The sequence below is a fragment of the Balaenoptera physalus genome (assembly GCF_965194825.1).
Source record: "Balaenoptera physalus genome assembly, chromosome: 8".
Lineage (NCBI taxonomy): Eukaryota > Metazoa > Chordata > Mammalia > Artiodactyla > Balaenopteridae > Balaenoptera > Balaenoptera physalus.
The window spans coordinates 111,970,975-112,032,621 of NC_138887.1; the positions used below are offsets into that span (position 1 = coordinate 111,970,975).

The 61,647-nt window shown below is 41.8% G+C and overlaps 2 gene segments (V, D, J or C); both read left to right on the plus strand.

Annotated features, from left to right (window-relative positions):
* The first annotated feature begins 8,429 nt into the window (after nt 1–8,429).
* LOC309666051 (T cell receptor beta variable 19-like) lies at nt 8,430–15,752 on the plus strand. The segment is given in 2 exons: nt 8,430–9,922; nt 10,041–15,752.
* A 1,920-nt stretch (nt 15,753–17,672) lies between these two features.
* LOC309666052 (T cell receptor beta variable 24-1-like) lies at nt 17,673–20,647 on the plus strand. The segment is given in 2 exons: nt 17,673–19,133; nt 19,262–20,647.
* Nucleotides 20,648–61,647: the final 41,000 nt, after the last annotated feature.

Consider the following 61,647-nt stretch of genomic DNA (forward strand, 5'->3'; position numbering starts at 1 on the left):
CATAAAAAAGAATGAAATTTTGCCATTTGGTGGCTGCCAAGGTCAATTGGAAGGGGGAAATGGAGAGATATTAAATTGATATAAAATTTCAGTTATGCAAGATTAATTCTAGAGATCTGCTCTAGGACATACTACATCTGACATTGTGCCTATATTAACAATGTTAACAATAGCGTATTATACACTTAACAGTTTAAGAGAGTAGATCTCACGTGAAGTGTTCTTACCAGAAAAGACAATAAATTGAAACAAAGGGACACAAGGAAACTTTTGGAGGTGATAGATACGTCTATTACTTTGATTTTAGTGATGGTTTCATGGGTGTATGCTATCTCCAAACTCATTAAACTGTATACATTAAATATATACAGTTTTTGGTACATCAATTATACTTCAATAAAGCTGTGAAAAATGGATAAAAGGAACAAAAATCTAACAAGTTCTGCTTAAAACAGTAACTTATGTTTTAAAGGGAGTTGGTTGGATGGATGCTGGTTGAGCTCAGAGGAACGTGAGAATCAACTGCAGTTTAGTAAGAAGGAACCCCTCTTCCCATGTCCTTAAGGCATAGGAGCTCCTAAGTCTTCTTTCTAAAAGAAAGGCATAAAAGACCTCAGCAACCACTACCTTCTGTCTCTGTGGCTCTGTTAAAGTTTCAAACTCATGGGAAAAATAATATCTGTTGGGATCTGGTGTCTCGGCCCTTATCTCAGCGCACGGGCAGGGTATTATATGAACCCAGTTGTTCCTTTTTATGACCCAGGGAGAACTAAGGGAGTCACAGAGCAGTTTCCTTAGAGAATGTCATGTCTACGATGACATCCTAAAGACGAGCTAGAGTTCATTAAGTGGGACCGGGGATAAAGAACCGATAAGCATGGATAGAAGGTCCCATGAAAAACTGTTCAGGCAGGAAAGAACTGGTGTGTTTAATGAATGACAAGATGTAGTAATGTGACAGGAGCAGGGTGAGGAAGGGAGTGAACACAGGTGAGACAGGAGACGGGTAGGCAGACATCACCCATCAGACCCTCCATGACCTTATAAATCAAGGTATATGATATGGAGCTTAACACACGATTTAATAGGAGTCACTGAGCTTTTTTAGCCTTAATGTTTAATAATGGTTTTAGGTTCACAGCAAATTGGAGCAGAATGTTCAGGGTGTTCTCAGATGCCCCTTGCCCTGCCATTGAGGTTTTAAGTATTTGACTTCTGTAGCAATCACGTTAGTGTGTACTGTTGAGTTTATGAGTGTGTGTGTGCATGCACGTGTGTTTTTTTAATCATCCTGGCTACAGTGTGAAACAACAATGGACAGTGTGCAAAAAGCAGTGGCTGAGAAAAGTTATAAATGCAGTGGTGCAGGCAGGCGACAGTGTAGCTACGATGATGATGGTGGTGGTGGAAAAATACTGGGAAATGAGAGATTTAAAACACAGGAAATAAAATCAAAGGACTTGGTATTTGATTAGACACAAGAGACCATAGATGTGGAGGATTGAGAGAACTGCCACACCATGGATTAGAAGGACCAAGTGGGAAGAAGATTTGCAACTTTGACCACTAGGGGGTGATGTGGGTCTTTCTGTAAAACACCTCTGAGCCTAGAGAACAGCACAGACCTCCTTCATCTGAGAAGTTGTTTGATGCTTCAGGGAACTCAGGTAGATACCTTTAGGTAGAGGTTGTGGAACTGTGGGTAATGATTAGTCAAATCCAGTTCACCTGCCTTCACTAATCAAGATTGTTTCAAGACTTGCATGGCCTCCAAGGGGCACCTAAGCCTAAACAGGAGATGTTTTGTCCCACTTATTCTCCAGGGTCTGGAGTCAGCTGCCTGCAATTCCGCTGAGCCCAGAGTCAGCTGTGTCTGGTCCAAGCTGAGCTGGTTAAGACTGGATAGAACCAGAGACCCTCCAACCGGGAGTGAGCACGTTGCTGCTTGGTAACTTTTGACATCAGGTCCAAAAACTTCACCCTCAGATCATGCTAAGAGCTTTCATTTATGAACCTACAGAGGCTGGTAGCTTAGTTACCCCTGTGCAGGACGACAATTAACACACTTTTTTCCAATCACCTTTTCCCATGAGCCCCAAGCTCCTCACACCTGAGACAACCCTGCTTCTTTATCACATACATGCCCTGAGCCCCTTGGCTTCAGAGAGGGGATTTGAGATCTGTTCTCCCATCTCCTTGCTTGGCTGCCTTGTAAACAAACCTCTTCTCTGCTGCAAACCTGGGCATCTCAGCAGTTTGGCTTCCTGTGCATCAGCCAAGATGAACCTGGCCTAGTAACAGTTGAGAGAATGATTTGCAGATATCCTGGCATGCCAATAACTCCTTTAATAGGAGGATTTAATCTTCCACTTTGTAACCCCCATAGCTTGTACCACATGTCCAGTACCTGTAGTTGTCCCAAACATAATTGATAAATAAATGAATGCCACCATCATTTCTAATCAAGATTGTGCTGAATTTCTAGCCAGTAGAACAAGAAAAAATGGTGGGAATGAGAAAAAGAGGAAAAAAAGTGATTAAAGACAGATGGCAAATTTAGAAGAAGAACCAAAGGAATCTAAAGAAGCATTGCATTATTAATAACAACAAATTTAATAAGTTTACTGAATTTAACATAAGTATAAAAAGTCAGTTTATTTCCATATATGAGCAACTGTTAAAAATATATTTTTTAAAGAGAGAGACCATTTACGAATACTAACATAACAAAAAATACATAAAAACAAATCTATTAGGTAAATGAGACTTTAATTCAGAAAATTATTAAATTTTAGAGGAAAGCATTTTAAAAATCTGAAATAAGTGAAGACATATACCATGATCATGAATAAGTTAAACCAATACTAAAAGTATTCCAATTTCTGCACTATCATCTATGTATTCAACGCATCACCAAGCAAAATCACAGAAGATATTTTCATGAAATTTGACAAAATTAAGCTGAAATTTAAGTGGAAAAGGAGAGAATAGGAAAGATAATATTGAATTACAAAGTGAATAATGAAAAAGGTAAAAATTAATAGACAAATGGAAAATAATAGATTAAAAATAGGCCCGTGCATATATAGGCACTTTTTATATGACAGAGCCATCACTGCATGTATGTAGAGAAAAAATGCAATATATAATAAGGTCTTCTGGGACAAGTTGCTGTCCACAGAAAGAAAGAATAACTTAAACTCTTTCTCACAGCACAAGCAAAAATAAATTCTAAAAGTATTAAATGCTTAAATGTAACATTCAAAATGTTAACTGTCTGGTAAATAATATAGGAGTATAGCTTAATGAACTTGGGCTATAGGAGCATTGCTTATAAAGAATTAAAGAATGCATACCCTCACAAAGAAGAATGATAGACTCTCCTAAAAAAGGAATATCAACAAAAAAGTATTACAAAGACTGAAACACAAGTCACAAATTGAAAAGATATTAACAACGCAAATAAATGAAAAAGTTTGTACCCGGACTATATAACGAACTGTTACAAATAAGTAATAGCTAATCAACCAAAAAGAAATTTAAGGAAAAGGTAGTGTACAGAAAACACTAGTGGCCTATAAATACAAACATTATGTTCCGCCTCCTTAGCAATCATAAAAATGTGAACTACAGTGTGATACCATTTTAACCTATTAGACTGGCAAAATTCAAGAAATATTACATGCCTATTGAGTCCTAGATGTCGAACATTTGAAAACACTCATGAATATTTACTTGAGTTAAATAGTTTAGAAAGCATTTTGTTTTATTATGTTAGGTTGACATGGTGACCCTAATGCTTGATCTCTACATTACCAGGTATAGAGAAAATCTTTCACCTAATTATGTAAAGAAATATATCTTAAATATATATATAAGATATATTTATATAAATATATAAGAATGCAGTCCTATTTGCAGTAGCAAAATCTAGGGAAAATAACATACCAGTGTGCATTAATTCCACAATGGATAATAAATTCTGACAAATAGAATGGAATCCTACATATTAGTGAAATTGAATTATCTAAAATTGTATGCAACAACATGAATTAATATCATAGACATAATGTTGAATAAAAAAAGAACATGTCCCAGAAAAAAATATGAACAGAATTATCCCCCTTACATAAATTTCAAATACATACAACATTAAATAATATATAAATTACAGATTCTTACATAAGTTCTAAAAACAGTAATGGAAAGCAAGTGAATAAAAGTATAAACTTCAAGGTTATGGTTACCTGGATGAGGTGGAAAAAGAATAATAAAAATCTAGAAAAATAACACAGGGAATTAATCTTTAGTGATAATCTAACTCCTAAGCTGATTGGTTCAGGCAAGATCATTCCTTTTTGTGTCTCCTCAGATGCATTGCATCATCAACGTAAATATTGTTTTGTATAGTTCAACATTTAATTTTTTAACTTAAGTAGTTGCTATATGATTTTGTAAGTGCGGTGGAAGCTATGATTGACATACAGCCAGCTGTACTGTTCATTGCCTGAGGGTGAAGGGAGGAGGGGAGGAGACAAACTGACAAATATAAAAAGCAAATAAATTAATGATGTGTGATTTTATTTAAATAATGAAAGAGCAGAATCAGGAAAAAGAGAATAAAAACAGTTTGAAATTCACCCTAGTTGTTTCACCAGCTTTCCCTGCCCTCCCAGCCTATGTGATGTTAGAGTCTCAGGTACATGGGGACCATGATGACCGTGGGAACCGACCACGTCACAAGGAGGTTGCTGATGGGGGATGAGGAGGCTTAGAGAAAAAGCCACCTGCCCTGCTTTTCCCCTGAGCCAACCATGTGCCTCAGCCTGCTGTGCTGTGTGGCCCTTTTTCTCTGGGGAGCAGGTAAGGTCATGTTGCGAAGTTGCTGGATTCCAGTCTCAGAACTTTCTCCTGTGGCTGCAAATCCAGGCTCCTTCCTGAGCTTTTTCTGAACTTTCTGTGTCTTTCCTCACAGGCTGCATGGCCACTGAGGTCACCCAGAGTCCTGGACATCTGGTCAAAGGAAAAGAACAGAAAGCAAAGATGCATTGTGTCCCCAGAAAAGGACATACTCATGTTTACTGGTATCGTAAGAAGCTAGAAGAAGGGTTCGAGTTTTTGGTTTACTTACAGAACGAAGACATTGTGGATGATACAGATGTGTTCAAACAGCGATTTTCAGCTCACTGCCCCCGAAACTCACCCTGCAGCCTGGAAGTCAAGTCCACTGAGGCAGGGGACTCAGCACTGTATTTCTGTGCCAGCAGCCAATCCACAGTGCTGCACGTTAGCTCTCCTTAGAACACAAACTCATCACGGACCCAGCTCAGGAAATAAGTGGTATATTAGGAGGGTAGGAACTAACGGAAACCCACCTTGAAAGAGCATGAACCAGAAGGAAAAATCTGTAAATGGTAACTCTGGGTGAGCAGAAAGGGATGTTTAAAACAGCTGGTGGAAACATAAACAGAAGGAAGGGGAAGGCAGCTGTAAAGAGGGCTCAGATTCCCCCGTTTGCAGGGTATCTGGCAAAGGAAAGACACAGGATATAAGCTTGATGGGTTTCTAACAATATTTTAAAATCTAGTTCTATGCTTTTCACCTGGCAAAGCTGTGCCTTCAGGGTTAAGGATAATCAGCAAGTCACCTGTCTTTCGTGGGGCCCCTGATCACCTGGCTCAGCAAATTTCATTGATCCAGACCCAGAGAGTCCTTAGGGGTTCTCGGCCGCTTCTCACAGCTGTCCCTGCCAGAGCAACTTAGCAAGAAACTCAGCAACTCTCTCAGTCCTGAATACTACAATTACACAAGTTTTAAAAGGAATTTTTAGGCATAACGTACTCACAATAGAGTGCACCCATTTTAAGCATATATTTCAATACATTTGATAAAGTTTTAGACCCATGTAACCAGCATGGTGGTCAAGATACAGAATATTTTCCCCTCCCCCCAAAATCCCCCCATGCTATTTTATTGAGGTCTTTAAATTGTCTCAGCATTGCTCTGTATTTTTTATTTATTTGTTTGTTTGTTTATTTGTTTGTTTGTTTTTGGCTGCGTTGGGTCCTCGTTGCTGCACGCGGGCTTTCTTTTAGTTGCAGCGAGCGGGGGCTACTCTTCGTTGAGGTGCGCAGGCTTCTCATTGCGGTGGCTTCTCTTGTTGCGGAGCACGGGCTCTAGGCACGCGGGCTTCAGTAGTTGTGTCACGCCGGCTCAGTAGTTGTGGCTCGCAGGCTCTAGAGCACTGGCTCAGTAGTTGTGGTGCACGGGCTTAGTTGCTTCACGGCATGTGGGATCTTCCCGGACAAGGGCTCAAACCTGTGTCCCCTGCATTGGCAGGCGGATTCTTAACCACTGCGCCACCAGGGAAGCCCTGCTCTGTATTTTTTATTGAACATGTCTTACATATATTTTGTTGACTTTTTCCTAAGTTTTTCCTAAATTTACTTTAAGAAATGTATTATGAATGTACCTTTTAATACTCACAAGGAATTTATTGACTAAAATATTTTCTGCCAAGACTTCACATTAGCCCACTTACATTTAGTCTTTACATTTCTCAACTGATGTCTCAACCTCAGTATATTATATAAAAATATCTTCTCCAGAAGTTAGTGTTCACCAGCATCTGTACCTGAGGTCACAACACCAGCCTCATTTTCTGTGTGACCAACTGTTAGTACTGCTCTGCTTTTAAGTAAAAGTGACTGATTCAAACATATTGAAAAAGTTATGAAACTTCTGCAATGTACACTATAAGAAGACTTACTGTTTCCTTATGGAAATAAACAATTGAGTTAAGAATAAGTAAGGGGAATATTTGACAGTGAAGCACATGACTTACAGAGAACATTTGGGTGTTGCAGCTTTGGGGGTCAGTCTGTGAGTTCTCTTCTTGTTCTTCCCATGGACCTTTTCATCCAGGTTTCTAGTCCTACAACTTTCTCCTCGTCCTGCTACCAAATGAATCCAATGTTCCTTAGCTTTCAGTATCCAGATTGAAAATCTCCTTATTTTGATTGGATCGTTTAGATTGCTTGCTTTTAATATGATTAGCCATATACTCGGATGAAAATGCCTCTTCTTGCTCTTGTTTTCAACTTGTCGTCTCTACCCTATTTCTTCATTGCCTTTCTAGGTAACCATTTTTATTAATTTCTTGGTTTATCCTTTCAGGGTTTCTCTTGGAAATATATAAGCATTCCAGATATGAAATAACTGCATTAGGGGCATGGAAATGGAGCAGGCTGTGAAATCTTTTACAATATGGGAAAAAGTTTGTAACAACATAAACTTTTTTATTATTTACTCCTTTGAGCTACCTCTGAAACATGACACTACTTAACAACGAATGCAACAAGGATCTTAAATCCACTAGAAGTGTCTAAAATTCTGTCAACAAGACAGAACTGGGATCTAAAGTGTCTCAGAATTAGTACACATGCTATTGCAAGGGATGATTTTAAAGTATATCCTTTGTAAATCTTTTTACTACTCCATTTAGGGGATATTCTTTCTAGTTACAGGGTTTCTGAGAATAAACCTCACTGTTTCATGCAAGAAAGTCTATCTGTGCCATGCTGTGTCCCTGTCATTCTCTATTCCAATAATGCCCCTCAAGAATCACACATACATCATGATTACAAAGATGATGAGGACAACAGTGGTGATGAAGGTAACTGATAATAAAGATGGTCTATAGGAAGATACATAGAGAAATTGAATCATATCCCCGGGACTAGAACACAATCATAGTAAGTCCTGTTCTTGTCATACCTTAGGTTTGTACATCAGTCTAAAAAGCGGTTTAATATTTAAAAACAGAACACATTTAACAAATCTGAACTTGCACTGTAGACAAAATCTTCCTGAGGATACATGAACTTCCTAATGCTTCCCATCCATGTATTTCAGCACAAAGAATATTCTCTTCTAGAGCAGAAATTTCTAACCTGAGACCCATGGACCTCCAAGGGGTGCAATGATAACATTCAGTAATCCATGAATTTGACTGGGAAAAATGTATCTGTATTTTCACTAGTCTGTAACTAAAAACACAGCATTTAGTTCATGATGGGTAAATAACCATAGCAATGTTAGTAGAACCTGTGACAAAGTCAGTAAAAGAAATCACAGGTATGTGCACATATTTGCATAAATTTATTTGCATGTTATTACACTTGATATAGATTACAGTTGATATGAAAGTCCCAGGTATTTTCATATCACATTACATTGAGTAATGTCATTTATCTATGTCATTACTCTCAGTACTCACTACTGGAAATCATGGCAGTTTTCAGACTCACCAGGATATATTTTATCAAATGAATTTTAAAGATGTGTATATATTAATATCATAAATACACTAATATATGTATATATATATTAATATCATAAATTTCATTTAAAATACTGTGATAACTGCATTTCAAAATAATTGGTGTCCTTTGTATTACTATGTATTCTATTTTATGAGTTTAAAACATTATTCTGAGAATGGGTCCTTAGGATTAACCGAATTACCAAAGGGGTCCATGTGTGAGGAGTGAGATCTTCAACTTTGCAGATGTGATTGACAGCCTCAAGCCTGCACCCAATGGTTGGAAGCAACCTGTCAGCCAGCATTCTTTCTCAGAGTTCTCCCCCAGGGCTGCACTTTCTAATGATTCTCATTCTCAATCATTACATCATTTCCTCTCTCTCTCTCTCTCTCTCTCTCACACAGACACCTTTCTTCCAGAAAGTGGAAGCAACAGTGTCTGAGCCACCAGACTCCAACCAAGTTTCATCATAAAAGTGTCTTTTATTACAGATGACCCCAGAAATAAAAATAAAACATTTTTCTACCAACATAACAACAGGTGATGAGAAATAATCTATGATTGTATTTTTATTTATCTAAGATTCTTGAGAAGAAATGATGTTATGCAATGAACATCACAACTCATTGTATAAGTTTCAGTTCAGTGCTGGGGAATGATAATTTTTTTAGCTTGCACAATCCTATGTCAGTAAATATCTGAATTCCCTTGACATAGTATTAACTTCCTAAATCCTCTGGATTAAATAACAAGTCCAGAAGGTAATAATAGCAAACACAAATATTGTGCTTTTTCTGTATTAAGAACTGTTCTAAATTCTATATTTATATAATATTCACAATAACTTTTGAAGTAGATACTCATTATACCCATTTTACAGATGAGAAAACCAAATCAAAGGGAGGTTAAGAGACTTGCCCAGGGTTACACAGCTGCTACTTGGCAGGGCCAGAACTCAAGCCGAGGCTGTCTCCCAAATCCCTGCTCTAATCCACCTCCATAGGGGGAGGGTGGGTTTAGGGCCCTTTGTTATTGCTAAAATTGCTGGAGTAGCCGCTGTACCATCTCTACTGTACCGATTATAATAAATACAGAGGACAGAGAGAATTGGCTCTATTTTATAAAACAACATTTGAACCTCTTCTTGTGTTGGCAGTTTGGTGGTAAACAGAGCAGTTGATAGACAGGCAATAGACTCTGAAAATTGTAGGCATTTCCTTTCCTAGTTTTCATCACAATGAGTGCACAGGCACATGGCATTCTGAGTGTGACTTTGACCAGGAAATGGGGGATTCAGTATCTTCATCATGTGGGCACTTGTCCATTTAGAAGGGATATAAAGAGCTCTGTTAGGCAGAAGAGAAGATGCAAGTGTCTTGATCTCTCTTAGCCTTAGTTCCCCATGTGCAAAATCAGCTGTGACAGTCAGTCACCTTATAGCAATTACCAATTCTGCATATTGAGCCAGGGGGAGCCCTAGATCCCAGCCCCTTCCCTTGGCCTCTCTCAGAGTCTGTGTCTGGAGCTTTACAAATACCTAGTCCTTGCCATGGGTAGCTGGACCTTCTGCTACGTGGCCCTTTGTCTTCTGGGAGCAGGTGAGCCCAATACCCACACAGTAAAATCCGATCCTGTAGGTGCAGATCCGCACTCCAGCACCCTCTTCTCACGATAGTGTCAGGCTCCCTTCTGGACGTTTGTGTCTTTACCCCACAGGACCCATGGATGCTGAAATCTACCAAATGAGATTCCTGCTTGCTAAGGCTGGACGGGATGTGACCCTGGAGTGTAAACAGGATCTGAGCTACAACGCCATGTACTGGTACCGGCAGGATACAGGGCAGGGTCTGAGGCTGATTTACTACTCTACGGTTGAAAAGGTTGTTCAGAGAGGAGACATATCTGAAGGCTACAGTGTCTCTCGAGAGGAGAAGGGGCTGTTTCCTCTCACTGTGAAGGCGGCTCACACCAACCAAACAGCCTTGTACCTCTGTGCTGGTAGCGTCACAGTGGAGCACGGCCACACCACACCTGTGCACAAACCCGCTCCAGCCCTGCAGCTCCCAACATAGCCTTTCTCTAAAATTGTTAACAACGTCCCTTCCTTGCACTCCCAGAATTCTTAATCAAGAACTCACAAGAGGGGCTTCCCTGGTGGCCCAGTGGTTAAGAATCCGCCTGCCAGTGCAGGGGACACAGGTTCAAGCCCTGGTCCAGGAAGATCCCACATGCCGCGGAGCAACTAAGCCCGTGCGCCACAACTACTGAGCCTGCGCTCTAGAGCCCGCGAGCCACAACTACTGAGCCCACGTGCCACAACTACTGAAGCCCACGCACCTAGAGCCCGTGCTCCACAACAAGAGAAGCCACCGCAATGAGAAGCCTGCACACCTCAACGAAGAGTAGCCCCTGCTCGCCGCAACTAGAGAAAGCCCGAGTGCAGCAATGAAGACCCAACACAGCCAAAAATAAATAAATAAAATAAATACATTTTAAAAAAAAAAAAAAAAGAACTCACGAGAATAGACCCAGAGGATACACTTTGCTCCTAGGGCATCTGGTTTTTCATCACTCCTTGTACACTTAGCTGTATTTTTTCTTGACATTTTCCTAAGTCCCTCTACCTTTCCAAATACAAAGGGTAAAAAATTGAATAGAAAATAGATAATTTATCTAAGGAGCTAACAGACTAGTAAGAAAGTAATTATAATGGATTTGAATATAATACACTGTAATAGCATATATCATATCACAACATAATACCATATAATACTATAATCAGAAGTTCTTTGGGGGCTCTGGGGAAGACAAGCCAGTTCTGTCCGGTTGGATCAGAGAAAGCTAAGAGAATCTGAGCTTCACCAAATGCATCTGATTGTGAGTAGGACATTCATATTAAAGTAGGTCATACTTTGCAAAAAATTATAGAAGAGAAAATATAGTCAACAGATATTAATTTTATCCAATAGAACAATTTTGAGAGAGTTGACAGGATGGAGTTTCTGAACAGGTCGAGTTTCCGGTTTCATGGATGTAAGTAAAGAAGTGTCTTATAAGCTGTTGCTCAAGAAAGGGAGCTGAAACTTGAGAGAAATATTCAGTTGTCATCAGCAGATAGGCCATCAATATAATTTTTCAATGGTCTGTGTATGATTTTGGTTCCTTACAAAGCCACAACTTCAAATAAAATGGGGCCATGTTATCAGTAGCAATTCCCATTTGGGATAGTAGGGTTTGAATTGTTTATTGGATAATGCGATGAAAACTGGAAGTAGGCAATTGTATATACAGACGTAAATAGAGCTGGGCTAGGGATATAGGTTCTGCAGAACTCAGTGTATAAAGGCTTAAACTACGGGACCAGAAAAGTCCACCCAAAATATAGACTTATGTAGAGATAATATAGTTGGAAATATAGACTGTGGTATTCTGGTTCTTTAAGGAGATAAAAGAAGACAGAAGTGGACTGTATAGGGATTAACCAAGGTATGGAATGTAAAAAAAAAAAAAAAGAGGGAATTAAGAGAGAGTACAGTACGAGCTTTGCGTTGTCTAATGTTGCTATTTGTAAAAAAAAAAAAAAAAAAAACGGTAATCCCAACAGAAAAAGTCACAAACACTTCTTGGGTAGCTGGTCTGAAAAGGGGAAGCTGGTATGAATATATTAGCTTATTCTGGACAATAAGAGCTTTTACATTGTAGTTTCTTCAAGATATCTTTAGAAAGACATGAGACAGAGGTAAGATTCCAGCGAACCACCAAAGCAGGAAATGGGAAGCCTCCGTAAATGGAGTGTGAGTCTGTCTACCAATGGCTGATGCCACAGGAAGAATCTGAGGATATGTATGAAATAAATGGTGCCAAAAAGGGCGGAGTGATTAGGTACACAAATATTTTTCCCAACCAGGTATATTTCATGGGATATATATATATATATACATATACAGAACTATATATATTGTTCTTAAGTATATACATGAATGATATTCCAGACATAAATACCTATATACAAGCAACAGATTTAGAAAATTAAATAAAGATATCAAATATCCATGACTTAAGAATAAATTGAAGAAAAGCAATGAAATGCCTCCATGGAAAAAAATAATATATCTACATATATATATAAAGCCTTATTGACAGCCATTACAGAAGGCTTAAATAAGTGAAGAGATCCTATGTTTTAGGTTGGGTAGATTCAGTGTTTTTAAAACACTTAACGGAATCCAATCAAAATCCCAATAAGTTTTGATAGAACTTGCTAGGTTAAATCTAAAATTTATGTTATGCTGCAAAGGGCAATGAATAGCTAAGACATTCTTGTAGTAGAAGAACCAAGTGGGAGATCGCTAACAAATGTCAAGAATTATTATAAAACCACAATAATAAAGGTAGTTTAGCATAGAGACAGTGACACATATACACACAGAGATGGAACTCTAGAGTCAAAGAACAGATTTTTCAACAAATTGGTGATGGTAACATTGGGTTTGTATGTATGAAGGCAAATGAAACCGGACAGTTATTTCACAATAGCCAAAATCAATTCCAGCTGTATTAAGAGCATAAACGTAGTAAAATCACAGAGCTTTTAGGATAGGAACATATCTTCATGGTCTCAAGGCAGGGAAATCATTTGTAATCTCCTTAATCATTAATGAACAAATTGATTGAAATGACTATATCAAATTTAAGATACTTAATTCATCACAGTTAACCATGCAAGAGTGAACAAATAGCTGCATAGTGAGAATAATTTATATGTCTATATTTATATCCATAGCCATATTTATATTTATATATCCAAGAAAGGCTGGTGAATAGAATTCATAAAGGACACCTACAAGTTACTGTAAATTTTTCTACAAATTAATACAAAAAAGATAACAATAGAAAATGGATAAAAAACATAGAGAAGCACCTCACAAAAGCAGAAATTTATTTGGTCATTAAACATGCAAACATCGGTAAATTTCATTATTATCAGGGACATGTAAATTAAGACTCCAATGAAATATATGCACACAAGAATGACTACAGCAAAAAAGACTATAACAAGGAAAGACAACATATCAACAAGAGCTCTCTTGAATCACTAGACAGAGTGTAAGTTGGTGGATCTAATTTGGAAAACAATTTGGCATTCTCTATTAAAGTTTAAGATGTGTGTACTCATTACCTAGCAGTTACACCCTCTGAGAAAAATCTTTCATATGTGAAAACTAGGACACATGTATTAGAATATTCAGTATAACGTTACCTTAAACAGCCAAAACAAACAAAAAAAGAAAAAAACAGCTAAAAAATACCTAAATGTACATCAAAAGAAAAATAGATAAATAAATGATGGTATATGGCTATGAAGAAATTATACAGTAATAAAAATGAATGAACTAAAACTAAACATCAACATGATTGAACTTCACAAATCTGAGTGAAAAATTACATTGGGGAACACATGTACAGCAATGTCTCGTTTATGTAAAGTTTAAAAGCATGCAACAGTAAACACCATTTTGTTTAGTTATGCACCTGCACATAAGTATTAAAATATGAAAGAGGGCTTCCCTGGTGGCGCAGTGGTTGAGAATCTGCCTGCCAATGCAGGGGACACGGGTTCGGGCCCTGGTCTGGGAGGATCCCACATGCCGCGGAGCAACTAAGCCCGTGTGCCACAATTGCTGAGCCTGCACGTCTGGAGCCTGTGCTCCGCAACAAGAGAGGCCGCGATAGTGAGAGGCCCGCGCACCGCGATGAAGAGTGGTCCCCACTTGCCGCAACTGGAGAAAGCCCTCGCACAGAAACGAAGACCCAGCACAGCCAAAAATAAATAAATAAATAATTAAAAAAAAAAAAAAAGACTTATGTTATCCAGTTTGATCAGGAGCCCAGCCAGAGGGTTACACTTATAAACTCCTTGTAATGGTGTCAGTTTGACAATAGAGATCAAGAACCTTTAAAAAGCAGTAAGTATTATAGTAATTCTATAATTATAATAAGGATAACTTGGGAATTTGGCTTTGGGTCAAAATGGATAGTTGTTACTTACTTGTCCTACATCCTTAAGCCACTATAAAACCTGACAACAGTTTTAAAGCAACAGTTTTCAGACATTAGACAGCAGGCAGTAGAGGGCGGTCATCCCTTAGAAGAGGAAACATACAAGTCTCTGCCTTAGTACAGTTTCTGGACTGAGGAACAAGCACGTGGAGACCAGGCAGAGCATAGTGGTCTGGCTGAGGCGGGGAGAGAGACCAGAGCTCGGTGCTGTGGAAGCTGCTGATACTGCAGGGTCAGCTGCTGTAGAGAAGGGAGCTGGGCAGAAACAGAGCTCCCAACATTGCATGGAGTCCCCTTTATTCTTCGGTCAAATGGTAACAGCAGGTGCATAACAGAGAACGCGCCCCTCCCCCAAGTCCTGGCAGAGAGCAGTTGCTGGGGAGCTGTGAGAAAAATGGAGATTCTGGCATCACACAGTCGTGGGAGACACGGATCCTGACCAGCCAGAGTGGAGAGACTTCGCTGACACCCTGGGAAAACACCTGGCACCTCTGGTGGGGGTCACACCTCGGGAGAAGGGCTACCCAAGTCCTAGAGTGACAGCCACTCTAGAACTGCCCCAGCAAAGCTCAACAAGCCTCAAAGGGATCTACCCGATCTGCCAATAAATTAACTGCCTTTCATAGAAAATTATCGCAGCACTTGTTAAATAAAGGCAAAAGAAAATCTAGACTCTCAAAAATGTAGCATCTGCAATTTGAATCATGCAGTAAAAAAAGTATTAGACGTGGGAATAAATGGGAAAATATGAGTTGTACATAGAAAAAACCTGGCAATAGAAACCAACCCTAAATAACACAGATGTTGGAAACTTCAGACAAGGATTTTTAGGAGCCATTATAAAAATATGTTCAAGAATTTAGAGGAAAATATGATCATAATTTGATCAACTGATAAAAGTGTTTAGCCCATAACAATCCAGACAAAAAGGAAAAAAACACAACTTACCATATCAATGATGAAAAAAGAAACTATGGACACAACAGACATTAAAGTGATAGAATATCATAAATAAGTATATGCCAAAAAATTCTACAACTTAGATTAAGTGAGATTGTTTGAAAAGCACAATTTACCAAACTGACTCAACATGAAATTAGAAATATGAAGAACCTGATATGTAGGAAATTGAATTCTTTATCAAAAACATTCCCTCAAAGGAACTACAAATCCAGATTCCTTTACTGGTGAATTCTATCAAACATTTAAGGAAAAAAACAAGGTCAACTTTACCTAATTTTTTTTAGAAGACAAAAGAGGAAGAAGCACTTCATAACTCATTATATAAAGCCAGCAAAACCCTAATGCCAAAGTCTGACAAAGATATTACAGAACAATATCCTTTATGACCACAGATGAAAAAAATTCTTCCCAATATATTAACAAACCCAATCCAAATGAATATGTGTATATGTATGTATGCACGTGTGTATGTGTTTATACATATATAGTGGTAATGCATCACGCCCAAGTGGATTTATTGCAAGAGAAACAATGGGTTAGCATTCAAACGTCAATGTAGGTCATCATATTAGCAAAATAATGAAGAATAATCATTTGACCATCTCAATAGATGCTGAGAAAACATTTGACAAAATCCAGTACTCTTTCAAAATGAACACTCACAGCAAACTGGTAATAGAAGAGAGCTTTTTCAATCTGGTAGAGATTATCAGCGAAAAATTTACAACTCACATCCTATTTAATGGTGAATATTGGACACTTTCCTCCTATAATAGGGAACAAGGCATGATGTTTCTCTCACTACTTTTCTTCAGCATTATACCGGAGGTCTTAACCAGTATCATAGGGCCAAGCAAAAATGAAATAAAAGTCCTAAATATTGTAAAAAAAGAGGTGAAATTATCAGATTACATGATTATTTATATAGGAATCAATGAACCACAACTAGAAATAATTAGTGAATTTAGAAAGATCACAAGATACAAGGTCAATATTAAAAAATCAAGTGTCTTTATACGAGTTGCAAACAACTGAAAAATAACCTTCAGGAAACAATTCCATATACGATAGTATCAATAACAAACAAATTTAGCAAATGATGTTCAATGAAAAACTACAAAATGTCACAAAGGGAAACTAAAGAAAATATTGAAAATGGAAAGATATCTGTTTATGGATTGAAAATTTCAGTGCATTAAGGTAGCAATTTTCTCAACAAATAAAGTTGAAACAAATGGATGAGCACATGGAAGGAAATGAACTTTACTGATACCTCATATCATAAACAAAAATCAGTTTGAGGTGGATGAAATGCCTAAGTGTAAAGGCTAAACTACAAATCTTCTAGAGGAAAACACCTTTGTGAGTTGAAGGTAGGCAAAAATTTCTTATGACACAGAAAGCAGTAACCAGTAGTAAAAAGTCGTTTCTCCTTTGGCATCCTTTGTGCCAGAGGATGTTTGTTATACAGATCAGTAATTCCCCAATAAGAGTGTTTTCAGCGTCCAGAGGATCACATCCATGAATACACAGCACACAGCTGGCAAAGAGCTCGGCGTGTGGGTGAGAATGAGAGGTCTGTGCTCTGAGAGGTCTGAAGATAAGTCAGAGGAAAAGTGGGTTATAAGAAAGACTTGAGAGCCATACGAGCTACCCAGAGTAGGGGGAATATTGGTCCATGCCATCAAGGACCCTCTTGGTTGCCCACACATAAGTGTCTTTTTCCATTCCATTCCCATCCAATAGGTGTCTCTTCCACTCATTCCTCTGATAATAGTCTCTCACTCCTCCTCAGGCATAGATTCTGCTCCCAGATGATTTCTGCTTCTTCTCTCCTTGCCATGCATCTCCAAACAGCTCCTGTAGGACTCCACTGGACCTGAGTCCTCTCTTCTCTCGACTGTTGTGACCCGCCCCCCCAATGATAGGTTATATTCAGCTCTCAAACCTCTCTTCTGCTCAAATCACTGCCTACAGCAGGGGGCAGCAAAACAGTACATTTAAGAATTGCAGGGCTTCCCTGGTGGCGCAGTGGTTGAGAATCTGCCTGCTAATGCAGGGGACACGGGTTCGAGCCCTGGTCTGGGAAGATCCCACATGCCGCGGAGCAACTAGGCCCGTGAGCCACAATTACTGAGCCTGCGCGTCTGGAGCCTGTGCTCCACAACAAGAGAGGCCACGATAGTGAGAGGCCCGTGCACCGCGATGAAGAGTGGCCCCCGCTCGCCGCAACTAGAGAAAGCCCTAGCACAGAAACGAAGACCCAACATAGCAATCAATCAATCAATCAATAAATAAATCTTTAAAAAAAAAAAAAAAAAGAATTGCAAATGAGTGCAATTATATTTTACCATTAAGGGCAAACCCAAGACGATAGTCTTTTTTTTTTAATTACCCTGTTTGTGTTCATTGAACCCCAGGATAAGCGATTTACTGGAATAAATTCACCGTTCTATTGGTATGATTAATGGAGACCTCTACCAGAAAGAGAGAGAAGGGAGAGAACACGGGATTGTATCATATGGAACGATGCACTGGCTGAAAATGCGCTTGAGTGCTCCTAAATAAATCAGGAACTCTGCAAAATAACACAGGAGAGAGAGAAGCCAAGTGGGGACAAACGAGAGAGGCCATGAGTTGGTAATTACTGAAGCCAGGTAATGTGGGGACGTGGAAGCTCATTATACGATTACGTCTACTTGGAGTATGTTAGAAATTTTCATAATCAAAAGGAAAAATATTTTTGAAAAGGCTTTCCCAATGTGAGGTGCAGCAGGATTGATTGGTGTGGGATGCCATGGTGTATCCACGGATGGGGTGGAGCCAGGACAAGCACAAGTGGCGAACAACAGTTTCCTTATTACATCGCAAAGGGTTTCATGCCACTGCTGTTTAACTGTGTTATTATTTGTAATTTGTTGCCTTGAAATACTGAACACTTTCCTCCTAAAATCAGGAACAATTTATGTTATGCTAAAATTACCTGTCTTTAAGGAACCACTTACAGTTAATTCAAGATATGAGTGAAGGTCTTAGTATTTCTTTGAAATCCATACACACATTAAATGAATATCTTCCTGCAATGAGCCAATACTTTCAGTAAAGATCTGCATCCTGAAAACATTGACCAAAAAGGCAGCAGCCGTTAAAGAACAGTGTCAATTTGGAACAAAGTTATAGTGTTGCCCTTCTTTTAAAAAAAATCTCAAACTTTGCAGTGCACATGTTCAAACTGCATAGCTTATCTAGATCTGAGTTAGAAAAATAAATAAATAAGTGCAGAAAAAATAGAAATGTGACAGTGTCACAACCTTCCAATGAGACTAGACTCCTTTTATTTGAGAGGATTCTCAATTTTCTCTGTGGCCTAGCCAATTGGGAGGATGATACTTCCTTGAATGACTTAAATAGATAAGGTCTGAGAAGGGGGAGAGGGACTGCTCTCTGATAGGTGGCAGAGAAGCAGCATGAAGAGAAGAGGAGGGAGTAAGGGTTTCAGCATCTGCTGATGGATGTACACTAAGCTAAAGCACCACCCGCCTAAGGAGTAAGGGAGTGAAGAAGGTTAGAGCCTTGGGGGATGTGGTGGGAAGGGGTGTGGCTGCATCTTCCTCCAAAACCCACTAAGTTGGGAGGAACGAGGACATCACTGACTGAATCCCTGCAATTTCCTATTTCCGTGTCCTGTTCCCCCAACACTCAAAGCTAAGACCATCTTCTTCCCGCCTCTCGTCACCATGGGCTCCATGCTCCTCTGCTGTGTGGTCTTTTGTCTCCTGGGAACAGGTGAGTTTAGGAAACATGGGGAATCCCTGCCTTAAATTTTCCGGGTCGTGGCCAAAGCTTCTCCCTGAAGACTGTGGCAAGGACCCTTCCTAGGTTCTGTCTCCAGTTTTTGTCTTGTTTCCTCACAGGTTCGATGGATGCTGATATTACCCAGACTCCAAGGAATAGGATCGCAAACACAGGAAAGAACACTGTACTGGAATGTTCTCAGACTAAGGGTCATGAGTCTATGTACTGGTATCGACAAGACCCAGGACTGGGGCTCCGGCTGATCTACTACTCCCACGGTGTCAATGATATTAACAAAGGAGATGTCTCCGATGGGTACAATGTCTCTCGTAAGGAGAAGGCGAAGTTCTCCCTCTTCCTAGAGCCCGCCACCCCCAACCAGACAGCCTTTTACTTCTGTGCCAGCAGTATTTGCACAGTGCTTCCTGGCCACCTGCTCTCTACACAGAAAGACGGGTACCTTTGCTCATAAGGGCACAGAGTCTTCCTAGATGTGGGATGTGGGATCCTTAGAGGTCGTTCTATGCTGTGTGAGCCTCAGTCTGAACTTAGGGCCACCCTGGGTCAGTGTCCCCAGGCCATGGGATGACTCCGAAACCACAAGCTAGACTGAACCTACCTCCCCTGCCTACTGACGCTCTTTATCTATTCTAGTGGGGCTAGCCCAATACTGTCCTCCCAGGAGAATGAACCTGAGCATTTGGGAACACCATCATGATTTGCAATAAAAGCATTTCTTATTAGCGCATCCACAGTGTGGCTTTTAATGGTCCTTTGGCCTCTGTCTCCACCCACCTTGCAACATCCCCGACCATTCTGTTCCTGCTGATGTCACCTTTATCCTGCCAGCCCCGTCCCATCCCAGTCCTTCCAAGTCCTACTGTTTAGCTCTGTAGTTGGTTGCCTTTATACCAAAAACAAACTACCTTGCTTTCTAAAACTTCATTCTAAGCAAATTGAATCACCATTAAATCTGACTCAGAAGGTGAAATTCAAGTACCAGAGACTGTGATCTATAAAAGTTATCTTTCATCTATGGCCCGACACTTGGATCTCTACTGAGATCAATCTTAACCTGCAGGAACAGATAGACTTGCTTCATTTTCTGGATGTACTGAATTCCAAAACATTTGCCTGCTGTCCAGCGTAGAACCAAAGCTAGGAGCTTGGAGATTCCCTTTTCTCCAAAGGCATTGGGAAATAACCCTGACTGCCCTTCAGGGAGGACGCTCCTAGGAGCCAGTGTACTCTAGACACAAAAATACTTAATCAAGGGCTGCAAGCGTGGTGTAAAAGTCTGCCTGAGAATCAGGTTGAAGCCTTCCTCATGTGCTTTGTCTTCTTAACTCATAAACCTCGATTATTTCCACAGAAGAATCCACAGGACCTGGTGACAGTTCAGATACAGAGAACCCAATTTCTTTTATTTTCTACCTGTTCTAATTGGAAAAAAGTCATACTTCTTTTTTTCCTGTCTCCTTTATGAGTTCTACCTCATCTGCTATCCCTTTCTTTTCCTACAAATCTTACTTAAAACCACACCACTTCTGTGAAGTCTTCCCTTTCTTCCTTGAACGATAAGGTGTTCCCTTCCTTTATGCTCCTACGCCAATTTAAAGAAACCCCAGCTTTTGTAATTGCCATGTGGCTTGTCATTGTGGTCATGTCTGGGTCCTCATAGGCAAGTATGGCCTTTGAGAGACTGGACTTCATATCCTTTTACATTGTAGCCCCAGGATCTTGGGCTGTGCAAGATATATTGGATACAAAAGTATAAGTTCCATGGGAGCAGAGACCTTTTTTTGGTTCATGCTTATCTCCTAACATCTAGCGGTATGTCTGGCACATAGTAAGTGTTCAATAAATATTTTTTCAATAAATAAATGAAAGATTCAAATATGCTTTATGGAATTGACCCTGAATTTGTGCCCCACTATCGTCTACTCACCCACCCAAATTATTTATTTGCTCAAGTCTCTCATGTCTCAGGTCTCATCCTCCTTCCCAGATAAACAAAGGCCCTGTTGCAAAGCAGCTTAAAATGGGAGGCTGATGAAGAGACCTCTGTGGAAAAGGCTGAAAAAGAGGCATGGAAATAAAGACAATATTGTTATTCTGGTGATTCCAGTTTTAAGTGCAGATAACTCCAGAATTGGCCCACTTCTGTAACTGTCACACCTCCACAGGTTCAGGGATAGAATCTTCCATCAGGGGACTCCACAGTGATCCCTGGGTTCCACAAGGAGCTATTCTCCAGGGAGAGTCCCCTCCCTGACACTGAGTGGGCCATCATAATGACAGGAATCAACTTCATGCTATTATTGAGAGGAAAGAAAGAAGGTGTGACAAAGGGGCACAGGAAGTAACCCCCTGAGGGACTTTCAATTTGGAATGGGTTCTCTTTATAACCAGCAGAGAGTAGCTCGCTCATTTTTCCCATCCCATACCCCAACCTCAAGTGACTTCACTGTATACTAGGCATTGTTATAACCACTTAACATGTAAAGTTATTTAATCCCCACAGCAACACTATAATGTACATACTTTTATTAGCACAAATTACAGATAGTAAAATTGAGGCCCAAACAGTTCATTTACTTGCTCAAGAGAGTAAGTGACAGAACCACTATTCAAATCCAGGCAGTCTCCCTCTAGAGCCTTCCATGAAATGTCATGGATGAAAAATTAAGTCTGAGTCAGAAAGAACGCAAAGGAATACCATGTATTAACCTCAAAGAGCAATTGTTTTTCCTAATCTGAATTGATCAGGAAAGTCCAACGTCTGGTGGTTCTCTGTGAAGGGAAGAAAAGATTCCATCTCTGTAGACGTGGAGCTCTGGGTGTGGGCAGAGACAGTGACATCACAGGCAAACAGCCAATAGGCTGTCTACAGTTGGAAAAAGACCTATTCCTTCTCCCATCCCACAGTGAGTGTCGGGCTTCTGTGGGGAATGGCCTTTTTGTCTTTTGGAAATGGATGAGACCTTGGAGCGCAAGGAAAAACCAGATTCTGGGATTTCTAGGCTCCAGCACAGGGTTTTTTGTTTTTGTTTTTGTTTTTGTTCATGGCCCAAATGTTGGGCCTCCTGATGGACACTGCTTGTAACTTCTGCATCCTTCTCCCACAGGTCACCTGGATGTTAGCAAAATCCAGAAACTAGATATCTAGAGAGGAACGGGGGGGAAGCCTTTTTGGAATGTCTTTCAGAATGTTCTGGTATGACCAAGACCCAGCATTGGGGCTACAGCTAATCCACTGCTCACTTGCTGCTGGCAGCACTGGAAAAGTTTCCCCGATGAGTACAGTGTCTCCCAGAAGAAGGAGGGTTCCTTCCTGGCCCTGGAGACATCTTCACACTTCTGTGCTAGCAGTTTATCCACAGCAATTCACTGCCACATCCTCAGGAGACCTAGAATCAAAAAAACAAAAACAAAAACAAAACTTCCTAGAAATAATGTTAAACAGCAGAAAGCCACATCAATGACATTTGAGCTTCAGTTCGTCTGTGGTGACTAACATCCCACAATTTCCCTAAAATGCTTCTTTTCCCAAAGTGCTCCTTTTTCAGAGCAGTTACTAGATCACTCAAGAGGGAGATGGCTGCTGGAAGTCCTTGCATCAGCATTTGTCCCACACCCAGTTCTAACTGGTGGAACCTCTGGTAAGATGAGTTACTACACCACATGAAAATCCTCTCTAAACACCTACTAGATTTTCCTAAATTTGTATACATTTGGTTGCTCCATTCCCTTCACCACACTTTTCCACTCCCTTAAGAACTAGCCTAAAGGAAAAGAGAGGACATAGGACTATATGGAAAGCATGTAGAGATTGTACAGCATTCGTGTAAATGAATAACATTAGGCTGGCTAAAGAGATTAGAGTGCTTCTAGAGTGGAATTTGAGGTTGGGCATAAGGGCAAAATGGAAGGGTTCTAAAAGTGTTCAGAGAAAACACTCAGGGGCCCACGGAAGACTGTTCAATTTACCATAATAGCCTAGTAAAAATTCAAAAGATGCAAACCCACCATGTCAAAAAGGATATATTGTATAAGAAAAATTAGAAAATTCATAAAGGGAAACAACTGCCATGCTAATTCTTCAAGAGAACAGCATAAACAATTATGTGACCCGGATAAATGAAACTATCACATTCCGTCAAGTCTAAGAGGCTTTTCATTCCTCTCTGAAGCAGTGGGGTAGGAGGGTGTGGTCTCTGGCCAGGAAGTAGATGAAACCTGTTGGTTTCAGAGATTAAATTCAGCCCAGGAGCGGACAGCATTCTTCATCTGACGCTGCCATGGGCAACAGGCTTCTCTGCTGTTTTGTCCTTTTTCTCCTCAGAGTAGGTGAGTTCTGGGCACAGGTAAGGAACCCCTGTCACTGGCTTCCCAGGCTCCAACTACAAAATGTTTCCTCAGGATGGTAGCTTCCCAAGCCTGTCTTTATGGGATCCCTGCTTTATCTCTCACAGACCTCAAGGATGCTGTAGTCACACAGTTCCCAAGACACAGGGTCTCGAAGACAGGAAAGGAATTAACTCTACAGTGTTCGCAGAATATGAGTCATAATTCAATGTACTGGTATCGCCAAGACCCAGGATTTGGACTGCGGCTGATCTATTACTCAACTAGTACCCGCATCACTGAGAAAGGAGATGTCCCTGAGGGGTATCGTGTCTCTCGAAATGAGTTGGAATATTTCCCCCTGACCCTGGGGTCTGCCAGCATCAACCAGACATCTGTGTACCTCTGTGCCAGCAGTGAATCCACAGTGCTGCAAGGCTGCTTCCTCTCTGCACAAAAAGAGGGGCAAACCAAGGAGTGAGGGGATGCTGTCCTCAAGATTCCTGACCCCAACTAAAAGATTTTTTCAAAAGCCTGCACTGAAGCCCTGCCCTAACTTTACTATTCTTTACTTCCCTGTTCCCATTCTTGTCCCTCCAACACCCTTCCTATTGTAATCAAAATCTTTGCTTCTGCTTGATATTCCACTCAACTAGACGCTATTAACCCAATGTGAATATTTTCTAGGACAAACTTCAATTTTCAGATTCAGACGTAAGAAAATTTTGATGAAATTGAATTCTGTTCAATTCAGTTAAAAAAAAAAAAAAAGCCCTCAGATTTGCGAAGATCTTCGAAGATTCTTCGAAGATTCTTCAAATAATCTCTCAATGACTGATCATGCTGTACAGGAAAATAGGTAGGGGATTGGGACTTCCTCAGACATGGGATGGCTTGAGCATGAATAAAAGAGGATACAGAGGGTAGTGAAGAGTTTTCAGACATGTGGATTTAAGATCACCCAGAGGGAGGAAAGACAATGTGTATGTGTAAGAGGGAGGGGTGGGAAGTGAAAAAGAAGAAATGTGTTTGTCTCCAGGGATTATTAAGGAGCAGAACTTTTAAGTTCACTGTGTAGCTCCCCAAAGGAGGATGTTGGATAACAAAACTTATTAGTTTTCTATTGCTGTGTTGTAACAAATCACTGCAAATTAGGCAGGTCAAACAAATGCCAATTTATTATTTTACAATTCTGTATGTCAGAAGTGCAGGAAGACAGGGGCAGAGGCGGGAGGACTGGGTTCTCTGCTCAAGGTCCCATGCACCTGAAATCAAGGTGTCATCTGGTGGCATTCTCTTCTGGAGCCCAGCTCCTCCTGCCAGCTCATCCCTATCATTGGCAGAATTCAGTTCCTTGTGGTTGTAGGACTAGAGACCCAGTTTCCTCACTGGCTGTCCCTGGGGATTGCCCTCAGCTCCTGGCAGTCTCTCTCAGGTCTCCTCCATCTTCAAAAACAGAAATGCACATCAAATATTTCTTATGCTTCAAAAAGCTCTCTGGCCTTCCCTTCTGCTACCAGCTGGAGAAAACAGCTTTTAAAAGGCTTGTGTGATTAGGCTAGGATAGACCCACCTGGATAATATCCCTTTTGCCAAATAATGTAACAGTAATAGGAGTGATATTTCATCATATTCACAGGTTCCACCTACACTCAAAGGGGAGGGGATCAGGCAAGTATCATGGGGGAACAAATGCCAAGAAAATCAGGACAAGAAATTCACAGGGCAAATAGTTAATTGCATTAAGTTAGAATTCACAACTACTCGAGAGATGTTTCAAAGTCTTGGCCATGCAGTAGATATAGTTCTCTTCCTACTGTTTTATCAGGGACACAATATAAAAGTAGAATGGAGTGGCCTTTGGTAAAGGGAGGAATGGGAAGGTCTAGAAGGGAAAGGTGAGGAGGTAGAATAGATCTGGCTTCTACTGGAAGGACATCAAAAATTCTTCGGATGAGGAACAAAATTGTTTTAGTCCCTGAGTTGAGAAAAGAGATTTAAAAAAATGAGACAGAACGGCAGTCACAGGATGCAGTGAGGTTTGAGAGAACTTTTCCAAAGAGAATAAAATTAGTTGCAGAGGGAAAGCAGTATATAACTAGCCTTGTCCTTATGAATTTTGAGTAACCTAACATGGAAATAGTTTATTACCAGTTGATTAATTATTGGAGGAGAAAGCACAATCTTTTGAAATTCAAATGAGTCAGAAAACCAACAACTTCAAGGTGGGGCCTCAGAAAAACAACACATATTAAGGTCCAGTTTATATGATGATATATAATGTGATATTGTTGTTATCAGCAAATTTGTGAAAATTTCCTGGAGAAGAAATTTGGGATAATCTGGGCACTGTTCTAATCTTGGGAAGCAAATTGTTTTTCTTGTGAATTGACCTACCCTTCCACAATGAGACAACTGGGATCATGTCAGGGTAACAAATATTAACGAGTGAAGCAGAATTGGCTTGCCACCTGCTGCCGTAGATGGAGAAAGTGATAAAAAAAAATAAGAGGAGGAGAAAAAAGGTACTTTCTTAAAGAGAGAGAAGAATTCTTAAAATGGTATTAGTCTCTTCTCTTTCCCTCTCTGTTACCAAACCAAACTTGGGTCCACTTGCCCTCACGCAGTTAAAGTCAATATATGAACACCAGGTTGTGTTGAAGGAAAGTGCAGCATTTTTTGCAGGTGCCAAGCAAGGAGGCCAGGCAGCTAGTGCTTAAAGGCCTGAACTCCCGATGGCTTTCAGGGAAAGGTTTTTAAAGACAGGGTGAGGGAGTGGGGTTGTGGACATCACATCAGCTAATGGACATCCTTCTGATTGGTTGGTGGTGAGGTAATTGGTAGTCAACACCATCAACCTTCTGGTTCCAACCAGTCCGGGGTCTACGTGCCTGTGGGCAGCAAACAGATAATTTCTTCCACCTGAAGGGAGTTTCAGTCTCTATAAAGCAGCTCAAAGGACATGGCTCAGAATATTATCTATAGCCCTTTGGGAGGAACTAAAAGTCCTTGACATTGTTTAATGGCTAAACTATCAATATTATTATTTTGTCTTGTTTGACTCTTATCCTTTGCTTCTGCATATTCTTACTTCTCTGGTCAAATATATTCTTTGGAACTCAGAGAAGGCCTAGGAGGCCAAGTTTTTCTATAAACAAGAGGCAGGCAGAGGACATGGGCAGGGGTTAGGGGGTCTATCCTGGGAAGGTCCCAGAGGGTCCTGCTTGTTTTCATCTCTGTAAGGTAGTTGCTATCCATTATTCCAAGATGGGGACCGGGGCACAAGAATCCCACCTAGTAATTAATGAATCCTAGATCTGTACTCTCCACCCTGATGCCTAATTTGAACTTAAATCCATTCAGGACACGAACTGAACACTTCACCCTGCAGGTTAAACACAACATGTCATCTTTGCCTCTCAAGCTACTCTTCTGGTTTCCTGATTTGGTGAAGAAGAAAGTATGAGTGATTTACATGCACAAGATTGAAAACAGAATTATACTAAATTTCTCTTCCTCCTTTACCCTGGAATTCAATCTGTATTCAAGTACTTTTATTTCTAACTCCAACAAAAATTTTCTTCTCATCCCTTTTCAAGGCAACCATGCCATGTTTATGCTCTTTTTTAACAGCTCCCCAGATAAATGGAATAGCCTCCTTATTAATCTCTCTGGCTCCAGCCTCACTCCGTCTAATGGTCTAATGCGTGTCAGCCTTGTACTCAAGTGTAATCTTCCTAATTGCAAAAATCTGACCCCTGTCACTCCCTTCCAGAGCATCCTTCAACGGCTCTCTTTGGTCTACCATACATAAAATCTAAACTTATTAGCATGGAAAAAACGTATGACTATCTCTTCAATATTTTGAAATGGCAGAAATTTCAATCCTTTACCGGGAAGATATCTTTGTATTAGAATGTCAAGTTCTCACTAGAGTCTAGGGTAATGGTAAAGAGATCTTAATTTTTCCTCTTGAGTCACCGATCTCTTTCCATTGTAAGCCCATCACATTTGGGCATTGGGAAGACGTGCTGTAAGTAACAGGAATGGGTCAGTGCTTTAGAATCTTCACGTCTTTTCATAGGAGGAAGCAAAGAGAAAAACCAAATGACCTGACCGGATCCAGCCTCTGATTGACACACAAGATAATCACCCCTTTGTCTCCATATATTTACCAGATCTTAAAGCATAACACCTGAATGTACCATGCTGACAAGTTCTGTTTTTTTTTTTCAATCCACTAAATCTTTTTCTAGTTTTCTAACTTGATATGGGCCAGGAGAGCTCTGGGTATGGTTGTGGGTTTGGGGAAGAGACATAAGTAAACCACCCAGCAAGGAAACGTGGAGTGGTAAAGAAAACTTCCTACATATATAAGGTTTTCTATGATCACAACTCTACTAGAAAATCCAGCTATACCTTCTGCCACTCGCATTCTCACTCACTTTACTAGAGTTCAGTGTTGCTCAGGTAATCTCCAAACATGCAGCACATACTAATTTCCTTGTGTGGCACATCTGACAAACTCATTTTGATCTTCCAAATATTACCTAAAACAATAGCATTATGGGAAATGTATTCTGTTTTCCCAAGAAGATTGTGGGCTCCTTCTTCTGTATTCTCACCATGCCTTACACGATCCTACCTTTTTGCAAGCACCAAGTTACAATGTTTATTGATATGGTTATTTTCCCATTGAGCTATAAAATCTTTTTAAATTAACATCTTTATTGGAGTATAATTGCTTTACAATGGTGTGTTAGTTTCTGCTGTATAACAAAGTGAATCAGCTATACATATACATATATCCCCATATCTCCTCCCTCTTGCGTCTCCCTCCCTCCCACCCTCCCTTTCCCACCCCTCTAGGTGGTCACAAAGCACTGAGCTGATCTCCCTGTGCTATGCGGCTGCTTCCCACTAGCTATCTATTTTACATTTGGTAGTGTATATATGTCCATGCCACTCTCCCACTTCGTCCCAGCCTACCCTTCCCCCTCCCTGTGTCCTCAAGTCCACTCTCTACATCTGCGTCTTTATTCCTGTCCTGCCCCTAGGTTCTTCATAACCATTTTTCTTTCTTTTTTTTTAGATTCCATATATATGTGTTAGCATATGGTATTTGTTTTTCTCTTTCTGACTTACTTCACTCTTTATGACAGACTCTAGGTCCATTCACCTCACTACAAATAACTCAATTTCGTTTCTTTTTATGGCTGAGTAATATTCCATTGTATATTGAGCTATAAAATCTTTATGGTAAAAAGACTTGTCTTTCCTTCATTCCTTCCCCAGTAGCTTCCTCGGGGCATGACATACAAGTTCAATGAATGATCAAACGTAATCAATATGTCTTTTATGTTCATGTCTGTATTCCCGTAGTCTAAAACAGCATCTGACACATAATCATTATTCATTATATGTCCATTAAAGAATGGATAGATAATTCAGCAATGTCTACAATGATTTGATCCTGCACTTTCTTCCTCTCCTCTCCTGAAAAAATTATATTTCTTAAGTTTAACCAGTTTCTGGCCTTACCTTCCTTTATCTGGCTAAAGGTCCCTGATAGGCAGAATAATGACACCCCCCCAACGAACGTCCATGTCCTAGTCCTTGGAACCTGTGAATACGTTGCATGACAAAAGAGAATTAGGTTTGTAGATGCAACTAAATCTGCTAATCAGTTGACCTCAAGATAGGAAGAGTCACCTGGATTATCCAGGTGGACCCAATTAAACTCATGCGTCCTTAAAAGCGGCTGACGTCAGCATGATGTGAGGATTCTATCTATTGTTGCTGGCTCTGAAGATGGAGGAAGGGGGCCAAAGGACATGAGTGGTCTCTAGGAGTTAAAAAAAAACAAAGAAGTTCTCCCCTAAAGCTCCCAGAAAGGCACACAGCCCTGCACGCTTTGATTTCAACCTAATGAGACCCGTGTCAAACTTCTAACCTATGGTAAGATAGTTAATCTGTGTTGTTTGAAGCCCCTAAATTTGGATAAGTTGTTATAGCAGGAATAGAAAACTAATACAGAGCCCTACTTCCAAGCAGCTGCAAGAAGGTGCCTGATGAAGAGAGCCACTCTGCAAGTAGCCTAAGAGGCAAAGGGCCAAGGATGGGAGTTTGAATCAGAGGATGCATTTTTAAAGGCAGATGCTACCAGTTTCTGCTCTTGACATACCCCATTTCTGCAAATACCTCATCTCCACAGGGTTAGGGTCAGAATGTTCCAGCCGGGAGCCCCACAGTCATTGCTAGCCCCAGTGGGGGGACTGTTCTCCTGGGAAGAATTCCTTCCTTTGGCCTGACAGTCAGTGGCTGGCACGGTGTGCATGGCCTCTGCTAAGGAGCGCGGAGCCACCAGGGTGCTGCTGCCGAGGAAGGCAAGGGGGTTGTAACACAGGGAGTCACCCTGCAAATAGCAGGAGGTTGGAATTTTTCCTTGTTACTGAGAATATCGGAGAAGTTCATCCACTTTCCAGCTTCATTCCCCTGTAAGGCGACCACACAAACACACTCAGGCACCCAGAGGGAAAGAAAGACAGGGAGATGGAGACTGGGGGAGAGAGAGAAAGGAAAGAAGAAAAGAATGATCTCCCCTTGATCCTTGAATCTTCCACAGACATCCGAGTCTCTGTGCGCCAGCAGTTTATCAACACGGCCACATCTCCTGCACAAAAATAGCAGAGCCAAGGTGTGCAGTGACCTTGCCCTCGTGAGCTCCCCTCACCCACACAAGACCGCCCAGAGCCCTGCCTGCTGGGTATTATCCTTTCCTCTGCTTTTCCCATCTTTGTTTTTTAATTGAAGTATAGTTGATTTACAATGTTGTGTTAATTTCAGGTGTACAAAAAAGTGATTCAGTTATATATATTTTCAGATTCCCTTCCATTCTAGTTTATTACAAGATATTGACAATAGTTCCCTGTGCTATACAGTAGGACCTGGTAGTTTATTTTATAGATAGTAGTATGTATCTGTTAATCCCAAACTCTTAATTTATCCCTCCCCCTCCCTTTCCCCTTTGGTAACCAGAAGTTTGTTCTCTATGTCTGTGAGTCTGTTTCTGTTTTGTAAATAAGTTCATTTGAATCATTTTTTTGGATTCCACAGGTAAGTGATATCATATGATATTTGTCTTTCTCTGTCTACTTATTTCACTTAGTATGATAATCTCTAGGTCCACTCATGTTGCTGCAAATGGCATTATTTCATTCTTTTTATAAGTGAGTAATATTCCACTGTATATATGTACCACATCTTCTTTATCCATTCCTCTGTCAATGGACATTTAGGTTGCTTCCATGTCTTGGCTATTGTAAATAGTGCTACTTTGAACATTGGGGTGCATGTATCTTTTCAAATTATGGTTTTCTCTAGATATATGTCCAGGAGTGGGATTGCTGGATCATATGGTAGCTCTATTTTTAGTTTTTTAAGGAACCATCATACTTTTCTCCATAGTGGCTGTACCAATTTACATTCCCACCAACAGTGCAAGAGGGTTCCCTTTTCTCAACACCCTCTCCAGCGTTTATTATTTGTAGAGTTTTTTTTTTTTTAATTTTTTATTTATTTATTTTTGGCTGTGTTGGGTCTTCGTTTCTGTGCGAGGGCTTTCTCTAGTTGCGGCAAGCGGGGGCCACTCTTCATCGCGGTGCGCGGGCCTCTCACTATCGCGGCCTCTCTTGTTGTGGAGCATAGGCTCCAGACGCGCAGGCTCAGTAGTTGTGGCTCACGGGCCCAGTTGCTCCGGGGCATGTGGGATCTTCCCAGACCAGGGCTTGAACCTGTTTTCCCTGCATTGGCAGGCAGATTCTCAACCACTGCGCCACCAGGGAAGCCCAATTTGTAGAGTTTTGATGATGGTCATTCTGACTGGTGTGAGGTGATATCTCATTGTAGTTTTGATTTGCATTTCTCTAATGATTAGTGATGTTGAGCATCCTTTCATGTGTTTGTTGGCAATCTGTATATACAGATTTCTTCTTTGGAGAAATGTCTATTTAGGTCTTCTGCCCATGTTTTGATTGAGTTGTGTTTTTTTTGATACCGAGTTGTATGTGCTGTTTGTATATTTTGGAAACTAATTCCTTGTCAGTTGCATCATTTGCAAATATTTTCTCCCAGTCCATAAGTTGTCTTTTTGTTTTGTTTATGGTTTCCTTGCTTTTCCCATCTTAAATGCTTTTTTTACCACATTGTGCCACAAATTTTTAGTGTTGATGATTGTTTTCTGTTGCTTCTATAACAAGTTACCACACACTTAATGGCTTAAAGCAACACAAATTTATTACCTTACAATTCTGGAGGTCAGAAGTCCAATGCAGGTCTCACCTGGCTAAAATCAGTACATTGGCGAGTCTCCGTTCCTTTCTGAAGGCTCTCCTTACATTATGGCTCCCTTCCTCTAGCTTCAAAGTCAGCAGCATTCGGCCTCTCTGACTCTTCCATACTCAAGTCTCCCTATAAACACAGCTGGGAAATGTTCTCTGCTATTAAGGACCCATGTGATTCGATTGAGCCCACTTGGATAATCTAAGTTACTGCTCAAGGCCACCTGATTAGCAACCTTAACTGCATGCACAACCTTAACTCCCTTTTGCTATCTAAACATTCACAGAATGTAGGGATTAGAACTTGAACATCTTTAAAGAGCCATTACTCTGCCTATTGCAGTATTATTCCACTAGAGGGCACTAACATATTCCTTAATATAAATGCATTTCAGACACTGGTAAGAGGTTTGATAAAATTGAATACTGTATCACCAATTAAAAGAAAACTCAATATACAGCTATTTCTCTCAAGGTTTTTGAAAAGTTAATCATATAGTATAGAAAAATATCCAGGGTAAAATGACTTCCTCAGAACCAAAAATGGCCTGAGCAGAAGTAAAATAGGATTTGAAGGGTGGTGAAATTCTGTAGTCTGTTATCCTTGCTCAGGATCACCCATAGAGAAAATATTGTTATATATTTAAAGGGACCAGTGTATTCTACTTGCAGGGATTTTAAAGAAATGTTTCCTTAATTGGGTAGAGGCAGGCATAATTATTATTGTCAAGAGACTGTCACCAGGAAGGATGATAAGAGATGCAGCAGACTCACTGAGTAATGCCTCAGAGGAGAGGCTGGGAGCAATCAGGCACAGGGAAAGACATAAAGGGATGGACAGTGTAGAGTGAAAGGCATTACATTAAAGTGCAAAAGATGGAGGAGACATTTCAGAGCCCCTGGACATCTAGAAGATTCTGTTTTCTTCCCAGTGCTTTTGTTAGGGACACAGGAGCCTGGTCCACGTTGGGGAAGTGAAGTTCCCCAGACTCTTGCGTGTGGTGGCCTTGGGAAGGCGAGATGAGAGGGAAGGTTCCAGGAAGGAAGGGTGGGGGAGGTACAGGAAGTGGCTCCTGGTACAAGGATATCAGGGACTCAGGTCAACAACATCACTTTAGTGTCTTGGTTGATGTTGAGAAAGAAAGAAGAGACCAGAGCAGCCTCACAGCCAACAGGACGGGGATGCGGGGAGAAGCACGGGTCTGAGGAGAGTGAATTAGCTCATGGGGGGTTAGGAATATAGAAGCAGCTGCCTCCTAAATCTTTGGTTAATCTAATATGGAAAGTACTTGGGATAAACTATAAACCTTTGAGTTGTAATTGTCCACCTCGATGACATTGGAAGTACCATGGAACCTTGGAAAATCCAATGGACAGGAGTATAAATAGTGAGTTTAGCTTTGTGGATGTGGGTAAACTGTGAAAGATCTCGAAAGATGCGATTTGGGATGACAGGTTAACTGAATAATACGAAGTTATTTACTTGAGGCAGGTTCTTGAGAATTAAACCTGCTTTATTTTTTTCTGGAACACTTGTACCCGTAGCTAGGCTATGGAGGACTTGCCTAGGACTGAAGTAGAGCCAAGTGTGCTTCCCACAGTCTTTTCCAAAAGGGAATGGCACAGAAATATAAAAAGAAAGAACACTCCTCCCTAGAGAAGAGTTCATGTCATGATAGCAAACTGCATCTCCCTTATTTGTATGGAATAGGGAGTGTTGGACCTGAACCTCCAACATGAAAGGGGTTGGGGGCAGAAAGCCATCTCTGAGGTTTGAGGGCAGCCCAGGAACTGGGATGAGGACCCCCTTCTTGCCTGGAGATGATAATGATTCGGCAAAATACAGAAGGGCTTTGCGAAGCTCTAGCTGTGACTGAAGCAATTAGGAGGATGGGGCAATGTCCTTCCCTCTCCTCCTCCCCACACCCCCAAGAATACTTTGGTTCCAACAAAGCTCAAGAAAAGTTCAAGGGGGGAAATACTCTCAGCAACCCCTGGAAAGTCACCTCAATGCAGGGAAGACATCATGACCCAGAAAAGAAGCAATATGTGAGTGGCTGGAGGAGTAAGAAGATGCTGCGACACCCCAGCTATAGGCAGAGCTCCCTGTGACTTAGATCCAGAGCAGAAAAGACAGCCCGGCTGCAGTGAAATATCCAGCGACAGAACCCTTCCGTGTGGAGCCCCATCTGGAGACCACAAGACAGCAAAGCACACCCCACAATCAGCAAAGAAACTGAGTTGGCTGGTAAAAATAAGAGGTTATTGAAGAAGGCAGATCTCTCCTCTGCCTTTCACAGCCCCTTTAAGCGGAGAGAGAAGAGAAGGAAGAAGGATACATCCAACACCAGCCTTGAGAAAAGCAGCTACTCACACCCGTTACTAAATTTAATCTGCTAAGGAGAAGAGCCCTGAGTCTAGGGTCATGAACTGGATACAGACTAATAAAATAACCCATGATGTGGATTTGGCTAAGTTTTTACACATGAGACTCTTTTAAAAGGTAGTGGCTAAAAAATATATCTGTGGATAGACAAAGATATGAATATACTTGGATTTTTTTTTTTTCTACAGAGTAGAAATGAGGACTTCTAAAGTAAAAAAAAAAGTGTTTTGATGATAGCATGAGTTTCATGTTCTCACATTTCTAAGTGATAATCAAATATGTTATACCAATTTTCATCATAAAGATCCAAAATACAGAACTATTTTTCAACTTTGACAAGAGTGTGCTAATAAGAAGACATTGTCAAATGCATAGAAACCAGCAGCCTCAAAGGAGGACAAGGAAAATGACGGTGATCACAAGCCTTGCCAGCCCCCATTGGCCACGACTGAGCACCTGTGTTACCCCTTCAGCCCTCTAAGGAAAGGGGAGTGGCTTCTCCCCTGAAAATGAGGATCGAGTAGCTGCAGAGAGAGAGACATCACAGAAACCAGCTAGGGCCCCCAGGGCTGGCAGAGTGATGCTGCCATGGGCCCCCGGCTCCTGGGCTGTGTCCTGCTTTGTCTCCTGGGAGCAGGTGAGTCCTAGAACTCATGCGCATGCCTTGGCCATAGCTTTCAGGTCTTAGCCCAAGCCCTTTCCTAGAAGCTGCAGCGCAAGCTGACTCCTCAGCTGTCTCTAGTTCTGTCTCCTTCCCCTACAGACCCCCTGGAAGCCGATGTGACCCAGAGCCCGAGACACCAGATCACAGAGACGAGGAAGAGGGTGACATTGACTTGTTCTCAGAATATGAACCACGATGCTATGTACTGGTATCGACAAGACCCAGGGCTGGGTCTAAAGCTGATCTACTTTTCAAGCAATCTTGAGTTGGTTGAAAAGGGAGATGTCCCTGATGGCTACATTGTCTCTCGAAAAAAGAAGCCAGATTTCCCCCTGACCCTGGCATCGGCCAGCACCAACCAGACCTCTTTGTACCTCTGTGCCAGCAGTTTATCCACAGCACGGCACAGTCAGCCGCTCTCTGCACAAAAAGGGCAACCACGAGAGCAGGGAGGCTCCACCCTCCGGAGGCCCCACCCAACCGAGAGGACAAACTTCCCCCGCCATCAGTGCCCACAGGAGTCCTTCCCTGACTCTCCGACTCTGTGGGCTCTGAGCAAGGCAGCCCCTCTGCAATGTGTCCTCCTCTTACTTCCGGTAACAATGAGCTTTTCACAGTGCAGGCAGGACAAGCTACCTGTGTTAAGTCTAGCACCATGGGTAAAGAATTCCTTTCCTAGAAAAGGAATTTTACACGCACTGCAATCCTTTCTCCTTACTGAGCTTCATCGTTGCCCAAACTGAAGATTTCATTTTCAATCCAATCACTCAACAAAATTTCATCCCACCTTCCAGGTCCTATTCCTGGCGGTTTTGTCACCTGGAGGAGTAGCACATCTGACTTGTTTACTAAATCTGGTAACTCCCATTTTTCTCATCTCTGCAAATGGTCTGCCATCCACCCAAATGCCCAAGCCAAAGATGTAGGAGTTGTCCTCACCATTTCTCAGATTCTCTCCTTCCACACCCAATCCATCCATCCCCCACAGACTTCTCAGTATTAAATTCCTTGCAAATTTTACTAATTGTTCTAACCTCACGGACAACACTGTGATCCAGAAAATGTTGTCTCTCACCTGGATTCCTTAACCACCTTCCAATTTGCTACCTGCCCCCACCCACAAACCACTCCGGAGCTTAAAAACCCATCAGGGTTTCTCATTAACTTAGCTAAAGTCTCGAGTTTGTGGTACTTCACAAGCCTCTCAACACCCTCCAAGATGCAGTCTTTGCACCTGTCTACCTCCCTAACGGGAATGTCCTCTTTCCTTCAGTTACCACAACTGCTTTCCATTCTAGCAGACAGCGTCCACCTCCCTGAGGCCCCCAAATACATCCTACGCTGACGCACTCCTGGGTCTTCACCAATGATGTTTACTCTCCCTAGAGCACTCTTCCTCTCCCTCTCTAGCCGGATCCCTAACTGACGATTTCCCCGCATACCAATTCAGAAGTCATTTCCTCCAGGAAGATTTCCTCGAACCCCTGACTAAGTTAGTTCCTCTGCTATGTGCTCTTAAGACAGCCTGAGCTTCTGTCCTCAGGGACACTTGATTGTTTGATATTTGAAATTTATGTGAATAAATGTTGAAGTTAATGAGAGCAGGGACCGTGCCTATACTGGTTACTTTTTTTAATCTCCATATTTACCAGAGTGCTTGAAGAGAGTCGTGTTAAATGAATGAAGGAATCAGTCTTCTCTTAGATCATCTTCCCAATACCCCTCCTCCTAGTCTAGAATCTAAGCCCCCTGCAAAGTCCTCTCCCACACATACTCTGGGGGGATGCCAGGGGTTTTCACATGGGTATGTAAACAAGATAAATCTTGTACTCTAGTAGAGTTTTATTCTTCCTGTATTCCAGCCCCTGTTTACTCTGTGCTATATGTCATCCTGACAAGGATGTTGCCTCTCTCAGGTACCACTGTATCCATGGGATTCTTTTCTTTTTCTGTTGGTCCCTAAAATACCTGCCAGCCATAGCAGATGCTTCTGCTCTGTACCATTCCAACTGCCAAGCAATACAATGCAGCAGACCCTATTATTGTTCCCAGTGAGTTCCATCATCACTCCCAGGTATAGTTCCCTGCGGAGTGCCACCTCTATCGATGCAGTACAAGAGGAAGACTTTGGCTCAACCTTTCCCTTGCCGGTGTTGGAGGGGCAAGACTGCAGGTCTGTGTCTTGATCCCCAATGTCTTACTGAGATTTTAATGTAAAGGTTCATTCAATTACATACATTCCTTACCAACCACTAAAATAGTAATTATAACCTGGAACAAGGGGATGCGGAGGACTTCATCCGAGACACAAATTCTGGCAATAAAAACCCAGCTGAGCTTAGAATCTGCTCATCTTTCCAAGAACTACGGTAGTATTACTGGGTCAGTCTACCCTGCCACGCCCCCATCCCCACCCTTACTTCAAGGTGAGCTCTCTCCTGGGATCATCACATGCTGTCATACACAGAGACTTCCAGGGGACCATCCTCTCCTTTTTGAAATACTTATCCAGACATTTCTGAACTACAAAAGTTGCTGCTCCTTAGGTCCAAGCTGGGTTTCCATCATACCTTTTATCATATTCTCAATATAAATAGAATTATACTAATTAAATCAAATATGTCAGTGGAGCTTATAAGACCAAGACTGTTCCCTGTGAAATAGAGTCTACATCCAATAACTTATTCTTAGTTCCTGGAAGTCATCACAGGTGACTCCCATCCCATGAGAACCTCTGAGACAATGATGTCGACAGACTCCTTCATACTTATGAAGAATCCACAAACCTAGTTCCCTCCGTCATTTCAGAGCTTAGAGCTGGGACACCCTTATTCTTGACTTAGACCTGCCCTAGGCACCAGGTTACTCTGCTCTTTGTTTCCTAGGACCAGGAGAGTTCTGGTTTTAAATTGTTCTCTATAAGAGGAATCCAGTCTCGGTCTTCTTTATGGAATCTTTTTCCAGTGCCTAACTACTACCTCAATCAATTTCACACATGCTAAAGAAATATCTACAAAATTTGGTGAATTTTTAGAGTTAAAACATGCTATGGCCTGGATATTTATGCCCTCCCGCCAACAAATTTATGTTGAAATTCTAATTGCAGATGTGATGATATTAGGAGGTTGGGCCTTTGGAAGATGATTAGGTTATAAGGGTGGAGCTCTCATTAATGGAATTAGTGCCCTTATAAAAGAGACCCCAATGAGCTCTGTAGCCCCTTCCACCAAGTGAGGTTACAACAAAAAGTCCACACAGAAAAGAGTCCCCAGCAATAATGCAGGCACCCTGATCTCAGACTTCCAACCTCCAGAACTGTGGGAAATAGTTCCTGTTGTTTATAAGCTACCCAATCTGTAGTATTTTGCTATAGCAGCCAAACAGACTAAGAACACTATTCATGATTTGTTTCAATCTTAATTTTTGGTTCACTCATTGTCAATGTCCTTGGTAGACAACCATTTCTATATTCTTCCATTAAAAATGGTTTTCTCCAGTATTCCATCATTTTCCCTCTTCTTATTACTTTATACGCTTTCCCTGAGCAACATCATTCAAGTTCATCACTTTAATGAAACTCTCTATTCTAATAACATCAAATTCAGTATTCTAGTCAGATATCTAATCTGAGCTTCAGCTCAATTTATGCAACTTTCTACATGGTAATGTCACTTGAAATCTCCATTGGTACTTCACACTCAATTCACCACATTCTACAAATTTAATCCCCCTGCCAGTCTTGATGAAAACCAATTCATCCAGTTTTTCATGTGACTAACCAAGGAGTTTTGAAGAATAGTCAGGGAGCACAGTTTTGCAGCAATCCTTAAAAATTGGTTCCTGCATATAACTGAGTTTTGATGTACTTCATATTTGAGAAAAAACCAAAATGATTAAAACTAAATATACCCAAATTACATGCAAAAATAAAAAAATAAATTAAAAAGAGGAATATACACATACATAGAATGACACACAGTTACATTGACACACACACACATATGAAATGTTAGGTTTTCCCTAGACATCCAGAATCCAGGTCTCTCTACTCTCAGATGGAGAAGCCACAGTTTTCTCCCAGTTTCTTTGTCTGGGATTACCACCACGTTCCTCAAGTGCAAGAAATAGACATGAGATATGTTCTTAGAAACATGTAGAAAAAGTGAAAGGAAATTTATAAGAATAAAAGATGAAAGTATTAAACAGAAAGCGTATTATAGACCTGGGTTAAGCTAGGAGAACAAAGGCATCTCAGTGTTTGGACTAAATAAAAGGATGGTAAAAAGAGAGCACAAATCGTGCACAGCAAAATGGATGGCCAGAATGGTGGTGTGGATCTGAAGAAAGAAAGAGAAAAGGGGTGTGGACTTTAAGTCATTTCCCTTCTTCTGCATCGTAGTCCCCAATAACAATTGACCTAATTATCGAACTGCAGAGGGACAGGTACCCCCAGTGTGGGCTCAGGGCGAGCGGAACTTTGGCAAGCCCCTCACTAAGGGGAAATCATTGAAGATGGAAATCTTTGTAACAGGAGAGTCAGTGGGATGAAAGTAAACTTGCAGATTTGGGTAAATTGGTAAAAGCAATTTTGAGGAGGAGTTTAGGAAGACAGTAGGGATGATGAAGAATCATCCTAAGAATCCAGACTATGGAAATAATCAGAAAATTCAACCACCATACATTAATGAAAATTTGTGATGCTGAAATAATAATGTGTGTAGAGATTTAAGAAATTTAAGAAAAGACAAAAGATAAGAATACATCACTATAAACCTGCACAGACAGAGGCCACCAGCTGCTTTTCCTTCCGAGTTGACCAGTTTTACCTGAAAATCCCATTCGATGCGATGGAGAAAATGGGCGTGCCTTCTGGTCTTCAGAAGGGGCAACTGGCAGACAAGATATCACAGACTGACTCCCTAGTACCCAGGTCTTTTTTTCACTAACGCCAGAGCTAACACAGACACCCCACCATGAACTCACCTTCCATGAGCACTGGGCCTTCTCTGCAGTGTAGCTCTTTGTCTCCTTGGAATAGGTGGTTCACGGGCACAGGTAGAATGTCCTTGAGCTTGGTTTGCCAGACCCTTACATTAAGCCTGTCTCTGGTGGTTGTACATCAGCTCTCTCCTGAGCTCTCTCTCCAGGTACCATCTTTCTTTATCCACAATGTCCATGGGTGCTGATGCCAGGAAAACCCCAGCTTATCAGGTTTCAGGGTCAGGAAAGAAGGTGACGGTGGTGTGACCAAAATATGTACTGTGACCTATATGTAATGATCCAGACAAGAGCCAGGAATGGGGCTACAACTAATCTGTTGCTCACTTGGTGCAAGGAGTACCAACACTGGGAGTCTCTAAGAGATATGTGTCTTTTAAAATAAGGCTGAGCATTTCTCCCAACCTGAAGACGTCCAGCCCTTCTCAGACACTTCTGCCAGCGGTTAACCCACAACCCTGCACAGCCACTTCCTCTCTGTACGGAAAGGTTGTCACAGCAGGAAGGTGGCTCGGCCTTCCAGGGCCCTGCCCCTACCAGGGGAAGCTACCGCCTGCAGAAGCTCGCAGAAGCCTTTCTCCACCCCCACCGGGGAGACATCTAGAGCTCCAGGGCCCCAGGCAGTAGGAGTCCATCCCCAAGTCACACAAAGGACAGCACCTGTGGGTGAGCTGTCACCATCCTCTTTTCCTCTCTTCTCTTCTGCTGTTTCAATAGGCTCCCTCCACCCAGGCCCTTTACAGAAGTCACCTGACATCAGTCCAGCTCCCCTCACACCACCTGCTGCAGAGCGCATCTTTCTAGCTGACACACTTGGTCTTCAAGGACTCTCCCCAGGGCCCCCTGGGCTGTCCAGCCCATTGCATTTCCCTGTTCCCCTCCCCCCACCCTCTTCCAAAACAGCATTTGAGTGTCCTGTTCTACTCCATTTCCAAATAAACTGCCTTTCCAACTTCAGGTCTTGGCCCTTGGATTTCACTTCTTCAGGACTCAACACCTTATACGGAGTTATTTGATAACTGCCTTTCATCACCTGTCTACCGAGATAACCTCCAATTGCCCATCACGTTTCCTCCACTAGGTCAACCTGCAAACTCATGCTCTTCTCTGGATCTCATGACCGCTTCCCAGGTTCCCCAGAAGGTCTCTGGTCATTTCCTGAACACAACACGCCTTTTAGGCATTGTAGTTTTGCAATAGTCTTAGTGAAGTAAGTTCTTGCTTGATGTAAATCTCCCCATTGTGTGTGATATAAGGGTTGATGAACTGAATGGAAGCTCTGAGGCGTGGACCTCTGTGTCTCTGTGGTCCATAGCTGTACTCCCAGTGCCTGGCATATAGCCAGAGTTCAATAAATATCAATGCAAGGACTCTATGATGCCTTCCAGAATTCTAATCAGAATATGTCCTCCTTATCTCTCTTTCCAGCCAAGAGTGCTTTTTATAAGCAGCTTAGATAACAAGGCTGACGAGTAAAGTCTCTAAGAGATAAGGTTTTCACTTGGATGATGTTATTATTAAGCATAGATGCTGCCCATTTCTTCTCTAGACTTACCGATTTCAGTAAAAGCCTCACCATCCCAGGTTCAGGCACAGAATTTTCTAGTCTTCGAATCCACAGTCACCTCCAGCCCCAGAGAGGAGGCGTGGTGGCCAGGGGTAGGAGGGGAGTTCTCCTGGGGAGAGGCCCTTCACATGAGCTGCTGGGGTCACTGGGCTTAGAGCAGGCATGTTGACCCTCTGCCACCAAACTGCTGCTGTGAAGACAGGAAAGAGCTTGTGACAAAGGGACGCTGTGAAGGTAATCTTTTCCTGAGTATCTTTCAGTTTGGAATTTCTCTCCTTCATAACAAGTAAGAGAAAGGCCCAGAATCCTTTCCCTCCTGCCATGGCGTTATCTAGTCTATTTGTCTGCCAGAGCAAATAATATTTAACACCACCCTCCCCCCTCCCCTATACGACAATGTTATTTTCATTAACAGTCATGTAATAATCACTAAAAATCAGCATATTCTTTAGATTTAAAAAAATCAACAATTACAAAATAAGAATGTATTCATGCATTTCAATGTTAAAAATCTTACTCAGATTCAGTGAAATAGCTCATGTATGAACCCAAACTTGTATTTATCAAACAAAAATCTTACACTTCACAGTAAATATTGTCTCACTGTTTAAAATTTTAAACATAAATAATCTTAAATTGCTCATAGAGTATGACAGAAGTGACAAGTTTGTTTCTTCATCTTGACAAACATTAGGCATATTTTAATTTAATGTTTAAATAGAGAAATATATAGTACTGAGGGGCTCGGGCAGAAACTGTGCCTGAAAGGAGCATGAATGATCCCAAACTTCAAGGAACTTAACTCTTGAAACAGCGAGGGTGTGACTGGGGAAGCTGCGTAACTAGGAATTCTCCAAATCAACTTCTGTGGAGAAACAGTGCTTGTTAGGAGAGAAAGTATATGCGTGCGCACACACGCACATATACATATGTGTGTGTTTATACAAAATATACATATATAAACATGGAAATCGTTTATCGCTTAGACCAATGAAAGATTTTTTTGGAAGGAGTTGTTTTTCTTTTTTAATGAAGGAAAATTCTTGTTTTACCTCTACGCGCCAGGGAAGAATTTTAATCTTAGCCTAATGCCTTTCATTTAAACATGTTGATTACATTGCATATTTACAGATTTCACCATCTTGTAAAAAATAAAAAGGAAAACACATTCTAATAGAAATAAGAATGATGTATTGAGTTGAAACCCTTTGTATAAGTAAATAATGCAGTAAAACATGTTCAAAGGGTTTCCGTGTTGAGTAACTGGGTCAATATTCTTGTTTATAGCAAGGTTTTGGCTGTTGGATTAGACATTAGATCTTTATAGTAGTGTCAAATGTAAGGAATTTAATCTGAATCTTTATGATTTTATGATTTTATATAATTGCAAAAAAATGTAGAAGCCATTGTATGATTATAATTGATTTGTGTTGTACACAGGCAATTTTTCAACAATTTATATGCCATTAGAAAATTTTAATAGATGAGGGAAGAGGAGTAACTACAAATAAAACTTTGGGACATACAATCCTCATAGTGGCGTCCGCATCTGACCCTTTTGTTTTGATGAGTGTTCTGAACATGCACCAAAATCACCCGGTGAGTTTTTTTTTTGTTGTTACTATTATTGGGGTTGGTTTTTTTTGGTTTTGGGGGTTTTTTTGGTGATGACACTTAACATGAGATCTCTTTTAACAAATTTTTATGTGTACAATTTGGTATTGCTGACTACAGGCACAATGTTGTACAGCAGATTTCTAGAACTTAATTATCTTGCACAACTGAAAATGTATACCTGTAGAACAGCAACTCCCCATTCCCTGCTCCCCGCAGCCCCTGTAAAGATTCTTCTTTCTGCTGCTCAGGGTCTGACATACTAAGTGAAATAAGCCAGTCACAGAAGGACAAAGCAGGTAAGGGGTCATTTATCACCAAAGTTGTTTAGAATTTCTGGCGCACGGTGATAATAAAAGCAGAACAACTTGTAATTGGGATTTATTATTTTTTTACATCAGTATGTTTTACTTTATTTATATTTGGCAATTGTTCAAATAATGTCCTTTATAGCAAAAAGGGGGAAAGATTCTGGTCCATGGTCCAATCCAAAATTATGCCTTGTGCTTAGTTTTTATGTCCCTTTAGTCTTTAATCTGGAATGCTCCTCAGTCTGTCCTGTCTTTTGTAATCTTGACATTTTGAAGAATATAAGTCAATTACTTCATAGAAGATGGTACTTAGTTTAAATTTTTATTTATTTATTTATTTACTTATGGCTGTGTTGGGTCTTCGTTTCTGTGCGAGGGCTTTCTCTAGTTGCGGCAAGTGGGGGCCACTCTTCATCGCCGTGCGCGGGCCTCTTACTATTGCGGCCTCTCTTGTTGCGGAGCACAGGCTCCAGACGTGCAGGCTCAGTAGTTGTGGCTCACGGGCCTAGTTGCTCCGCGGCATGTGGGATCCTCCCAGACCAGGGCTCGAACCCGTGTCCCCTGCATTAGCAGGCAGATTCTCAACCACTGCGCCACCAGGGAAGCCCCTATGTAATGTTGTGGTAAAGCATTGCATAAAAATAATTTGTACTTCCCATGTTTCTCTTGGTATAATATTTTCAAGTTTTTTATTAGGAAAATTTCTATCACAGAAGCAGAGAGAAAAATGAGTCCTATTACCCAGATTCAGTAATTAACATTTTGCGACCCTTCCTTCTTCTATTCCCGGCATTTTTAGTTGATGTATTTTGGTGCAATTTCCAGACATCGTAATATTTTACTGCAGATTTTAGTAAGCTCTAAAATAATGACATTTTCTTATCTTAGCATAATATTACCTTACCTAACAAAATTATTTCTAATTCCTTAATACTACCAAAATTATATACACATTTCTCCTATTGTCACTGAGTCTAAGCCCACACTGCTCACCACACAACAGGCCAATAAATCAAGAGAAAAAGTGTTGGAGCAAAGAATAGCGACTTTATTCGCAAAGCCAGCGGACCAAGGAGATGGGAAGAACCATCTTACCCAAGTTAAAACTCAGGCTTCTTTTATACTAAACGGGGAGCGGGTATTGCTCGTTGCTGCAGACTTCTCGGCGCTGGCCAGGCCCCAGCGGGGATGCGATAATGCTTTGCTCTTGCTGTTGTCGAAGTCCGCGTGGTCACAGTGTTCCTGTAAACCTCCAACAAGATAAATGTTATTCTCTGTTCTGTAACTTTGTATCTCTATGTGAATGAACACTGTTATACTTTTAAAGGTCAAGCCTGGGAGGCAGAGCCTTGAGAATGGGCTATCATGTATATTTCAGGTTATAGGCAACATTCTTTACAAAGGTGCAGAGTCAGCATGACTAAGCACAGGAAACAGAGCACAAAGATGAGTGGTAAAGGAATAGATCCAATATGGAGTCAGGTTTGTTCTTCTCTGTTACAATACTCTGCGATGCAAGATGCCAACCTGGAGGCACAGATGTCCTCAGGATAGCTGGGAGCTATTCGCAGTCTGATAAAATCTCCTAAATGCTAAAACCAATCATTTCGAAAGCAAAGAGCAACATCACAGGAAGATAGCACTTGAATCAGAACACAAAGTCAGACTTACTTCTTCTGACCACTTCTGGTTAAGAGATTCATCAGGAATTCAGGGGAAAGAAATTGATGGCTAGTGTCAGAATTTCCCTGGAGTTTGTAGCTTTTCCTTCCTAGCAGGTAAGCAGAGCCTGATGCATTTGTGTAAGGTGTCTGTTACAAAAGTATCATGCAGCTTAGAAAAAAGATCAATAGAGATGATGTAGGATATTTGGTAATGAACGAAAGTTTAGTATCCATGGAGGCTAAAGAAGGCATATTAAGTGTAGTTTTAGTTTTACAGATTAGATTTCATTGAAAACAATTCCTGCAGAAATATTTTGGAAGGTCAATCTAAAAAGACAAAGACTTACATAAGGCTGCTGAGTAAAAGAAATCCTTTATCAGTGAAGAATTTTAATGTAGTGTCTGAGACAAAATTAGTTTTCAGTAGATGATGGTAGTAGGGATAACAGTCAATGCTTTTAATGGCTACATTTACTGAGACATGCATGGTTATAACCAATTTCTAAGTATCAACTTGTTGCTTTCTTACCATAACCCTGGGAGGTTGGTACTTTTATTAGTCCCATTTTACACATAAGGATGCTGAGGCCCAGAATTTGGTTGCAGCTACGAATAAGTGGAAGAACCAGGTTTGAAACCCAGGCAGTCTAGGTCCAAAGTCTGAAACCAATACACTCCTTATAATAATTACTGTTATTAAATAATATTGTATGAAAAACTAAATGTGCTGTGAAGGAAATATATGTTGAGAGAGAGAAACAATAAAGTATTACTAATCAGGAAAAAAAAAAAATCCCCACTTTGGAGATTCACTTTCAGAGACTCGCAAGAGGACACACGGGACTCAGCATATGGTTGTGCTCACGGCTAAGATTATTACACAGACCTTGTAAGGATACTCAGCTAGAGCATAAGAGGAAGAAGACACAGGCGGGACTTCCCTGGTGGCGCAGTGGTTAAGAATCCGCCTGGCAATGCAGGGGACATGGGTTCGAGCCCTGGTCTGGGAAGATCCCATGCCACGGAGCGACTAAGCCCATACACCACAACTACTGAGCCCACGTGCCTAGAGCCCATGCTCCGCAACAAGAGAAACCAGTGCAATGAGACAAGCCTGCGCACCGCAACGAAGAGTAGCCCCCGCTCGCCACAACTAGAGAAAGCCCGTGCACAGCAATGAAGACCCAAGGCGGCCAAAAATTAATTAATTAATTAATTAATTTAAAGAAAAAAAAGAAAGAAGACACAGGCAGACTTTGGAGGAATCCATGTGAGACATCCATATGCCCTCTGCATCCCAGGAAGGTGCACACTTTCACCCCAGCAATGAAAATACAGCAACTCGTGTGCGATGTTTCTGCCCAGAGAAGCCTGTTAGAGACTCAGCATCCCAGATATTTTGGGAGGCTGGTATTATAGACCGAATTGTGTCTCCTGAAAATTGCTATGATGAAGTCCCAGCCCTCAGTACCTCAGAATGTGACTATATTTGGAGATAAGGTCTTTAAAGTGGTAATTCATGTTAAGTGAGCTCATTGGGATGGGCCCTTTCCCAATATGACTGGTGTCCTTATAAGAAGAGAAAATTAGGACACAGACACACACACACAGAGGGAAGACCATGTGAGGACAGGGGGAGAAGACAGTCACCTCTCTCATCCAAAGAGAGAGGCCTCATTAGAAACTAACCCTGCCAACACCTTGATCTTGAACTTCTAGCTTCTAGAATAGTGAGAAAATAAATTTCTGTTGTTTAAGTCACCCATTCTATGGGACATTATTACGGCAGCCCTAGCAAACTAATACAGCTGATCACATAGGCACTGCCTGCCTGGCACATACCAAATTCCAGACTCAAAGAAACAAAGCAGTGTTCAGCATAAACTACATTGTTTGTGCAAGCACTCTAGGTGAAATGAACCACACTCACCAGTTACCAAACGGTGCAACACTCCCGAAATCCAAAGCAAGCAGTGGGGCTTCCTTGCTTTCGCCCTCACATGCAGGGAGAAAAAGGGAGCTACTCCTAGAAGCTGTCCTGGAAGAACGAGAAAAACTTTCCCCAAAGGCCCTGCAACCTCTCATAGCATCTCATTGACCTGAATTATGTCTCGTGTTCCTTCCTGAACCAATTACAGCCAGGTTAAGATGATTTTGATTGACTTAAGTGCATCCAGGTCTATTCCTAGAACAGGAAATAGAGTCAGATTTGCCTAACTTAATGGGCAGCATGGGAGAGAGATAGATAACTAACAAGGTCAAGAGGAACTATTGAAAGAAATATACTGCAATGCTTTGTGAGAGGTGCCACTGGATGAAGGGGTGAATTCTTTAAGAAAAAGCAGGGGACTTCCCTGGCGGTCCAGTGGTTAAGACTCCTTGCTTCCAAAGCAGGGGGCACAGGTTCCATTCCTGCTCAGGGAAGTTCCGCATGCGGCACGGCCAAGAAAAAATAAATTAAAAAAAAAAAAGTAGAGGCAGGAATCACAGGTCAACCTGAGGTCAACATCCAGAAGAGAGAAAACACACCTTCACAGAATAACCTCAAATAAGAGAACACTTCATCAACAAACATGTACCTTCAGTGGGCTTTCAGGGTGTCTGGGAGTCCTACAGTCTCCCCGAAGTTTTTTATTTCTCGCAGCAAACATTGTCCAGACTCAGAAAATCAACTGCAAGAGAACGGAACAGGTATGAGTCTGTGAGTTGTTTCCAGTGCTACCTGGGTCCTTCCCCATTACAGCTGCCATCACCTCCGCCGAGCCTCTGGTAGAGAGAGCGCTAATCCCAGCCCCAGTTCCTCTCCACACCTGTGCTGATCCGCAGTGCACCTGCTTCTTCCAACATCTCTCCCCTCGCTTAGTTTTGCTTATGAAGCTAAACATACACCTACCTGCAGGTCCACAGCCAGCGCCCTGCAGTCTTTGAAGGGAGCTGTATTCAAGGACTCAGACCCCTGGGCTGGTCATTTTTTCATAACATTTGCATTCCTAGCCCTGAAACTGCATTCCTAGGTCTCTTTATCTGAGGCCTTGGGCTTTGGGTAGAGGGCTTTCTCAGGCCCCTTTGCCACGGCCCCCTCGTGGGAGGAGGTGGGGGAACCCTGGGACACTTCCCCACTCTGACTCAGCAGCCAGTACTTCTCCACTCCTCGCACCCCCTTCACACCCTTCTCCCACACCCCAGCGCCCAAAACCCTGCCGGAGGCTTTTGTTCAGGGCTCTCTCAACAGTGAGAAGGCCGCCCACGTCTGTGCTGATCCCCAGACCCTGGGCAGCATGCCATCACATCAGGGAAATGGCTCAGGGAGTCTGTGCTTTCTTCGGTTTTAGACTCTTGCTTGTGCCATCACAGTAAGTAATTAGGCAATTTTCAGAAGAATTTAGGATTGCTAAAATAGAAAAAGATTCGGGGTTATTTTGGAAGAAAGTTTGGTGTATTTGACCAAGAGATTTTAATGTACTTAATGTTTCATGTCAAGAAAAATTGGATTATTCTATACTTTTTACCAGGATACTACTTTGTAGGGTTTATTTTGTCTTTTGGGTTTTTTTTAAACATCTTTATTGGAGTGTAATTGCTTTACAATGGTGTGTTAGTTTCTGCTGTATAACAAAGTGAATCAGCTACATGTATACGTATATCCCCATATCTCCTCCCTCTTGCGTCTCCCTCCCACCCTCCCTATCCCACCCCTCTAGGTGGTCACAAAGCACCAAGCTGATCTCCCTGTGCTATGCGGCTGCTTCCCACTAGCTATCTGTTTTACATATGGTAGTGTATATATATCCATGCCACTCTCTCACTTCGTCCCAGCTTACCCTTCCCCCTCCCCGTGTGCTCAAGTCCATTCTCTACATCTGCGTCTTTATTCCAGTGTAGGGTTTATTTTGAACCACTGTCTCTAGCATCTCCTATAGATGTAGAGGCTATACACACACACCATAGAAAAGGGTTACTGGAATACTGTTATCCCTAATATACCACATTTCCTCTATTATAAGGTAAATTGTTCTTCACAATTTTATTTTTCTAAACTATTGGCAAATCCTATATTCAATGTTCATTGCTAATGCAATAGAATTAACAACCACCTAAACATATCAATTATGTTTTTAACAGTACATCTTTTAATAGATGGCATCTCAGAATCAAAGAAATAAGTTAGTTTTGCAAAAATTTCTTTCTAGAGGTTCCTTGTTTCCTTTAGGGTATTAGGCCTATAGTTCTCGGTCATCCACCGGCTTCTGCCCTACCAAGGACAGAACAACAAGCAATGGCAAACGTGAGGCAATCCCTAATAGTACCCATGTTAGCTTTTGAGCTTTGGTGTCACACAGACATGGATTTGAGTCCTGCCTCTGTCACTTAATCTCAGATTATGTGAACTTGTTTAGGTTATATAAGGTCTTCGTGTCTAATCTGTAAAATTTCTTAATCTGTAAACATGCCTAAGTCGCCTAATTCACAGACTGAAATAACTCATGTAAAGCACAGAGTAAGTGCTCAAAAACATTAGCTCAGTTTTTAAGCAAGTGTTAAACTGTTTCAGGAAGTTACATGACAGAGGAAATCAATTGGATGATGAAAAAGGACCGTAGCACTGTTGTCAAATTTTACAGAGGGATGATCTGTCTCATAGTCCATAATGAGCTGAATTAGAATAGAAGACACCGTTGACCAAAATGAGGAGGAGATATGACAGACAAATAGAGATACAATGCATTTGAGTTGTGAATTAATTGTGAGAGACCTGAGAAGAAAAGAGGCAATAAAGATGAATTTCTGGGGACTTCCCTGGTGGCACAGTGGTGAAGAATCCGCCTGCCAGTGCAGGGGACATGGGTTCGAGCCCTGGTCTGGGAAGATCCCACATGCCACGGAGCAACTAAGCCCATGCACCACAACTACTGAGCCAACGCTCTAGATCCCGTGAGCCACAACTACTGAGCCCGCGTGCCACAACTACTGAAGCCCGTGTGTCTAGAGCCCGTGCTCCACAACAAAAGAAGCCACTGCAATGAGAAGACCGTGCACCACAACGAAGAGTAGCCCCCGCTTGCCACAACTAGAGAAAGTCTGCGTGCCCTGCAACGAAGACCCAATGCAGCCAAAAATAAATTTAAAATTAAAAATATAAAGATGAATTTCCGAGCCTAGACAACAAGACGAGTGGGGGTACCATTTATTTTTATTTTTTATTTTTTAACTAATTTTTATTGGAGTATAGTTGCTTCACAATGTTATGTTAGTTTCTGCTGTGCAGCAAAGCAAATCAGTTATATGTATAAATATATCCCCTCTTTTTTGGACTTCTATCCCATTTAGGTCACCACAGAACATTGAGTAGAGTTCTCTGTGCTATACAGTAGCTTCTCATTAGTTATCTATTTTATACACAGTAGTGTGTGTATGTCAGTCCCAATCTCCCAGTTCATCCCACCCCCCTCCCCCCGCTTGGTGTCCATATGTTTGTTCTCTACATCTGTGTCTCTATTTCTGCTTTGCAAATAAGTTCATCTGTATCATTTTTCTAGATTCCACATATAAGTGATATTATACGATATTTGTTTTTCTCTTTCTGACTTACTTCACTCTGTATGACAGTCTCTAGGTCCATCCATGTCTCTGCGAATGGCACAATTTCATTCCTTTTTATGACTAATATTCCACTGTATATACATGTACCACTTATTAAGAGGAATGTATTCAGGAGTAGGAGCCAGTTTACTGGAGTAGGTATCAGGGAAGGAAAAATGAGTTCAATTTGGGACAACCAAAATAAAGACTCAGCAGACAGTCGATATTCTGAATTATGTTTCCCTAATATTCTAAAATTTTACCTTTAGTTATCTAAGGTCAATATTGCATACCTAGTCTTACTTTACACCCAAGGAGTAGCACATACGTGATGCTCAGTAATGATGGATGGGGAGGTGGTGGATACATGGTGGATAGACTGCATTGCAGGCTGAGAGACTTGTGAATGAAGATCCAGCCTAAGTGAAGAGCCACACAGCTCCACTAGGGGGCAGACAAGTCTCCATAGGGAAGAGAGAGCCAGTGGGGATGAGCTACACAGTGGTGACAAAAGATGAACTCGAATTTGATGTCTTAGTGCCTTTCCTCTGGGAAGAGGCGAGGCCATCACCTAAAGATGTTGACTCTTCTGCTACCTCTCCTGGGATTAGGTATGGCCTTATACTGGGGGGAAGTTTGGGGTAAATGTGGATGTTGGGGAGAGGAGTAGGGTGTCCGAGGCCACCAGTCAGAGGGTGGGGGAGATGTTGGATTAGAGGATCCTGACACAGTAACAGTTGGCAGAACAAAACCAAAGTGCAGGCAGTGCTACAGGGTTCTTTGGGGGCCAAGGTGGTATTGGAGCAAATAGTAAAAGACCTTCCTGCCTGGGGACAAGCTTGTCGACCCTCATGGGTTTTTCTGTCTCTCTGGAACTAGGCTCGGTGTTCGGTGCTCTCCTATCTCAAAAGCCAAGCAGGGACATCTGTGAATGCGGGACCTCCGTGATGATCCAGTGTTAGGTCGATAGCCAGCTCACCTTCATGTACTGGTACCGTCAGTTTCCAGGACAGAGCTTGCTGCTGATGGCAACTGTGAATCAGGGCTCTGAGGCCACTTATGAGAGTGGGCTTACCGAGGACAAGTTTCCCATTCGCCGCCCACACCTGACGTCTCAACTCTGACCGTGAGCAACGTGAGCCCGGAAGACAGCAGCTCTTATTTCTGCAGCGCTGGAGACACAGCGCTGGGCACAGATCAAAGGTCTCAGCAAGAACCCCTGCTCCCTCCTACCCGGCTCCATCCAGGTGAGCCTGAGAACCCTGGGAAGCAGGCTGGAGGGGGGAGACCGCAGCTCTAGGGCAGCTGCAGCTGCCTGTGCACTGGTGGGTGGGGATGGGTGTGAATGGGTAGGCTGGGATGGGGAGAGAATTGCTAGGATCCGCTGGAGGGCCCCGTCCACAGACAGGAAGAGTTGCTACTGGAGGCTGAGGATAAAATGTCTTCCAGAGGAATGTTTAGAAATATTCAGTAAAGACAATCAGATACAATTTGCCTTCAAGTGGCACAGTCAAAAATACCCTTTAAGTATTTTATCTCAAGGCTATATTTAGCCTGTTGTCTATCGATGTAGTTTAGAAGGCCCTTAGTCATCTTGATATCATACTGGTCCATTACACTGATGGCATTATGCTGATTGTTCTTGGTGAATGGAAATTATAAAGCACTCTAGATGCCTTGGTATGACATATGCATGCCAGACCAATGTAAATCTGCAAAAATTCAGGGACCTGCCAATTTGGTGAGCTTCTGAGTAGTCCAGAGGTGTGAGATATGTTGGAATGTCCTCCAAAGTGAGGGGCAAGCTGCTGCCTCTTATATCATCTGCTGTGGAGAAAGAGGTGCAATGCTTCATGGGACTTTCTGGATTTCGGAGTTAACATATACTACAGTTGGGTGTGCTACTCTGGTCCATTTACTGTGTAATCTGTAAGGCTGGGCCAGTGCAAGACAGAGTTCTGTAGCAGAATGAGGCGATGATGTAAGCTTCCCAGCCACCTGGGCCATAGACCAAGTAGCTCAGTTATTCTTGAAGTGCCCATGGCAGATAGAGCTGCTCTGTAGAGCTCGTGGCATTCCCCAGTAAGAGAATCACGAGGCAGATGCAAAGAGTTTTGGTGTAAAGCCATACTGTCTTCTACCTGGCAACAACTATTCTTCCTTTGAAAAGCTGCTCCTGGCTCTTTACTAAATGCCTTATGGCATTCAGAACTGGGTGTTAGTTGATTTGCAAAACTGTAAAGTTGAACACACACAGAGTATTCATTTATTCAGTGGAAAATGTATAATTAAGACAAGATTCAAGCATAGCTGGAAGGAGGCACAATTTGATTTCAAGAGCAAGTCCCGGTTTCATGGTCCACACTCCCATTCCACACCCACCTTACCCTCAATCCGTACTCAAGATTTTGTGGGAATTCCCTATTTTCAGCTGAAAAACTATGGGGCTGTTTTCTGGGTAGGGTTGCATTTTATTCTGGAATGATGATTACAGTTTAACATAAGTATGGTTCTGAAAGGTAGTGGTAAAGGAAAATCTTCGCAAGGGCCAGAACTTCAGTCCTGAAGAAAAGATCTAGCCTGTGTTCAACTTTCCCAGTATCATCTAGATTCTAGCCATTCATTCACATTTTTCCTCTTTTTGCTTCTCTGTGCTATGTTAGGGGTAATTCCTTTAGACTCTCTGTCCTATTTACTAATTCACACCTCAACTCCATTAAGCCATTTCACCTTTCAACTGACTTTTTTTTTTTCAACTGACTTTTTAATTTAAAATATATTTTCATTTCTAGGAAATCTACTTGGGTCTTTCTACAAATATGAGCAGTCATTTTTGAAGAATCTTGCTCGTCATGTATTTTTCAGTTATTTTATTTCTTTAAGGATATCAAACTTATACTTGGAATTTTTATCTGTTCGTGCCAACATCTGATGACTTTATGCACCTGGTTTTCTTGTGGTTTCTGCTGCCTCTCACTCAGGGTGGCTTATTTCCTTGTGCATTGTGTAATTTGATATTATAAAATTTATCTTTGGGAATTCCCTACATCCTGGAGTAAAGGTGGGCTTTCCAGGAAATATTTATTTTTGCCTCTGTCAAGCAATTGGGATGCAACAGACCTGATGTTTTCCTTTATAATTCTCAGTGTCCATCTTCTTGGCCATACACTGTCTATGCCAAAACCCAAAGGGCTGACTACTCAGTGGCCATGAATATTCAGAGGAAGCTGTTTTTAATCCTCCACCCAAAGCCAAGACCAAGAAAAAGAATAGTCCTTGTCAATTGCCTGTGGGGTTATTTTTTTTAGTTTGCCCTTTCACTAAGTGTGTAGCTTTTCCTGTATCCTGGCTTTATGAAGAAGCGATTCCCATCACGCCCCTAGTGCTGTACAGGTTCCAGTGGGTCTTACCCAGTTTCTACACATGCTGATTCTCTAGCTCACAGGGATCCACGTGTGCACCCACTTGACCAGATGGATCAAAAGTGCTAGTTTACCCTCCTGTTCCCTGCTCCCTAGGGAATGGGCAAATTCACCTACAAATAAGCCTTGGGGTGTGAGCATCTTCCTATATAATGGCAAACTTTTCTCCTAAGGAGCAGTAAAACACTGTGGTTAGGGGCTTGATTTCTGTTCCCAGGCAGACCTGAGCTTAAAACTTGACTCCACTGCTTTATCACCCACCAGGTGTGACCTTGACAAGTTACACAATTTCATATACATATACATAATATTTTCATATATAAAATAAGGATAATAATGATGCCAAAAAAGAAAGGTGTGAGGATTTTTATAAGAATGAGATGAAGTCTTCCATGTAAACCGCATCACACTGTGCCTGGTAGAGACAAAACACACAATTTAGTTACTAGTTAAATTTATTTCTCACTGTGCTACATGAAATTTTTTTAAATTTATTTATTTATTTATTTATTTATTTTTGGCTGTGTTGGGTCTTAGTTTCTGTGCGAGGGCTTTCTCTAGTTGCGGCAAGTGGGGGCCACTCTTCATCGCGGTGCGCGGGCTTCTCACTATCGCAGCCTCTCTTGTTGCGGAGCACAGGCTCCAGACGCGCAGGCTCAGTAATTGTGGCTCACAGGCCTAGTCGCTCCGCGGCATGTGGGATCTTCCCGGACCAGGGCTCGAACCCGTGTCCCCTGCATTGGCAGGCAGATTCTCAACCACTGCGCCACCAGGGAAGCCCGATACATGAAATTTTACCACTAACAATTCCACCCTCAAGGTCAGGTATTGCCCTCTCTGGGAAAATTGTATTTATTATGATAATTGTTTCTCTTTATTTTAGCTATTTTAATAACAAAATAAACGCATGTTTTTTTGTGAAATACAGTTTATTAAACTGAGGAAAATTAAAATCACCCACTTAAATAAAATTAGATCATATGATATGTATTTTATCATTTATTCTCTTAAGCCAACAATATTTCATGTCAAAAAATATACTTTACATTAACTTATAAGAATATTTTGGTGTATTGATGACCATCCTTTAAATATCAGTTTTTACAATTAAAATTAATAGCAAGGTAAATATCCATATGCTAGATGATAGGGTAATTTAATTTAAAAAGCAATGGTTGTATGTGTCAATTTATTTCTGTTATAGACTCAGCAGGGAATGATGAAAGCCCTGCTTACCCCACCTTCACAGGGCTGGCATCTTCTTATTCAGGTTCTCAACTCAAATACTATCTCCCCAAAGACAGCTTTCCTGACCTTCTTACCTAATATAGCACTTGTGGACCCAGCCACCAGTTACTCACATTTATTATCACTTTATCCTATTTTAATAACATCTAATCACCATAGTCTGATATAAATATACAGTTGATCCTTGAACAAGGTGCAGGTTAAGGGCACTAACCCACTGCACAGTTGAAAAGCCATGTATAACTTTATAGGTGGCCCTCTGTAGCCGAAGTTCCACATCTGTGCATTCAACCAACCTCAGATCGTGTAATATTATACTATTTATTGGAAAAAAAAAAATCCATGTATAAGCAGACCAGTGCATTTCAAACCCCATGTTGTTCAAAGGTCAACTGTATGCATTATATACACATTTTATATGTATATATACATATATATGTATATGTACATTTTTAATTTACTGTCTGCCTCTCATAGCTATACCTCCTTACATATGTGTGGACACGAAAACACATAAATACACATAGATGCCATGAAGGCAAGGACCTTTTGTGTCTTCTTCATTGCTGTTTCCATAAAGCTTAGAGAAATTACAGGAACATCACAGGAATTCAGTAAATATTTAGTTAGTGTTATGGACTGAACTGTGTTCCTCCAAAATTCATATGCTGCAGTCCTAACCCCCAGTGCCTCAGGATGTAACTGTATTTGGAGATAGGATCTTTAAAGAAATGATTTAAATGAGGCCATTAGAGTGGACCTTAATCCAGTCTGGCTGGTGTCCTTATCAGAAAAGATTAGGACATAAAAGGAGAGACACCAGGGATGTGCCCACAGAGGAAAGGCTACATGAGAACACAGTTAGAAGAAGGTCATGTGCAAGCCAAGGAGAGAGAGGCCTCAGTAGAAAACAACCCTGTTGACACCGTCGACAAAAATAATCAATAAACAATCTGTAATAGGAATAGAAACAAGTTTTATATGAGCCAAACTGAGGACTATAGCCCAGGAGACAGCCTCTCAGATAGCTCTGAGGAACTGCTCCAGAGAAGCATGGTTTTCAACCCAGTTTTATATCTTGTCAGAACAAAGAACATTAAGCAAGTCAGGGGTACATTCCTTCAAGGTTTAAAAAAAACAGATCAACACGTACAGTGAGTCAGTATGTCCTTGGTCCCTGAGAAGGAGTCTTATCATCGAAGGAATATCAGCGCTGGTGTCCCAGGAAAAGAGGCATTTTAGTTTTTAACATAGACATTTTTACTTCCAGTCAATGTGCCCTTTTCTTTAATAATTAAAGCAGATGTACAGTGTATGGCTGATAGGCCACAAACAGGCTGTTTTAGTTAGCATAAAATTCAAATTAACTCCTGGATAAGCCAGAATGACTTCTCCATACCTCAATATGTGAAAGTTTCTTTTATGAACACCTTGATCGTGGACTTCTAGCTCCCAGAACTGTGAGAAAATAGATTTCTGTGGTATTTTGTTATGGCAGCCCTAGCAAACTAATACATTGAGCAAATAAATATGATTCAGCAGAAAAGAGAAAAATTTGCCAAACCATGTGGACTTCCCTGGAGAAAAATCTCTACAAAAAGCATTTGAGTTCAGGCAATGTAAGGCCATTAAAAAAGAACTAGGGGCTTCCCTGGTGGCGCAGTGGTTGAGAATCTGCCTGCTAATGCAGGGGACACGGGTTCGAGCCCTGGTCTGGGAAGATCCCACATGCCGTGGAGCAACTAGACCCGTGAGCCACAACTACTGAGCCTGCGCGTCTGGAGCCTGTGCTCCGCAAAAACAGAGGCCGCGATAGTGAGAGGCCCGCGCACCGCGATAAAGAGTGGCCCCCGCTTGCCACAACTGGAGAAAGCCCTCGCACAGAAACGAAGACCCAACACAGCCAAAAAAAAATAATAAATAAATAAAATTTTTTTAAAAATGATGCAGATATTAACGGCCCTTGGTAAAGAGAAAGAGTTTGTTAAAAAAAAAAGAACTAGATTGTTCTAACAGGGAGGGAACAGAGGCTTTCACCTTTCTGCTTGAGTAGAATGGTGACCCAAAAACGTGTGCCAGCTCCCTATGCTCCGCCCCACCCCCAGGCTGGGAAAGGGAACAGATATGATGGGTTCTAGAGAGGCAAGCCCAGAATCTGCTCAAACACAGTGGCCCTGAACTTGGACGGTCCTCAGTTTGGAGCTGTGTTGGTTCCTGTGTGGACTGAACACTCAGTTCTAAGACTTGGGAGCCTTTTGAAGATCCTCCTGGATAGGTCGGCCTATAGGAAGTGGGCTGACCAGTTGGCTGCCTTCCAAATGGACAACAGAGTCTAGAGTTTTTAAAAGCTAAATGAGTGGAGGGAGCTCAGTTGACTGGGCTTACCACTGAACTTGACTTGTGGGGCTCAATCTGGATCTAATATGATTTAGAAAAGTAAATACACCTGTCATTTATTCAACTCTTGAGTATCATGGTACAAGTCATGGCTGCTACAATCACAGCCACGTGGGTATTCCTCCCAAACTCCTTACTGGCTCTCCTCTGAGTACTCTTCAGTAGACTCTGGAGTCACTTAAGCAGCATTAATAAGCCCAGGGATGAGACAAGGAATGACTGAAATGTGAACAAAAAGACCATTATAGTATAGGAACCAATCTATCTTTAGATAAAAAGCTTCAATTGCTAGAGACTCCCCGATTCGCCCCTCTATATCAGCCTGAAGACTAGATAAAATATGCAAGTAGACGTACCCATCTTCCTTGCTTCAAGGTGGGGAGCAGGAGGGGGGTGGGGAGGAGGAACAGACTACTCCATTTGGCCAACCAGCCAATGACCAGTCTGTGCCTCTAGCCTCTGTCTCACCCTTCAGTGTTTTTGGATCACACAGACCACCCCTTCACTATCCAGATTCAGTGATTCCCAGGCTGCGACATTCAAGAGAATAGTTCTTAGTGGATAAAAAGAAATTGCACAATGGGCAAAATATGTAGTTTAGAAAAAATAATGGAGGCGGGAAGGAGTTGGGAGTTTGGAGGAAAGACAGCAGAGAATTTGACAATCTGGTTGGAGGTGGTAAAGGACCCTGGGGGCCAAGGAGGAGTTGACTAAGAGCTGAGGAGAAATACCTGAGCTGGGGGGCTGGGGGAGGGAAGTATTTTTTAAAAAGAAACTAACGATTTGGAATCTGACAAAAATCTACTTTTCAGACCAATAGGAGATCTGAAAGACTCCACTATGTAGCAACATGATGGGAATGAACTTAGCTTCCACAGGGAAAGGTTCTGGTGTCATTTATGGATTCCTTAGCTGGGTGACCCTGGAGAAGTCACTTAACCTCTTAGCTTTAGATTTTTCATTGGTAAAAAGGAGAAAATGGTATCTGTTGCCCAACTCATGAGGCTGTGTGAGGGTCAAATAAGGGGAAGGGAAGCCAAACGTTCTGTGGTAGAATTTACAGGCTCTGGAGTTGGGCTGCCATGCTTAAATCCCATCTCTACAGCTTACTGGCTGTGTGACCTTGAGAAAGTTACTTCACCTCTATAAAGCTCATCTTGTCATCTGTAAAATGGCAACCCCATAGGTGGTTGTGATAATAAAGTGAAAAAGGTCCATGAAAGACTCACACACATTTGGTGTAGTAAAGTGCACAGAAATGATCCACCATTACCGTAATGAAAAGCCAGTGGCTTGATGTGCCAAGAGCTAAAAATCAACCAAGAGAATGTCTTTTTTTTTTAATTAATTAATTAATTTATTTTCGGCTGCATTGAGTCTTCGTTCCTGTGCGCAGGCTTTCTCTAGTTGCGGTGAGGGGGGGTTATTCTTCGTTGCGGTGGGCGGACTTCTCATTGCCGTGGCTTATCTTGTTGTGGAGCATGGGCTCTAGGCACGTGGGCTTCAGTAGTTGTGGCTCACGGGCTCTAGAGCGCAGGCTCAGTAGTTGTGGCGCACAAGCTTAGTTGCCCTGAGGCATGTAGGATCTTCCCAGACCAGGGCTCGGACCCGTGTCCCCCGCATTGGCAGGCGGATTCTTAAACACTGCACCACAAAGGAAGTCCTAGGAGAACGTCTTAGAGAAATAGACAAAGGAATCCAAAATTCAGAATGAAGAGTGCCAAGTGCTGCAGAGACTTATTCAAATTGAATTTGGGCAAATGTGCACCGGAATCCAACCTACACATCTGAGCCTAGAGTATGAGGTAATGGTTTCCACCTATATCTATCTTCTCTGCCTGTAAGGTGACTCCTGATACTTTGACCAAAACTCACCTCATATTGTATTGTGGGTGTGATAGTTGATTCTCAGGGGGAGTGCAAAACATCAGGAGAAGGCTAGTCTTAAGGCTTTAGACACAGAAAAGCCCAAGCAGTTGAGGGTTCCCTTTCAGACAGAGTCAGAGCCACAAAGCACCAATTCAAAAACTTTCTCCCTTTTCCCAGGATAATTTCCTATCTTCTACCAAAGATCACCTCCCCGTACCTGTCCAGGGCATACTGGTATCTACAGCAAGAGTCTCTCCTTATCCTCCAAGGCAAGGCTTCCTATGAAGACCCCACAACATGGGGACAAAACAAAAGAGCGTATTTCATGATATTTATGAAAAAGCCTCTATTATGGAGGCTCCACAACCTGAGTGAGCTACCTGTGCCTTCGACGTGGCCCAGAGGGGCCCAAGGCCATGGCAAGATAGGGCTGTGAGGCCAGGTGCCAGGTGGAAGATTAATTCAAGCTTCTCTTTCTGCCAGGGAGACAAGCATCAGGAGGGATCTGGAGGTAGTTTGCCCCTTGACTTGACCCCTTAGCTGCCATCTGCAGCGATTCCCATGCTTCACAGTACTTTCCCCGTCTTCCAGTAGCCTTGAGGCCAGCTCTGCCAGTTTTAGATCTGTATTCTCGGACAAGACAAAACCTTTCTGATTCTCAGTCTCATCCTCTGTAAATGGAAATAATCTTGTTCTGCACACCTCAAGATTAAAACATTTGTGAAAACTGAAACTTGAAACTCAACACAAATGAAAATCAGCATACCACTGCTACTTGTGTGTGTGAAAGCTCTTGCATTTAAAAGCTGTCAGGCACTGTACAAATATAGCAGTATTCCTGCCTAGATATGAGCCCATCAGGTATTAGAGGGTGTGCAGTGAGGATGGGGAGAGCTCAGAGCTCTGGGTGTCCTGTCCTGGAGAAGCTGGCTTCCAGCCGTGCCAGGCACTGAATCAGAAGACAGCCTGTGGGTCCCTCTCCACCCACAAGCCCCACCTGCATCTCCCCCAATTAATTCTGTTTCCCTTTACTCTATCCCTCCAGCCTACTTCCTGGCTCACCACCAGACTTCTGAGCTTTTCTGACTTTGTTCACCATTTCCGGAACATTCACTCATATTTACCTTTCTGAGAATTCATATGTGAACTCTGCCCACTCCTGCCTGTCAGGAACCCTGAGCTCAGAAGAGCTGAGAAGGAAAAGCCTCATCATGGGAAGTCTCCTCGACCTGGTTCACGTCATTAGACTCAAGCACAGACACCAGTTACATCTCTACCCCTCTGGCCAGGTTGTGCCTCAATAAATTACAGAGCTGTGTCTTGATGGCTATGGCAGGTTGCAAATTGAGATCATTTCTGGCAAGATTCACTCTGCACTGAGCCCAGCAAAATAGTCCCACTGCATCAAAAATAGAAAATTCCAGAATTCCCCCACCTTCAATGTTGTTTTCAATCACCCAATACTCAACCTTTATCATGTGCCAATTTCTCCACCTACTGCTGTTTCCCTGATCAGGACCCAAATTTACCATTGTTCAAACTTTTTCTAATATCTGATCTGGAGCATATAATTCTAGCTCAGGCTAGCAAGCTCCTAGCAGGTGGTGGCAATCTTCATCACCGTCAGGGCAGATTCCCATGGTGACCAGGAGGCTGCTTAAAGAGAACCCATGGCGGCACGGGCGATGAGAAAGACCAGTGTCTTGATAGTGAGGAAGAGGAGCAATGTGGTAGTGGTCTTCCGTGCCCCCCAATGTATCAGGTAAATACCTACTTACCCCTTGGACCCTCCTCCTTCCAAATGTCCCCCTTTCCACAAGCCTTGGTAGGAAGGAAGCCAGCTCGAAAGCCCAGACTCACAAGAAACTCTGCCTCTCCCATCTCATCACCTCTTGATGTTGGGATCCTGGTTCCCCAAGGCTTTGGATCTGACCTTCCTACCCAGTGGTTTAGACTTGAGAAGGGTCTTCAAGTTTACAAGTATGACTTAGTCAAGACTTCTTTCCTCTCGTGGGACCAGGATACTGAGCAGCCAAGTTTGCTACAAATATCAGCCCTTCCTTCAAGTAAGTTGAGTAAAGCTCCACGAGGTCAGAGGA